This window comes from Gossypium hirsutum, chromosome A07 (genome assembly GCF_007990345.1).
Source record: "Gossypium hirsutum isolate 1008001.06 chromosome A07, Gossypium_hirsutum_v2.1, whole genome shotgun sequence".
Taxonomy (NCBI): Eukaryota; Viridiplantae; Streptophyta; class Magnoliopsida; order Malvales; family Malvaceae; genus Gossypium; species Gossypium hirsutum.
The window spans coordinates 41359863-41431951 of NC_053430.1; the positions used below are offsets into that span (position 1 = coordinate 41359863).

At 32.2% G+C, this 72089-nt stretch overlaps 4 protein-coding genes across 5 annotated transcripts; 1 reads left to right on the top strand and 3 right to left on the bottom strand.

Annotated features, from left to right (window-relative positions):
- Positions 1–18690: 18690 nt before the first annotated feature.
- Positions 18691–22652, bottom strand: LOC121232330 (bifunctional TH2 protein, mitochondrial). Of its 2 annotated transcripts, none has more exons than XM_041118087.1 (6): positions 22015–22652; positions 21789–21897; positions 20662–20952; positions 20150–20567; positions 19744–20010; positions 18691–19477 (listed from the first exon to the last, which is right to left on the bottom strand). In XM_041118087.1, exons 1-6 carry the CDS (start codon positions 22194–22196, stop codon positions 19059–19061), a joined length of 1686 nt encoding a protein of 561 aa, XP_040974021.1. In that variant the 5' UTR covers positions 22197–22652; the 3' UTR covers positions 18691–19058. The 2 variants fall into 2 exon arrangements, with proteins under 2 accessions (XP_040974021.1, XP_040974020.1); XM_041118086.1 differs by having other exon boundaries at positions 18691–19480; positions 22015–22625.
- An 11317-nt stretch (positions 22653–33969) lies between these two features.
- On the top strand, positions 33970–35453 carry LOC121232332 (photosystem II reaction center PSB28 protein, chloroplastic). Its single transcript, XM_041118089.1, has 2 exons — positions 33970–34288; positions 34757–35453. The coding sequence occupies exons 1-2, from the start codon at positions 34213–34215 to the stop codon at positions 35224–35226; spliced, it is 546 nt and encodes a 181-aa protein (XP_040974023.1). The 5' UTR covers positions 33970–34212; the 3' UTR covers positions 35227–35453.
- A 195-nt stretch (positions 35454–35648) lies between these two features.
- LOC121232331 (subtilisin-like protease SBT1.2) lies at positions 35649–38501 on the bottom strand. The gene has a single exon (XM_041118088.1). It carries the CDS (start codon positions 38111–38113, stop codon positions 35735–35737), a length of 2379 nt encoding a protein of 792 aa, XP_040974022.1. The 5' UTR covers positions 38114–38501; the 3' UTR covers positions 35649–35734.
- An 8115-nt stretch (positions 38502–46616) lies between these two features.
- Positions 46617–49365, bottom strand: LOC107952738 (xyloglucan galactosyltransferase MUR3). Its single transcript, XM_016887900.2, has one exon. The coding sequence runs from the start codon at positions 48724–48726 to the stop codon at positions 46987–46989; it is 1740 nt and encodes a 579-aa protein (XP_016743389.2). The 5' UTR covers positions 48727–49365; the 3' UTR covers positions 46617–46986.
- Between the last annotated feature and the right edge of the window lie 22724 nt (positions 49366–72089).

Sequence of the window (72089 nt, forward strand, 5' to 3'; positions counted from 1 at the left end):
TGCCATAACTTTAATTTATTAATTATATAAAAAAATCTCATAATATAATTAATACATTTAATTATTATAAAATATCTTTATACTTAAATTATAAGTAATTTGAGTATTTAAATTACAAATGTACCAATATAATTTTTACACATGTAACATTTTTTATTACCATACAATTATCTACTATTTTATTTATTTAATAATAATACTAATAATAATAATCTAATATAAAACCATAATGTTAATTAATAATTATAATAATTATATATAATATTTAAATATAACCTAAATAAAATCTTAGATTTTAATATATATATGCCGCCTCAACTTTTGTAAATGGTTTAATTACCATTTTAATCCTTTTTACTTTCTATTACTTTAGAATTAAACTTTTACCCTTATTCAATTTAGTTCTTTTTACTAATTACTCTAAATTAAGCTAAATTCACCTAATTAAAACCTAATTAGACACACTACTAAACTCATAAATATTTCTAATAATTATTTTCGAACTTATTTCACTAAGACGGAGGCCCTATAACTCACTTTTCTGGTGCCCGTGAATTTTTGGTCATTACAATAACGTGGTCCATATCTCTAATCTGCCCCTCTCACAGGCTGTCACGTTTCTCTTGTTGTATTTTCTCGGACCATATTCACACGGCCGCATTGTCTTCCACTTTATCAGGAAACCCCTTTTTCATGACAAGCTCTCTATTTAGCAACTGAACATGAATTAACACCCTTTTTTTAATATGAAAATGTAATGCAATCACAGCCAAAACAAAAAGAAACAATTCAATACATTTTATATAAAGTTAGAATACAAAGCAAAAAATAATAAATAGAGCATTTATTCGGGTGACCGCTAAAGGTTTGACATGGTCTTAAGGTTCATTACATGCGGTTTGGTTCTAAAGTAAGGGTACCTGAACTAGTAGATTCCTCAATCCTCACCCATTATAAGCTCATACGGACTTAGTTCAATTCAGGGGAATACATTTCCTTCTGTCTGTACAGAAGTGAAGACTTTATGAAAACATAGGTACGAATGTATTCCGAAAGCGGTCCACTATCCTATACTGAGTTGAAGACCTCACGAAGGAATAGTTTCCCACTCTCACTTAAAAAAGGTAAAATGGAATGATTATGCAATGCAATATACGTGAAAACATACAAAGAGAAACTCTCGAACCAATAAAACAGATATATTAGATCGCTATGCAACCCGAGATAATAAAGACAAAACATGAAGGATGAAATGCAATGAAGGGATCGTTAATTTAAACCAAATCATCAATTTTTGACAAAAAGACCAAGAAGTAATCAACTTGCGGCTTGACTTTCTTATTTTGTCCCCAGTGGAGTCGCCAAGCTGTCAAAACCTTTTTTGAAATTGACTTTTTATTTTAAAAAATGAAAATGGAGTCACCATCAATCCTTTTTATAAGGTGTGATCGGATCACCTTATAGTTTGATCATTTTAATAAAAGGTTAGATTTACTAAAACGATGATTTTCGGTCTACAAAATCCAAGAAATAGGTTCGGGATTCAGTCACACACGAGGAAGGATTACTTGATCTATTAGTGTCGAGAATTGAGAATTCAAATAAAATTTAAAGTACGATCCCTTATTATTATTATTATTTTGCATGATGTTATTTGATTAAAATATCACTAACTAAATTAAATTTTATGGAAAAGGCCTTCTTATTTCAAGTTAATCGAGAAGAAAATCATGCCCCGTAAGTTAGGACACGATGTCTTGAATCCTCGAAAATAAGAATGTTTGATTATTTAGGTTCAAAGAAATATAAATAACATAAACTTCAAGTGCTAAAATAAAAGAAATAGTAAGTAAAGAGGCGAAATTAAATAAACAGGGATTGAACTGAAAGTGCAATAAAATTTAAAGTATAAATAATAAAAAGCAAAAATAAAACATAAAGGGTCAAACTAAAATAAAATAGCAAAGTATGGGGACTCATAAGGTTATTTTCCCCAACCCATGTCATTCCTTTAAGTCGATAGTGGGTCAAAGGACCGAATTGCAAGGAAATCAAAATAATGGGGTAAAAATGAAATAAAATAAAAAATGCATAACTAATTTAAAAACATGCTAAAAAATGAAAGGACCAAAATAGAAAATAGCCCCTCCCTTCAAAAACACGCAAATCCTGAGAATGGCCGGGTTAGACGTTCGGGTCGTATCAAAACGATGCCATTTTGGCATCAGAAAGTTAAGCCCAAAACGACGTCATTTCAGTGGGCTATATAAAGTAAAAATAACAAATTTCATTTGTGTCTGCTTTTAAAAAAAAATCTTTTTTCTTTCTTTTCTCTCTTAGACCCCCTCTTGTTCGGTCATAAAGGCGACGGAGCTCCGCCGTGGCCACCAGTCATCGGCAATGATGACCACTGCCTCCAGTGGCCGGAGTTCACCCAAAATTTTCCCTTTTCAAGCTTACACCCCTAAAACATAAATCTGAAGTTAAATCTAAAAAAAAAGAGGCAAAAACTCAAAAAAAACACTAAAAAAACTTTTCGGGTTCTTCCTCCTTTTTGAAAAGGCCTTAAACAAATCCCTAGGGATTTGGCAGCCGATGAGGACCACCCAAGGCGGTGATGTAGCGAAATAGGTAAAAAAAATCTAGCCTTTTTTTTGTTATATTTCGAAATAAAAAAAATAACTACCTTTTTTTCTTAAACTTGTTGTTCTTTTTCTTTTGGTATTCTATTCGATTGATTGCGTAAAAATACAGAGGGTTTTTGTTCGACTTTTATAGCCGAATCAAAATACAAATATATTGCTTTTTCTTTGTTTTTCTACTTTTGTTTCTATTTTTTTCCTCTTGCAGGTGGTAGTGGTGGTCAACAACGATGGGGAGCTGTGCCTTTGCCATTTCGGTGAAACGATGGCAGGCCCTAGGCGATGCGCTTGTTGACATGGAGACGCAGAGGAGCGGTGGCGGCTAAAGGCTTAAAGAAATTAGGGTTTTCTTTTCTTTCTTTCTTTTTTTGTTTAGGTTTTGGGCTATTGGATATTTGAGCTTTAGGGTTTTGTTTTCTTTTTTGTGTATGTATTTGGGCTTGTATTTTGTAAATGGACTCTTTTTGGACTTTTATTAATTTTCTGGTTTATTTATTTTTTTGTTTTTGGTTTGGTTTAGTTTGGACCGAATAAAAATGGGCCTCTACGACGTACAATTTACATTAGAATTTAACAAAGACAAATATAAGTTGCAACAGAAATATAAAAAAAAATTGTTCATTTTTTTATTGATATCATTTATATTTACATCACAAAAAGTCATTGACGTTATCGAGCTGAATGTGTGCCATAGAGCGGTGGCTAACGGTTGCAAGTAGGATTTCTGTATAAAAGTTACGGTGTCGACTCATCTTCTTAATCATGATCATGATCATGATCATGATCATCATCTTCAACTTTTTCGTCTTCACCTCAACCCTTGTACTGATCTTCACCTCGACCCTCGTCTTCATCTTCATCTCTATCCCCGTCTTCGTCTTCGTCTCCATCGTCTTCCTCTGTGCTTGAGTAGAGTGTCATCCTTGCCTCTCATCGTGTGTCCTCCATTCCACGAGAAGGTGGTTGTGATGTTGACCCACCTCAATAAAACAATGACGCGATGGGTGTTTGTGACACTATCGGCGAATAATAATACGATGTCGCAAAACCCAAATAAGTCAACATTGACGTGGGCATTGATACTGGCATTGATGATAGCATTGGTGTCACCATTGGTTTCGGCATCGACGTCGGCATCAGGGCATAATATACTGGGGATGAAGGTGTCCCGAAATATGTACCTGTAGGAGGTGCAGATGTAGGGTGCTATAGCGGTGCATATAATGGTGCTCGTGAATAAAACATGAGGTTAGTGAAAGAAACATGAATATGTAGAGGGAACTAATCAGAATGTGGTGCAGACATCAGTTGCATTTGTTGGGTTGGAATCGAGGACGAATCTGTTGCGACAGTTGCTCCGAAACTACGATGCTAGGGCGGTCATCATGGCCTCTTCAAACGAAGTTGCCTCCTTCTCGTGTCCATCGACAATATATATGGCTTGTCGGTGACTCTGGACCAATGCATGTACTCCAAACATGTTGTCATGTCCAATGAGTAAAAGAGTTTGCAAATGGATAAGAATTTCATCATACAATCCCAAATGTCGATGTACTCATTGTGGTAATCTTGTCAATTTTTGTCGATCTTCCCCCGTAAATCAAGCTAGTTCAGTGCGTCCATGTCTCACTGTGGCGGTGAAAATTTTTTGCCTCCGCTTGAATTACCGCATCACTCGATTCAATTCATGCATCTCCACCATCGTGTAAACAATCAATGGCACATTCATGTCTCACATACTTCGAATGGCCAGATTTTTTGACGGGACGCATTCTATGATATCCGAATCAGTGTATGGCATCTATTCAAACTGTAGTGCACAATTATAATTTTTGTTATGTACACAATTTTAAATTTCAAATCATTGCGTAATTATTATAGGTTTGAAAAAAAATCAATAACTAACCTCGGGTTTCGAGCGTTGATCTAACACCAATCAAATATCTTCGAGTTGCTCTGATAGTCCAACATAACTTGGCCTATGGTTCCACCTATTCAAGCAATATGTTAATTCAAATGTATTTTCTATATTAACTATATACTATTATGAAATGAATTTTACTTGTCACCAATGGGAACATATATGGGTCGTTCACTCGATGACGTAGAAATGGTAGTCGCCACCATGCCCATTACTGCAGTAGGAATAGACAACTACTGACTGGTTCTATCGTCTGGCACAACTCTCGGTACAACGTGGCCAACATGGCTGATCCCCAACTCAGTCGTCTGCATTCTTTGAAGTTGACTAGGTGGCCAACACGGCTGATCCCCAATATGGCTGATCCCCAATGGGGCCTCCAAATCTGACGAGTAAGTTTGTAAATATTATATTTAATATTTACGAGTAAAATATGATTTTTAAAAGGTTTTTGATATGATAATATATGTTATATAAACGACTTATTAAGTTTATGTGGTTTGACCCTAAGTCAAGTAGTTTTAGAAAATGAGGTATCAGGACCTTGTTTCTATAAATCGAGCTGTAAATATTTTTATAAATATTTATGGAGTTTTATTAAGGTGGTTTTAAATTTTCTTTGAAAAATTTTAACGTTTCGATAGTTAATTAATTAAAAAAGGACTAAATCGCGTAAAGTGTAAAAGTTAGGTTCTAATAGCTAAAGGTGTTAAATAGATATAGAACTTTAAAGTAAAGGTCCTTATATGGTAATAAGACCATAATGTGTTAGTGGATGATAGTGGCTTGGAAATTTTTTAATTATTAAAGATTATAAAGGTTATGTTAGTAAAAAGGGTAATTAAAGGTATACTAAATAAAACAAAACTCTAACATCTTCCATTATTATTTTCTTTTCAACCGAATGTTAAAGAACAAGAATAAATTGTTGAAGCTTCATTCAAAAAATCTTATTTCTTCAAATTAGGTATGCATTTTTGTCCCGTTTTTGATGATTTCTACGTTTTCGAGATCGTTGCAATTAGGTCTAGTTAGCCCGTACCTTCGATTTTGAAACTGTTAAAGATTTTGAATGTTGCCATTGATGAATCTTGTGAATTTTTTATCTTAAATGATTAATTTGGGATATTAATTGTTATTTAAAAGTATTTTATTAAATGATTTTTGATGAATTTTTCAATTAGGGACTAAATTATTGAAATAGTAAAAATACAAGGATTTAATGTGAAATTGTTGCATAAATGGGATGTTTCGAATACTATGAACACTCAGCTAGATGGGGTTTGTATTAAAAATGGTTAATTTGCATGTTTTAATCTCAGGGACTAAATTGAATAAAAGTAAAACTTTATGGGTAATTTTTTAAAAAGTCAAAAATGACCAAATTGCATGAAATGAATTTTTTTATTGTATAAATTAATTTATTGAATGAAATTATTAATTTAGATCAATATCGGATGAAAAATCAAGGAAAATGGAAAATTACCAAAATGCTCATGTATTTTGACATTTCTGTAATTTAGCCAGGTAAGTTCGTACGATTAAATTAACATTTGTATCAATTGGTGATTGGTATTATATATATTCTATTGTTGGAAATGAATTATTGTTTGAATTATAATATTAAATTGGATATTCGGTTTGAATTGAATGCGGGATTTAAGTACATTCGTGTTTTGGTGTATGACAGAGGTTTGGAGTAGAGATGGTATTGGAGGAAGATATCGGCATATTACCTAAGTAAATAGGGGTTCAGCATTTGTTGCAAACTTTCATGTTTTACTTTCTATTTTGAGTGATTTGGGTGGTTCAGCTCTGACGAGCTTTTGTTCAGCTTTCACAAGCTTCTATTCAGCTGTTATGAGCTTCTGTCAGCATGTTCTGGTGGACCAGCTCTATCAACTTTTGTTGATGATGTACTCTTATCTGTAAGTCTTTCTTCGAATGGAAAATCTCGATAAGGTAATTTGTTTAATGAATTTTGAAAGATTTGTTATTTATTGAATATTGATCTGAACATAAAAGAATTCAATAGTTGAGATTGTGAATAATGCTTAAGTTTGTGCTAAGCTTCTGGTTACATTATATCATGTTTAATATTAATGATATACAATAAAATGGTAAATGACAAAAATGGGAATATGCTTATGTTCATGAAAAGCCGGTATGATTCAAAAGGTAAATTTTCTCATAAAATGGTTTATCTTGTGATTGACTCCAAATGAGTTGTATACTTAAATGCACTAACTTGTGTATTAATGAGATGATTAGGCTTATGTCAAGCTTGATATCATAATTGATGTTTATGCTTATATATGGTATTATACAAATGAAATGGGTAAGAAAAGGTAATGAAACGGTAAGTTCATTATTGAAATGTGATATGACGAAAAAGGGATTGATGAATTGAATAATGTACTTATATATGAGAAATAATGTATATTATGGATAAAGTTACCTATGATGTGAATAAATATATTAATTAGTGAGTTGATGTTGTTATTTAAGTTTATGCTTACTAAGTGGAATGGAAAGTAAGTAAAGGAAGTAATTCATAGTTCTATGAAAAGATTAATGATGGTGTTAATGTTTATAAAATCTTATTGATAAACCGTAATTTATAAATATTTTTATCCCATGCTTAGTACATGTTTGGATGATTTATCCTTAGATTTGGTGAATTCGATGCTCCTAATCCTTTAATCTCATGTTTTATACTTAGGTGAGTATAGGAGAGTAAAAAAAGCGAGAAACGGGCCAAAAATGGAGAAAATGGACCAACATGTGAAATCAACACGGCCCGGAATTCCGTACACGGGCAAACCATACTCCCGTGTAGTTCTAGCAGGCTCTAACACGGCTTGGACTTCCTTACACGGGTAGACCACAAGCCCGTGTCCTTTTAGCAGAATCGAGCACGACTTACACGGGAAAACCACATGCCCATGTATGTTTAACATCCTTGAACACGGATTGAAGAAATCAAACACGAGCGTGTCCCTATCGAGCCCAAGTTTAGTCCTATTCGGAAAAGGCCACTCTTGAGGGCTTTTATTCATTCTAAAGCCTATTTAAACACACTAGAGGAGGATTAGAGGGGACACACGGAGTAGGAGGTAAAGAATTACTCGAAAAAAGCCGATTGATCCATCTCAGAAGCCGGATTCACCTTCAAGACTGAAGATCTCCCTTCAATTCCCTTCAAGAGTTCTTGGGTTTTCTTTATGTTTTGTTATCATTATTCTTTTGAGATGTTTTCTTTCATAAATATGAACTAAATCCCCTAAATACCTAAGGGGAATGAAACCTAAGACGGATCTTGTTATTATGTTCTGAATTGTATAATAAATATTTGACTTGTTCTTAATTATGTGTTATTAATTCTTGCTTTAATATTCCAGGATATTGATTCAAGTATTGATGCGCTTATTCAGAGGAGCAAAAGTCCCTGTCTAAGAGTAGATCTAGCATAATTGAGCGGAGTTGATTGCACGCCTAGAGACATGGTGACAAGATTTTGTCGGATTAGGGTGAAACCTAATAAGGGAATCCATAGATCGAGTTAATGCAACACTAGGGAGTTAATTAGAAATAGATTTCAATTAATCAACCTAGGGTTAGACGTTGTTAGTCTCGAGAGAGATAATAATATAAATTAGGGATTTTTACGGATCAAGTCAAGTGAATAAATCGTCTGATTCAAAGTCAATAACAAATGAAGTCTAGGTGGATTTTTCCCTTAGGTATTGTCCAAATCATTCAGTTTTTCGAAAAGTTATTTCCCCAATTTACTTTCTGTGCATTCTTAGTTTAGTAATTAGTTTAGATAAAACAAACCCCTTTATTTTTAGGCTAGATAAAAAAAGAAAGTTAATACTAGTACTTTTAGTTCCTTTGGGTTTGACATCCCGGTCTTGCCATAAGCTATACTACTGTTCAATAAGGTGCGCTTGCCTTTGTCATGATAATAGTTAGTTTTCAAAGAACAGACATTCATAAATTATAAAACTTTTTTTACGTATCACATCACACGATCACCTATTAAGTTAGAAATGAAAAATATATATATGATGTTAATAGACTTACTCAATTATAAGTTGATGGTTATGTAATTGACAAATCTTGAGGCATTGGTATAGGTTTATATTTAATCTATTAAGTTCATTGATGAAATGGAATGTTATGTTTAAAGTTTGTACGAGCTTATTAAGCATTCATTGCTTACGTAGTTGTTTTTCCCTTACTTTATAGATTATCAGAAGCTTGATTGGGTTAGAAGCTTATCAGAGCTATATCACACTATCCATTAGTTCTATCGGTACTTTTGGATGTTTTGATTTTGGTTATAATGGCATGTATAGGTTATTTTGGCTAAATGTTGGCTTATATGTGTTTTTTTAGATTAGCCATTTATTTGGCTTGTGTTTTGGTATTTTTATATGTGCATAATATAATGTTGATGTGTGGAATGATTTGTGGTTGAATGATGAAAGGTAAAAGAGTAGTTGAATATGTATATGGGGTATGTTTTATAACATGGTGTAATTTGGTACTATGTTATAGTAAGTGTATATGTATGTGATGTTATTAATTAAATGGTACAATTGGTACCAAATGGTAAGTTTTAGTAAATGATTTACATGTGTATTAATGCGATTAGATAAAAAAGATCGTTGATTACTTAGTTACATGGATTATAAGGTTAAACATGTTTGCATTTGTTATTTGAGGTGCCTAAGGGCATATTGGTTGTATGTGAATATAGTACATGTTTAGGGATTGATTTTACTTGTTTTGGATGCCATAATATGACTTGTTTATATGCACAATGTTAATTGTAGGTACATGCCTTGTTAGATGAGAAAAATGGCTTGTAAAATAGCCTATTTTCGTCCACATGGGTAGAGACATGGGCGTGTGTCTCAGCCGTATGTGACACATAACCAGGTGACATGGTTATGTGTCCCCGGTAGCTTATAAAGGTTTGCAAATCAATAAGTTCACACGGCCTTGTACATGGGCGTGTGGCTTGACCGTGTGACTCAAGTCACTATACTCACACAGGCACGGGCACAGGCTGGTACACGGTCGTGTGTCTCTAATTCGAATGTCCACACGGCCTGAGACACGGGCATGTCTGTTGACTGTGTGAGTCACACGGCCTGGCTACACGTTCAAGTGACCGCTGCAGTGTTAAAAATTTTAAATGTTTCCGAAAAAATTTTTAAGTTTCCGATTTAGTCCTAATTTGTTTCTAATGCATAATTTGGGCCTCGAATGCTCGTATAAGGGACAATATGTATGATTTTGATTGGTTTTTTTACATGAATGCTATGTGATATGAAATGTTTGCATTTTCTGTTTGTTTGATTTGTGAACTCAAGTAATGTTCCGTAACTCTGTTTCAGCGATGGATTCGGGTTAGAGGTGTTACATGGGCTCTTTGACAAATTATCTATAAACTCCTCCAGAACATGATCATTCACCTATTTATATCGACAAAATAAAATATTTTAAAAATTAAAAAATTTTAAATTTAACTTAATTAAAAATAATGAAATTTAAAATTTGTCCTTATCATTATCTGTAATGACCCAAATTTTTAGGTCATCGAAAAAGTGAGTTTTTGGGCCTTCGATTTTGAAAATTAGATTCGTAAATATTTATTAGAAATATTTACGAAGTTAAGTGAGAGGTTAATTAGATTTTAATTAAGTAAATTTAGCTTAATCAAAGGCTAATTTAGTGAAAGGACTAGACTGAATATAGTGTAAAAGTTTAATTATAAACTATAGAAAATTTAAGGGACTAAATTAGAAAATAAGCCTTAGGAGACAAGTGTGTGGTATGTATGAATACATTTGTTTTATTTTAATTGGTACAAATGTATGTATAAATAGGTATTTACTTATTAAATAAGAAATAATAATTATAATAATATAATAATATAATAATATATGTTATAATAATAATAGAATAAAGAAAATAAAATGAATAAAACATAAAGAAAAAGAAAGGAGAAAGAGACGAAACAGAGCAGGGAAAGAAAGAAAGAAAAAGGAAAAATTGGGGCTTTGAGGTTTCAAGCTTAATTGGTAAGTCAATTTGATCCCTTTTCTTGCAATTTTGATGTCTGTGGAATTCTAGGAAAGAATACTACTTGAGTTATGTTGAAATTTAGAAAGTTATTGAATTTTTAGATGTTGATTAAGTTGAATAAATGGAAGAATTAAGTGTTAATTTGATGGAAATTCAAGTTAAAAGTGGGAGAAGGATTAAATTGTAAAAGAAAATATAGGTCTTGCAATAATAGGGATTGAATTGAGAAGATGTTATAATTAATGTTTTATGTTATAAATTTAAGAGTTGGAATAGTTTAAAATGATAATTGAATGAAAATATAGGATTTATTTTGAAGAAAAAGAATGGTTATGGTGGAAGGACTAAATTGGAATTTAAGTAAAAGATACATGGAAATACAAAATTATGTTATTAAATAATATATATTGATAATTTTAAATGTTAAATTTTATGTAGCCAACGTAGCACCGGAAACAACATCGAAAAAGGGAAAGGAGAAAGTGAACGAGGATATCGAGTAAACTCGAGAAATTCGGTTTGTATTTCTATAAACTATGCTTAATAATTTAATACAATGTAATTGCTATTCTTAGTAGTTAGAATGTATAATGAATGATATGATGGAAAATGTTACTGCTTCTGTATTATAATGATATGATTTGAATACCCTATTAACAGTGTCGGGCTAGTCAGATATAATTGGCATGCCATAGGATTTGAAGTTTTCAGGGATATTCCGACTGTGTGCCGATGAGACACTATATGTGTCGATTACTATGACTGTTCCGGATTCATTCCGAAGAGGTACTCTGCACCTAACTATGACTGTTACTGCTACTGTTACTATTACCCTACGGTGTATTCCGGTTTCAGCTGATGAAACACTGTACATTATCCCCTGTGTGTGGGTTGGATCCGTGTATCCGTCCAGGTCCGAGTTATGTTAATAGGGGTAATTGAAAGTACTAAAGACAAAGACTGACTGCTATTGATTATATGACTGTTATACAAGTATTGAAAGATATTGAATGATATGAAAAGTATAAAAAGAATTGCTTAAATACATTTAAGAGCTATAAGTTAAAGGTAAGTGATGAAGCTAATAAGGTTATGAAATAAAAAGTTATGTTACAATGTATATACATAGCTTACTATTGTTTAAGTATTAGTTTATAGAAATACCACTGAGTGTATACTCAGCGTACGGTATGTTTCCGTGCACAGGTCTAGGTACGAAAGAAAGTTAAGGACTCAGCATCCAAGCCAATCCCAGACTCAAAGTGGTGAATACTTTTCTTTTGGTAGTATGGCATGCACCTAGGTTGTTAAGGTGTTATTTTGTATATGATAGTGTATAAACATGAAAGTTGTTGAAGTATGGTATGAAATATGCATATTTTGAAAGTTAAACTTATATGAGTTTGACTAGTATAATAATGTTGTATAATTTTGATATGAATTGTGGTATAAAATTTTTAAGAGGTTGTAACAGCCTAATTTTCAGTGGTGTCGGAATAGTGATTCGAGATCACTAAATCCGACAAATGAGTAGGAAATATTATTAATTTAGTGAGTATAAGTTAAATGTGAAGTTAGGAAAAATTTTGAAATAGTGAAATGTACAAAAATATATATATTAAAATAATTAGAATTGAAAACGAGGTATTGAGACCTCGGGAATTTTAAATCGAGCCATAAATATTTTTATAAATATTTATGGAGTGTTAATAAGTTAGTATTAAAGTTTCGTCGAGAAATTTTAAAGTACTAATAGCTAATTGAACAAAAAGGACTAAATTGTATCAAATGCAAAATTGTGGGAAATGATTAAATAGCTTAAATTATAAAAGAAAGAGGGTTTAAAAGGCAAATAGACCCAAGGTCTATTTGGGCTGGACGGCAAGAGCATGAAATCACCAAGAAAATAAGGGCAAAATTGGAAAATTGTAAAATTTACTTAATAAAGCTAGGACTAAAGTGGAATTATCTAGATTTCTCTTTATTTTTCTGCATTCTCATCAGTAAAAACACCATGGAAGAGTTCCTTTAAGCTGGTTTTTCATATTTTACTGCAAGTAAGTTCAATTCTTGATTATTTCTTGAAATTTTTGTGTTTTTGTGACTCTTACAACTAGGTCTGTTTGTTGAATTCATTAGTTCTTGATTCTATGAAAGAAGTTGAAAGTTTCTATGAATATGTGCTGGAAGTATATGATGATTTGATATAGAATTAGAGCTTTAAATTGTTTATATGCTGATTTTATTGAAAGAATTGAATAGAAAGTGAATGTTTAGGACCTAAATTGTAAAAGAGTTTGAAGTTAGAGTTTATGTGGAAATTCTGAATTTCAATAGTTATGAAATAACTTATAATGTCTAGGAAAATTATTAATTGAGAAAATTAGTTCAATTGAGGGGTTAATTAAGTAAGGACTGAATTGTATGAACTGTGAAATTTGGGGCAAAATGAAAATTAACATTTTGCACTAAAACAGTTTTAGACAGCAGCAATAGTCTAACTTTGAAAAATCTCAAAAAAAATTATAAATCTAATTAGAGGATGAATAAAATATAAAATTAAAGCTTATTGAGTCTAGTTTCTTATAGAAGAAACGGTGTAAGCAATGGAATTGTAAATCATGAGATATAATAAGTTTTGTGAGACAATGTCAGAATGATTTCGGGTTCCCCTGTTCTGACTTTGGAAAATCATAAAAAATTGGAGAAAAATAATTAAGGAATTAAATTTATATGTTTAAAATCCTTAAAGAGTCTATTTTCAATAGAAATAAGCGGGAATATCATCTGAATCTCGCACGATGAGATAATTAATTCTTAGTGAAGAAGGGTCGGAACTATCAGACAGCAGAACAGGGGCAACTTTAAAGAATTAACTGTACTTATTGACTAAACCAAAAATTCTGAAAATTTTATGGTAATAATATAAGTAAGTCTAGTTTCAGGTAAAATTAGCAGATATTAATTTCGAGTTATGTAGCTTAAGATATAAATAATTTAGTGACTATGACGCAAATGGACAGTTTTAAATATACATAAGTAAATAGTGAAATTATTGATAATGTTACTTGTTGCATGTTATATAAATTAAGGATGTGGAATGGAGAGGAGGAGGAGGAAAAATATGTATGAATATTCATCTAGCATGGCTAATTTGCATGTTTTAGGCTCAGGGACTAAATTGAATAAAAGTAAAACTTTATGGGTAATTTTGTAAAAATGTCATAAATGACCAAATTGCATGAAATGGATTATTTTATTATTTAAATTACAAAATTGAATGAAATTATTAATTTAGCTCAAGATCAGGGAAAAACATGTTTTAAGGATTAAATTGAAAAGTGTTGAAATTATAGAAAATTCTGACATTTTATAGAATTCATAGGTTGTTATCAATTTGTGTGAGAATAACGGCTGGAAATAAGGATTAAATTGCAATAATTTTATTTTATTTTAACCTAAGGATGAAATCATCATTAATTAAAAGTTTAGGGGCAAAACGACGATCAAATTTCTTTATAAAGATCCAGATGACTTGAATACGAGACTTGAACGTGGTAAAGAAAAGATATCGGATTAATGAAATATCTGATAAATGAATCGGTAACTCCGGTAATACTCCGTAACTCTATTCTAGTGACGGATTCGGGTTAGGGGCGTTACAGAGGTAATGAATGAAGGAATGAATATTTGCTAAGTTTGAATGGCATAATGAATGATATTTGATTTAGGAACTATTAGTAAATGTTTGGGCATGAAATAAATATGTTTGGCATGTGAAAATTACCTCTAAAAGGGGTGGCAAATTGGCTTAAATCAAGCCTACATGGTGCCACACGGTCAGGGGACACGGGCGTGCCTTATGGCCTTGTAAGAAACTCAGTAACCTCCTAAATATTACACGACCTCGACACACGGGCGTGTCACTTGGCCTTGGGCTTAAGTCAGTAGCTAGCTATGTACCACACGACTGCTCCCAAGCCACACGGGCGTGTCCCAAGCCACACGGGCGTGTCCCAAGCCACACGGGCGTGTGCCTCTATCTCAAAGGAAAAATTTCTAAAGTTGCCAGTTTAGTCTCGAATCACTTCTAAAACATATATTGGGCCCCGTAGGCCCATATTAGGGACTTTATGATGTAATTTCATGAATATTGATTTGGAATGTAAAGTGTAAGACTAAGTTTTGTATAAATGTTAGTGTTTAAGTCCGGTAATAACTCGTAGCCCTATTCCGGTGACGGCGTAGAGTTAGGGGGTGCTACATTGTCGCTTGAGCGAGGAAAATGTGCTTGTTGTTGAAACGAATCAGAGAGCTTGGCATTCATAAAAATTTAATTAAAATGAATATAATAAATAATTAAATAAAACTATAGTATTTTTAAACAAGTGTGTAGGAAAATTTCAAACAAAACTTGAGAAAATTGAGAAAATAGATGGCTGGATTTGAGTGAAAAAAAATACAGTTGGTCTTTAAAAATTTTTAGTTGCCAACATTTGAAAAGTTGTTGGGAAAATGACCATTGGCAGAAAATGCACCCAACTGGACGCGCTTACACTCTCTCACTCCAAAAACAGCTTATTTCCTTATATTTCAAAAAAAAAACAACCTATTTGGTCAATTAAAAAACAATAATGACATATAACTCTAATTTAGCCCCAGAAAAAAGAGTAATTTTAATGGATAATTATTCTATTGACTATTAGTGGAGTAAAAAAAAAAACTCCACAAGTAGTATATAGGATAATAATCCAATTTTAATACGGAAAAATATTTGATACATTGTCAAGGAAATTTTACAACTCCACAAGTAAAGTCAGAAATTAACAAGTATTCTATAGAAATATAATAAAATATTAAAAAAATAAAAAAAATAAACATATTAAAATTTTAAATTATTTATGAAATAAAAAAATACACTACTGAAAACTTCACACTCTATATATATAATTGTTGTTCATAACCTAAATTATGGATGGAATTAAATTACTATAATATAATATATATTTTTAATACCAAAATGTTATACATTCATGAAGGGGAGAAAAGGGATGGGACAACATTTCATAACATTATAAACTAAATTCCTTCTATTGAATTTAAACCATGATTTTAAATTAAAAGATTTGGCAAACAATCCGCTTTTCAAATTAAATCTTAATTTTAAATGGATTTTAAAGCAAGCAAAAATTTTTAATTTTTGATTTTTAAAAATATATTTTTTAATAAAATTATATTTTTATCCCTTCATTGAATCTTTTATTTTACAATATCATGTCTAGAATGGATCTTTTATCTCTCAAAAGCACTTATAAATAACAATGATAAACACTATCAAATTTTTCAAAAGTACTATTCAACTTAAATGATAATTTGACCATTCTATCTCAATCCTATGTCACTTTCAGTGATCTTAATTAGGGGTGAGCGTTCGATCGAATAGAGTAAAAAAATTTGAGTTAATCAAGTTGACAAGTTATATTTCATCATCCTAACTCGATTTGAATTTTTTTCAAATTGAGTCAAGTCAAATCGAGTGAAACTATTCGAGTTAAATTAAAAAAATTAAACATGTCAAATTAAAATTTTGGTACAGTATAGTCAATTCATGTTAGAGCACATAAATTCAAAATCATATATATTTTAAAAAATTTTCAAATCAATATAATAAAAAATAAGATATTTTAGTATTATAAATTTGAATCATTAATTAATTTATTTAGGTTTCAAAATTATTGTTTTAGAAATTTTTTAAAATTTTAACTTTCTTTATATATATTTTTAGAATTTTTTTAAAAATTTATAATTTTTAAAAATATATAAAATTTAAAAATTTTTTACAAATATTTTTAATTTTTCTTTTGTAATTTTTGTTGAGAGAGAGATCAATTTGCTCATTTTCAAAATTAATAAGGACCAAAAAAATATTTACACCAATCTGTTATTCGAATTATTGAAGTTATTCGAGTTGACTTGAATAATTCGATTCGATTAACTTGAAATTAAATTTTTTTTAATATTTTCGAATCGAATAGAATTTTACTCAACTCTAATCTCAACACCAAAAAATGCACCAAAGCCCGCTCTAAAACTAGAGTATAACTCTAATACATCACTAATGGATTAGGATACAGATTCAACAACACTTAAAAAGAGGTTTTGTCCATCTACAATAACAAATTGCCCTCTATTAAATATGACTTCTATTTTCAGTTAAATTTGAAAAATAATCTTTAGTTAAACTCTATTTACTTGTGTCAATCAAACACTGATTAATTTAGATTATTTTATTATTATTTGACTTATGAATTTAGCCTATAAATAAGCTTTTTTACAACCTTAGAAATATGACACCCATTAGACCATTTGACAGTACTAGCGCTTCTTCTATAAAAAAAAAAAAAGACAGTACTAGCGCTTTAACAACCAATTTCCAAAAGCCACCAAGATTGCCACATTCTATCAAAATCAAATTTACAATTCACAAATGAAATAGAAAAGTTTCGAAACCTACACTTGTTTCGTGATCGAGAACGTCCAGAACCCGACTCAAAGACAAAGAAACACAAAGCTCTATCGAAACCACCACACAACCCTTTTCCAAAAAGAAAAAGAAGAAAAGAAAACAGAGAGAGGGAGAAGAGGGGGAGAACGCGCCAAAAAAAAGTAACCCCAACATAAAATAAATAAAAATAAAAAAAGAAATTAAATATTTAACAAGTTATTTAACAAAATAAAAATAAAAATATTTCTCCCCAAAATGCACATATAAGTACTCGAACCGGAACCCAAAGACAAATTACCACACACTCAACCACCAAACCTGCAAATTAATGGATTAGAACTCATAACACATTTAAAGAATTTTGCGTTTGCGTTTTGAGGGTTCTTTGCTTTCGGGTTTTCGAGGTTTAGTCTTTATCTCCATCTTTTGTACCCTTCGTTCTTTTGCCATTATAGTGAAATTATATTTGCCCGTGATTTTTTATCTTCTTTGGAGGGGTTTTTCCACATTAAATTTGTGTGTTCAATTTCTCAATTTATTCCGTTATTTTTCTTGTTCGTTACTTAATCGGGTCGATCCTAACACCCTCCTTACTTATTCAACACTACTACTAGCCCCCACCACGTGGGAGAAAATAAATAATTGATTGAATTGAGAATTGATGATTTAATTAATGGCATAAATTCATATATAGATCAAATTGTTTGTAAATCAAGAAAAAATTAAAAATTGTGATAAAAAACCAACAATTTATATTTTTAAATAAAGAATGAATAATCTAATCGATTCTATCACCAGTCTAGTTTTTACAACATTAGACGAGACCCATGAACAGAAATAGCACAATTACTAATGAAGGCTCCATTGAGAGAAATAGCACAAACACTGAAGAAGGTTAAGGAAATGAAGAGCTTGATCGTTACAGAGGAAAACGAGGTGCAACACTAGCTTATTTATGCATCTAGGGAGAAACTAAAAAAAATTGTTGAAAGGAAGAAGGAACCACCAAAGTGAAAGCTCAGGGGAGGAGGGGGGGTGATGGCCGACCAGGCTACCGATTGCGCTAATGGCAGCAAGGAAGGAGGAGAACCGATGGCTTCGAAATTACAAGACGAGAAAGAAAAGTGAAAAGATATAAAATTTGATTTGCTAAGTTTATAATATAAAAATTTTTATACAATATTCAAAATTATTTACAAATCCTCTTAAACTTTAAATAGGAGGATAAAAATATTTCAGCATGCTCAAACTCATATATTTCTACCCTGAGTACAATATCAATATCAATCGAATTAAAAATTATTCGACTATAATATGAATTATTAAGATATTAAATTTTATAATATATATATTAAGGAGCAAATGCTATACTCATTTTTTATCTTCGTACCAAAATTTTTTTTTTTTTTGGTTAGAAGTAAAACATAAATACTAGTTATTATTTAACATATATAGTTATATAATTAAAATATTTTGTGCATGAAACTATGAACCAGCAACATTGAGAAACATTTAACAATAAATTTGCAAACGGAAGAGAAAAATAACTTTATAGAATCATAAATCATACATATGTTCCTCTTGAGTGTTGTAAAGAATTTATATCTTTGACATTACAACAAATCAGAAACTATATTTTTGCTTAAATGCACCTCAAAACACAACTGTGCCAAAACATTGTATACTGAACTTGCTTCAGTAACTACACAATTATACCTGAAATACCAGGACCTGTATAATGAATTTCTGTATGGCAGTCCCTAATGCAAGAAGGGGGAAAAAAAAAAGGAATCAGGGCTGACCTGTGGACCTTGAGAAAAATTAGCCACAATTGAGATTAAATATAAAATAATATAAATAAATATATGACTGTAAATTGCTTCCGAGGGGTTTATGATGATGAACCCAGAATAAATGCATGTATCTCATCCCAGCTAGAGACTGTATATAAAGTGCCGGAAAGTCTTTTCCAATAAGAAGACCCAACTTCGACCACTTCTCTCTGTTTTGCCACCAAACCAGAGAACAACGGCACAAAAGAAATGCCAAACTGTTCTCCCAATCGTCTCAGGGTGGGACTTGATCCCATCACGATACCTATGTCTGCTTCCAGCAAGCAGAGTAAGTCACCAACTGAACCTCCTATATAAACCGTCAAGTGCTGGCCATCTTCGTCTCTGTTGTTTAATATGTTATTGAAAGCTTGGAGCTTTTCCATGGGAGACTCTAGCTTCTTAATGATTTCCCCTGTGGTGGTAGAATCTTCACAAGATAACTCATTGGAGTGAACATTTAGTGCTTTTACATCCCCTGCTAAGAGAATCAGGAGGCATTAAAAGCATTACTTGGCGACTGATTGTCTTTATATTTAAGTAATTCAAACTATCATAGATAGCATGGAAGCATGATAAACAATAAGCATGAATTCCTTATCAATCATATTGCATTGCACACTACAACATCCAAACTCCAAATTTGGCTTGCAATAGAAATTTCTCTAATAATTAGGTACGGTATAGATGTAAGTTTATATGCAGATGTATTATAACCCGGCTTGTTAGCGTTCTAGTGATTACCTGATGAAAGTGCTGAACGGATGAGATCCCCACACCAACAATAAGAAAGTACATGTATGGCAGCGGTGAGATTTTCATTTTTCATGATTTTCTGAATAAACCCTTTACAACCATCTTGAAAGATCAAACGCTGGCCAGCCCTTTTTATATCCTCTTGATTTAAACCCTTAAGTACTCCTGACTGAACCACTCTTGAATTTGCAGCCTTCTCAAAATGTGCAAATTGCTCAAGAGCTTCACATAGACCTTCATAACTGAAAGTTTCCGCTGTACAAGTATTTAACACAAAAAGCTAACTTTAGTAATGTATCCTCTAAATAGTATAAAGTCATTAGCAATTCTTCCCAAAACCATTCTAGGCTAACAGGGTCTAAAAATCAAGAGGACTGCCAAGCATTTATCAAACCTCTCTCAGTTGTTGTGATGCTTTCTACACATTGTTCAAACTCTTCGGTATACTGGGCAGAAAGAGCATCCCATGTGCTCCTCAAATCAGCTGATGACATCCGAGCAAGTTGGGTTTCAGATCCATCAGGGTCAGCCTTTGGCCTTGTTATGATTGCAATCTCTGCCAATATAGCAGAGGAATCAAAAGCAGTGCAAGTCAAGTCGAAGTCACAAAATATGGAGAGTTCACCACCCACAGCGGGGTCTAGAGTACGAGACAAAGGGACCACTGCTTCCTGTAGAATTGGTTCAGATGAGAAAAAATCTACTTCCAGTCTCATAGATTGATGGTAGAGCTTTTCTATGACATCTAGCTCTTCACCAGTTAAAGATATGCTTAGAGTATCCAGCAACTCTTCGATGCGGAAAGCATAAGCCTGAAATCAGAATTGAGCAAGGTGAAATTCTTTTCCTAACAACCCAAGCAAGTTTTCTAGTTCAGTCAGCAAAAGTAATAATAATCTGAAGAACCTCAAAATTTTCAGAGCAATAATGATCAATCCACTTCTTGTAAATGTGAGTGCTATCATTAGGATCTAGAAGAGCTTGGATCTCTTTATTTATGAAGGCAAAGAGCCTCATGCAAGGTGCGATAGCGCCAAGTGTATAAGCGGCAACCTTTGTCTTCTCAAAAGGGGTTGCAAGTTTACCCGGGACTCTTTCGCCTTCAATTCTACCAGAAGCTGTTGCCGACAGAAAATCCGTATACTTCACTGTTGCATTTGTCAAGCTTCTCTCTTCTGGGAGTTCAAAGCCCCATTCCTGCAGTGTAGGTCCTTGTCAAAATAGAAACTTAAAAGTACCCCACTACATACATGAAATGGAGAAAGAAGAGACATACATTGGAGTCAAATATCTGTCTTGGTCCAAATGGTTACTATACCGAACAGGAATGAGGCAGTCCAAAATCTATTCTCAAACTACGGAATCTTAACAGTCCAAAATCTATTCTCAAATTACGGAATCTTACATTGGAGGATCTCAAATTATGGAATCTATTCTCAAATGTTTACTATACACTGGCTCTAGAGCTTAAAAACTCCACAAGTGCCCATACCAACATAAAAGAAAATCTATAAGCAATTTCTATCCTTGCAACATGTCCATTGAACTATAAATAAGGAACTGAATCAGTTACATTACGTATCTAATTAAAGAAATGCATCAATTAATCTAACCCATTTACTTCACCATTGATGTGTAAGGTAAGGCTATAAATATAAAAGTATGTTAGAATTTTGCAAACACGACTAATATGGCAAGTTAGCAGCATCAAATACAACTAATAAACCTGAAAGACCTTCATTAGCATGAGATATGAAGTTTAAAAGATATATTATATAAAGAGAAAACAAATCAGTAATCACAAATAAAGTGGTTTGTTCATCATAAACACTAGTTAATATGTTTTTCATTTTCTGTTTCTTTTTTTTTTTAAATTCTTTTTGCTAGTTTAAATCCAAAGAAAATAGCAATAATGTGCCTGAGTTCTAAGTATCATAATTTCAACAATAATACTAATTACCGTTCGTTTTTTTCTTTAAAAGAAAAAAAGATATTATAGAAACAGTAATAAAGAAGAGAAAAATAGAGCTTACTCGGACAAGAGAGTCGTGTGATTTAAGCTTGGCTTGAACATATTTCCTTAAATTTCGTATTGCCTTCTTGTCTTCGTCATCATCAGCGCATTCCTCCGCTAATTCATACCTGAAAAATTCACAAAAAAATATAAATATAATTTATGAAAAAAAAAGAGTCCGAAAATATTAATTAGTGTAATGATTAAGGTTGTAGCAAGTGATTGGAAATGGAAGGAAGTCTCACGCGTGAGCAAAGGCATTGAGTAAATGAACATGTTGAGAGACATAGTGGTGGAAGGAATCGGCGCTTAAATTGCCAGCGGCTAAGCAAACGAAGAAAGGAGTATAGTTAACAAAAACCGATTCGCTCCTGAATTTGTTCCACAACTTCCCGGCGATCCCTCCTCCGACATCCATACCTCCCATTTCCGTACACCGCCACGCCGTCGTTTCGATGGGGGAGAAGAATATACCGATGATGGGATCGGAAGAGATGGTTTAAGAGTAAAGAAAAAAAAAGGAGATTTGATTTTGGAGATTTGGACCGAGTAACAAATAAACACAGGAAAAAGAGAGTTGGTGAATTGATTAATTTATACGCTTGAATTTTCTCTCTTTTCTTTTTAAAAATTTTAAGAAAAAGAAAAAGGATATAGTGTGAAATGGCGGAAAGTGAAGAATGTAGATTAGCGGCCGGCGGTCAACGGGAAGGGAGACATCGAGTTCTCGTGAGTGAGAGACTGAGTCTGATCTGTTTCTTAACTTTCTTTCCCTCTTTTCCATCGAACAAACTACGGCACATTTTATGCTCTTTATACGCGTTTGTATTTGCTAATTTCTCATCTGTCTATTACCATTTCTCTTTCCTCTACCATCTATTTTTTCAAATAGGTATTGAATAATTACAGTAAAATAATCCTTTTTTTAAATTAAATTATAAATAGTAATTTACCCAAAAAAAATATTTACTAGATTAGATGGGTTGAAGGAAAAATGACCGAAATTAGCTGGAATTTTCATGTGATAGGCAAAATAGTGTTTTCAAGTGGAAGCTCTCTCTGTTATTTTTTAACAAAAGCACTCTCAACAATAAATTCTTTCCTCCAAATCAGCAAAAACGCTTCTAGTAGAAAGCTCTTTTCCCCCAATGTTCATCTACTTTCAACGGCTATTTAATTAGCCGTTGTTCCTCCACCCCCAACTTAATTAGTCATTGCCTCTCCTCTCATGGTAAAAATATTTATCTTAATATTTTCTTAAAATGTTTTTTCTAATATAAAGTATTCATTTTTTTTTCAAAATTATCAATGGCAAGTTCTGTAATTCGTCATGATAAGAACCACATTTCCGTCAATAAATAATTTTCTAGAAAATCATCCACCACTCTAATATTAAGAAAGCGAAAAAAATTAATAACTAATATTTTATCCCTACAGAGTAGATAAAGTTTCGATTATGAATCCAATTCAATTTTCCAAGATTCGAATATACGAATGGTGTAAAAATAGGATTTTTTTAATTTTAAATTAAATTATTATTTAACATCTCAAAATATTATTACAAAATAATTAATTAAAAAACTCAAAAAACCCATAAACCCTAATTTAAATAAACAAAACCCTAACATTTAGAAAACGATGCTAAAAAAATAAGGGGAAAAGAGCTTCTTGCTGGAAGTGTTGTTAAAAAATTGGCCTATTCCTATAATTTTTCATTCAATCGGCCTAGACCCGTAAATATTTTATTTTTTTGGCATTTAATGGTAAATTAGTCAATAAAATGCTAAGATAAATAATATATTTTATGATAATTTTTAATTTTAATTGAATAATTAGAAATATATTTTTTTTAAAATTAGATACACATATATTAATGGTATATGTTTAAATGTATTAAATTTATTTATTTATTTGTAAATTTAATTGAGATAAATAAATTCATTTAGTTATGTTAAATTAAAATTAAAAAATATAAATAATATTTATCTTTATGATAATTTTTATATTAGGTTTTATTTTTAAATTTTAAGTATATATAAAAAAACATATAATTTAAATTAAAATTTCTACGAAATTTTTATACAAATTTATAATAATATTAAATTATTTCTTTTTATATTTTTATTTTTTATTTTTTTAAAAGTATCATTATTTAAATCAATATTTCAATAAAACTAATAAGTGTAATTCTTTGTTAAAGTAAAATTATAAAAATTCTCCGTATTTTACCAATTTAACTTTTTTTAAAATAATTATTTTGTTTATTTTCCAATCTTTTCCATTAATATTTGTAATATCATTTTAAAATGTGTTATAAATTATAAAATTTACTATTACAAAATTAAAAGGGTGAAATAAAGGTAATATTTTTAATATATATATATATAAATTTTATAAACAAGAATAATATTGTTTGTGCATCCAAAGTTTACAATTTTTATAGAAATTTCTTAAAGAATATAATACGGTAATCACAATATGCATTTTCTCAAATTAAAAAATACATCAACAATTATTGATTAATCAATCAAAAGCATTACTAATTGAATATAAATGTGTATGAAAAATATTAATAAATTGAATATTATTCCAACTGAAATTGGAAAAAAGAGTGAGAAGAAATGCATGAAAATCACTAATAAGTTTTGGACTTGTAATGCAATTAAACCATTTCATGCATTTGGGGAAAAAAATTCAGAAAAGAAAATATGCTGTAATGTTTTAAAATTTAACGTTTTAATCAATATTTTTATTAAAGAACCATAATTTAATTATGTTTAAAAAGTTGATTGTCAAATTCGACTCTTTTTAAAAAATTAAAGATTAAATTTAACTTTTAAAAGATAAGAACCAATTTGATAAAAATGTAAATGTTGAAGGGTATATGGTAAATAAATAATTTAAGTATTTTATACTATTAGGATGTATTAAAATGGAAATTGAAAGGAAAGATTAGGATGGGTCAAAGTCCAAACATACCGACAATTGAGAGCAACTTGCAACCAATAATCTTTAATAATAAGTTGTTACTTTCAGCCTTTCACTTCTATCAAATGTTTCAAACCCCTGTTTTGTTTTATTTTATTTTATTAATTTAGTATATGAAATTTGAATTGTGGTTCGTATTTACATATGAAATTTTAATTTCAACTCAATTATACACATTTAAAGAAATAAATATATATATGTTTATCTTTATATTGTGTATGTAACATATCAACATAAAATAATGTTAATTCAGGTGAAAGTGCCATAAAACCCCCATATTATATCTTGAATTTCATTTTAGCCCCTCTACTGGCAAAATAGGTAAATTAACTCTTATACATCAAATGAGTAAGCAAAACAACCCCAGCTGAAAGTTAGTGTTTATATATAAGATATAATAACAAATTTAGCCTTTAATATTTACACATTTATTCAATTTGACCCGTCTTTTTTCATTAGAAGTAAACTAGAAATTTTTTATTTAATAAGGCCAAAGGGCCAAAAAGGCCTTGGAAACAATTTTTTTAAAAAAACCAATTAATCTCTTTTTGTTATGAATACTTTATTAAGTGGATGTCAATCATGATCAAGATAAAATTTTGGTATACTTTAAATTCTAATTGTTATCAGAATTAGACCTCTAATTCTTTTATACTTCTTATGCCTATAAATATAGACTCTAACGAAACATTTTAACCACCCCTTTTAATCAATAAAGCACATTCTCTATTACTTTCATATTTTCTTTATTTTTTATTCTCTCCATCTCTCTTTATTTTGTAACACATTATCAACACGATCTTGCTCAAAGTGATAGTTCTTTTTATCGACGATCAAATTTATGCTCCATGATTTTCAATTTCTTTGACGGTAAGATGCAAAGTTTTTACAGGAAGTTTCTTTTATTTAATGTTTCATTTCTGATTATTATTTTTCATTCTTCTTTCATTATATGTTATCGTTGTTTTGATTAACTTATTTTACTTTTTGTTCTTAAGGATGGTAAAAGATTTGATATCGTTATCCATATGAAATCAAGAATATTTTCGAACTATCTCATATCTTCTAATGATGACAACGATATTAAAGATCTTCAGATATATTTTACTATGTTTTATTTATTGTTTATTATAATTGGAGACTAATCATAACAACATGCATAGATAGATTTTAATTTGAAATCTCACGCATGTTTGCGATAGTAATTATGAAATAAAAAAATCTATTAGGATGTTTATAAGTTTGTCCTACTAGATTTGTTGCATTCCCCGAAGTGAATGTAAACATAAAGAAAATAAAAGATATACTAATGAACCACTAAAAGTGGGAACATAGTAATAAATAAGAGAACAATGAGAGTTCTCAAGATAACTCTTTAAAGGGTAAAGATAACTTATGTTATCAATATGTGATATGAAATATTATTGGCCACATATGTGGCATATGCCCAAATATTTTGTTTCTGTTAATATTCTTTGAGAAATGATATGAAAATGTAGGAATGAATTCTATCATTATAAATAGAAAATATTTATCTTATTTCGTATTGAAACAAACAAATATTATTCTAATATTTGATAGTACAAAATTAGTTGAAAGCTCTAGAAGAGCTAATATATCACTATCTAAAAAGCACAAAATTTATGATGGTTAATGCATTACTTTTAAAAGTTATTTGCAATGGATCTCATATTGAGATTATGAATGAAGAAAAGATTATATTTCATATGAATAAAAAAGAGGATTGAGTTATTAATTTATAATATTTATGATATTCTTTTGTCATCATCCAGGGTTGAAAGCAAAATATTTGACTGAGAAAGATCTACTCATGAGTAATAGAATATGATAATTCTATCTAAAACTTATTATAGTTGGATGCATCTAAAGTTGCAAGTATTTTTTAAAAACTGTGAGTATAACTCTACAGTATTCAGAATAAGTTCTCAATTAAAATTTCATGGTAAAATATTACTAATGAGAACTTGAAAGAGAGAAAACTTATGTATGAAAAGTTATTAGTTATATACATGTTATACACATGGAAAATAAGATCTACTTTCAAAATTTGCTATTAATAGATTTTGGGAAATTTGAAGATTTTGACATATTCCTTGAAGCGAATACTACATATAAATTATATTTATTGATTTAGTGGCATTATAGAATTCACAGTGATTTAGACATTTCCAGTAGTAAATGTCACAATAGTATTTAACGTGGATACAAAATAAAAAGAATAATAATAAAATTGTCAATTTGTTACAATTTAGTACAATAGAAACACATGTTGAAGTAAACCAAAAGTTACTAATACAAGTGCGTTTAGTACTTGGCTTGACCAGTTAGACTATCCTGGGTCGTATATGATGTGAAAATTAATTGAGAATTCATATGGACATCCATTAAAGAACCAGAAGATTCTTTAATTTAATGATTTCTCATTTGTTGCTTATTCTCAATAAAAAATGGTTCTTAGAAACTCACTAGCTAAAATTGAGATTTAATGTCTTGCATTTCTGAAATGAATATGGGCTCATTCATCCACCATCTGAATAGTTTTGATATTATATGATTTTGGTAGATGCATCTATAGAATAATCACATGTCAACTCGCAACCTATCGTTTGCGAGATTGCTTGTTTAAATGATTAATTTCAGATTATGCAATTAAAACAATTCATCTTGCTAATGTTGGTGAGTTTACATCCCAAGTTTTTAATGATTATTACATGTCAATTAGGATAAAAGTTGAACATCCTGTAGCTCATGTTCACACACAAAATAATTTAGCTGAATTGTTTATCAAATGCCTCTAACTAATAGCTAAATCATTACTAATGAGAATGAAACTTTCTATTTCAACATGAGATTGTATTGATTTACATGTTGTACGCATCAAGCCAATAAATTATAAATACTTCTTATTACAATTTATTTTTGGTCAAGAGCCAAATATTTCCCATCTTAAAATTTTTGGATGTGCGGTATATGTTCCAACTGCTCCACTACAACGCACAAAGATGGTTCATAATAAGATATTAGGAATGTATATTTATATGAGTCTCCTTATAATATTTTTGAGCTATTAAATCGAGATTTAATTATGACATGAGTTGTCAGTTTTTCCAACATTAGGGGGAGAGAAATAATAACTTATGAGTTAGGGGGAGAGTAATTTGAACCGAAAGTTCAATAAGGATAACTCATTACAAGTTAACTATTAGATGTATTTACAAACTTAATAAAAATAACCAAGTGTTATATAAATTGATCGGTTCCAAAGATAAAAAATTCTTCTAGATGGTCATGTAGTGGAGGCGAGTGCTCTAGAAGAGACCCAATACATAACTAATAAGTAAAACTTCAGAAGAGATTCAAGCACCTGAAACTGAATTTTAAAATAATGAAAATAAGATATCTCGATAAGTTATGTCTATTAGAGAAAATGTGGAACCGAATAATAAAAGTGGTCGACAATGATTTTGCATGCAATATTATTATTGAAATAATGAAATAAAATGAGGATCTTGAAAAAATCTATTTAGAAATATAAATATAGAATAAATTGATCAAAATAGAAAGACGCAACTCAAATATAATTAAATTCGAGGAGTTTTTAGATGCAACTCAAAGCCAATGAGGATGCAAATGAAGTGGTTTTGTAAAAGCGGAATAAAAATATAAAGTTTTTCGCTAAGTATTGGTATTGATTATGAAAAGATATAATATTCTTTTGTGATGGATGCAATAACCTTTAGATATATTATTAAATTGACAATTCATAAGAGATTTAACTTGCGCCTAATGATTGTTGTTGCAACCTTTATAAATCACTATGTAGTAAAGTTTATATTAAAATCCTTGAAGGATTTAGAATGCTAGGAGCATATTGAAATTCTCGGGAAATTATTCATTTATATGAATTGAAATAATTTGAACATATGTGGTAAATTTGAGTAGTTGAAGAATGATTATAAAATGATCCAAAATACCTATTTGTGTTTTTATATAAGAATCATGTTTAAAATTTGTTATGATTATTGTTAAATCTCCTGAAGAAATCAAAATATATTTCTCAAAATTTTCCCTCACTCATGATTTTTAAAAAAAATGATAATATAAATGCTTATCAAATACATTCAAATAATCATTTGAAAAACTAGTATTCAAGATTGAATACGTAGAATATGAGAAAATATTTGATGTTTTCATGAGGAAGAATAAATACGTATTGTACTCTTTTTCCCTTAACCGAGGTTTTGTCCCATTGGGTTTTCCTGATAATGTTTTTAATAAGACAACATAGTATGCGTATTATAGATTGTGTACTCTTGTTCCCTTGTTAGGTTTTTATCCCACAAGGTTTTTCCTAATAAGATTTTAATGAGACACATTATCTACCAATGGATATCCAAGAGGGAGTGTTATGAATATTTTATTAAGCGGATGTCTATCATGATCAAGATAAAGTTTTGGTATACTTTTTTGATAAATAAGTTTTGGCATACTTTAAATTCTAATAGTTATTAGAATTAATTTTCTACTTCTATAAATAAAGACTCTGACGAAGCATTGTAACCACTCCTTTTGATCAATAAACTACATTCTCTATTACTTTTATATTTTTTTTGTTTTCTATTCTCACCATCTCTCTTTATTTTATAACACTTTTAAATTTTAAAAATTATTTTTAAAAATCATAAAAATTATAAACAAAATTATAAAATATTTTAAAACTATGATTTTTTTTATTAAAAATTAACAATATCAACTCAATAAAAGAGGAGGGGTAATTTAAAAAAAATCTTAGAACCATAAGAGTAGGGCTAAAATAAAATCCAAGGAATAGTACATGGGGTTTTGTGGTACTTTTACCTACTGATTCAATAATATTATTAGTGAATTGTAAAAATCAAATCAAATTAAAATTTTTTGTATAAATTCACACAAAATTAAATTTACACATTTGATCAAAGCTCATGTATATTTTTATATTTATCCCCTTTTAACTTTTTTATTTATAAAAAGTTTAGCTAAAAAATAAATGAGATTTTGATCAACAGTATAATTGAAGTTTTAGAGATTAGGGTAGTTTAGGTTACATTATATTTATGATATACCCATCATGTGGGTGTAAAAAAAAATGTAATAAATATATATTTTAAAAATTTTCATAAAAATCAATTGATATTTTGGACTTTTATATAAAAATAATATTAAAATATTAATTAATTAAGAAAAATAATTTAGAGAAAAAATTATATACGAAAATGACTCGTTTGTTATTGTGGAAGTCGATGTTGCCTGATCAACCGGCGGCACCATTCTCATTTCCCCTAATCAGTACCCAATCATTACTTTGTAAAAAAATTTGTGCCACTACTGTGTCAAACTAAACTTGTATGTATTTTTCAAAATACTCGTGAAAAATACGAGTATTCACGGTGGAGAAAAAGGAAAAAAATTATTTTTTAATGGGTGTCATCGGTTTGTCAAGCGACACCGGTCAAATTTATTTTTTTAAATATTCTGTCAGTGATTAAAAAAGGAAAAAAATTGGTGCCGCCATTGTGTCAGGCGACACCAGTGGCTATCAGGGGAAAAAAATTTAATGGGTGTCGTTGATTTGTCAGGCAGCACCTTTGATTTTTTGTTTAAATATTTTTTTAATTGGTGCTACTACGCTATCAAATGACATCATCCACTATATATATCCCATCTCCGGTGTAAATTTTTGTATATGTTGAAGTGTTTGGTTTATTGTTGAAATGGTTTTTATTTTTATTTTTTATTTTTTTTCTGTTGAAGAGAGAAAAAAAAGTAAGAAAGATTTGTGGTTAGTAATATTGGAAACAAAAAAAAAAATCAGTGTTCAGTAGAAGGGAAGAAAATAGAAAAAAAATTCGTGTTTAATGTTCGAAATTGGGTTAGAAAGATTTATTTATGCTGGTGTTTTATGGAGAATTTGTGATAGTTTTAAAATATGTTTGAGTTCACAATGATGCAGTTGTGGCTGAAAACCCACACATTTCATTTGTCATGTAGGGAGTGCACCATCGCCTTAAAAGATGTCGCATTGCAACTCAGACTCCTAATTAACTGTAATTATACGATAATGAGTTCAAGTATAGTGTTTAAACCTGCGCATGGAAAACCTTATCGATTGATGGTGGTTATGCGGTCAAGTTTAATGCCACCGAAAGATGATACTTTATAAACCTCATACATGAGTTTGTGTTCATAATCATAGAAAAAAAAAGCGGTTTAATCAACTTATTTTGTCCACCACAATAGTATCCTTAACTTCATTGGCCAAAACCTTTGTTAAAGGTGAGGGCAATAGGACTTTCAAGGAGGAGTGACTGTGATGGTGGAGAAAAGCTGAAACGTGGCTCGGGACGGCAACGGTTGTAATTATTAAAGTGGTGCATGAAAGAAAAGAGTAGAGTGAGAAAAAAATAAAAAAAACACTGAGAAAAAAAAAGAAAATATGGGAAGCGTGTGACCAACACCATGTCATGTGATTATATCAACTATAGTTAGTATTATTATCATACAAGTTAAATTGATAGTAGGGATTATTTTCACTATCAAAATATATGGAATAATGGTCATGACCGTCCGGTGAATTTTTTTCACTATTATTATCACTACTATCAAGTTAAAATATTTTTTACTATTACTACTATTAAGTTAAAATTGTTTTAATAGGTGAAAAATATTTTATTGGATTTTCATGGTGGGAAGAAACCAATTTAAGAAAAAAAACTAAGAGACGTTGTTTAAGAAAAATATATTTTCCTGATAGCGTGACCACACCAATTAAAAAAATATTTTTTAAAAAATCAACAGTGCTGCTTGACACATCGAAGATATCCATTAAAATTTTTTTCTTGAAAGCCACTGGTGTTGCTTGCAGGGCGAAGACAAAACAATTTTGTAGGGGGGTCGGATGAAATTTTAATTTTTTATAGTCTATATCTATATAATTTATAAAGGATTAAATCGAATTTTTATAATTTTATGGGGGCCAAAGTATAATTATACCTTTACTAATTTAAAATTTTAAAAAAAATTTTAAGGGCTTAAACAGCAATTTTATATTTTAAAGGAGCTGGGCCCCTGCCAGCCCCCTAATTTAGCCGCTGACACTAATTTTTTTCTTTTATCATTGGCAGAATATATATATATTTAAATAAATTTGATCAGTGTTGCTTGGTAAATTGGGGCTCCCATTAAAAATATTTTTTTTCATTTTTTTCTCCATAGTGAATACTTGTATTTTCAAGGGTATTTTGAAAAAATATATATAGGTACTGCCTGACATAGTGGCGACAAAAAAAAATCTTTATTTTTTTTACAAATTGATAATTGGGTATGATAAGATGAAAAAGGGGGTGGTGCCATCGATTGGTCAGACGACATCGGCTTCCACTGTAGCAAATGAATAATTTTTGTATATAATTTTTTCTCTAGGTTATTTTTGTAATTAATTAATATTTCAAGGTTATTTTTTTTATAAAAAACCCATATTTTGGTTGCAATAGCAAATTTATTTGTTTATTATGCATGGTGTTCCAAGTTAAAATCTCATTATTATCAATTTTTATTGATTTATTAAATAGAAAGACAAAAACACCCTAATTAAAATATAACTTAATTTGCATATAAGAGGATATTTTACTAATTTCATAATTGAGTTGGTGTTGGTGATATCGATTAACTCGTAACACTAACTTAAGAACACTTAAAATATGTATTGATAGATATAATTTTTTTTATATTTATTCTAGATTTGAATTAATTTTTATAGATTTTATATGGAAATATAAAAAGTATTTTCATAGCAATATTTATTATTTTATAAATATATGGGTTCATTTTCAATTTTTTGGAAAAAAAATTCATGAAAACTAGTTAAAATTTTTAAAAATAATTTTTAATAAATGAAAGTAAAAGTATGTGAAAATTAGAAAATAAAAAAAATATTTTTACTCACAATATTTTTGTAAAAAAAATGAAAAGCAAACTTTTATTTTTAATTTTAAATAAATAGATTTCGGTTCAAACTTATATAAACGTAGAAAATATTTTTTTCCAAACATTTTAAAATATTTTTGTGTTTATTATTGAAAAAAATTCAAATTTATTTACCAAATATGTTTTTTAATTTTTTTAAAAAATAGAAACTAATTTTAAAATAAAAAATAAATGAAGTTGAACCAAATTGATTTTAGGTACTAATTTATTCAGAAGCTTGAGTAATAATGTAAATAATATAATTGATTTAAAATTAATATTTTAAATAAATTGGCAGCCTCTCAATTAAATAATAATGTTCCAGAAAATTCCTGATTTGAATCAGAACACATAAATAAATTTATTGTTTTGAGATTATATAATAATCGTGTGCAAGAATGGTACACGAATGGGTGATTATTATTAATTAGCCCCACTTGGACTTGATAAATAGGGAGCAACTTCCTATTCCTATACCTATTCCTATTCCTATTCCTCCCTCATTTATTAATTCAAATCCTAACTCCCCACTAAAGTCTTCTTTGTAATGCTAAAACATGAAGCAAGATACAAAAATCATCCTTTCTCTTTCGCAACCAAAAAATCGAGAAAAGATAGTATGAAATAGGGATATCATCTCTTTTCATTACTTTAATGTTATATTAATAATTCATTATTTAATATTAAATTAAAATTTTTGAATAGTTTAATAATTTAAATTAATTTAAGTAAAATTTTTTAAATAATTATTAAGAAATAAAATATTTTGTTTTTAATTAGTAACAAAAAATAAATTGGTCCAAATTTTAAAATTTAAGATAATATAAAGAATAGGCCGTAATAAAATTACATGATACTATTCTATGATGTGAGATTATGAGATGATCAAAATGTTGACAATCCAAAAAGTGTAATTTCATTCTAAAGTGTAACATTATAGACAAACCAAACGGCCTCAAATAATTTAATGACGTAATCTACCCTAAAAATATTAATCATTGACAATGCTTTGGCAATGTTTTTAAAATTGGAATGGTAGTTAAACCTATTAAATCTAATTTTTAGTTCGAGTAATCTTTGATTTTAATTAAATAAATTATTAATTTTTTTTAAAAAATAGACAAAAATCCATTCAACTGGTTGTAATCGATTCGCTCAAAAGCCGAAATGGGCTTACCGTTGATTGATTACCGGTGGCTGATATGGGTCAGCTCAGCTGGGTCTTCAATGCATGGAGCATTGATATTATTACATGGCATAAAAACAGTATTCAACAGGCAAAAGCCTATCATCACTAGTTTCAGTTGTTCCACAAATCCAAATTCTCAAAAATGAATGGCTATCTTTGTTACACACTCATCCCTCCCTATTCACTCTCTATCTTCTACAACTAAAACCCCTCTCTCTCCCTCTCCCTTCTCATACTCCCAACTATGGCAACTCTTCAGTCTCTGGCTTTGGCCTCTCCTGTCTCTCACTCTTCCCTCAACCAACCACGCTCTCTCTCTGGTATTTCTTCTTATAATTCTTTAATTTTCTACTAAAAAACACCCCAAATGCAAAGAATGGTCACTTGTCATACATATATAGGAATGTTTGATAATTTGGTTGCATGAGTATTTAAGCTTTAATTCACCGTTGGTTGCTTATCATTACTTTACACTTCCATTCTTCCATTTCAACTGCTTTTGCCACTCAATTTTCTACTACTGATTTACGTTTCTTTTATGTTTATGAGTAAGCTTTTACAATTGGTACCATTTTTCAAGAGTTAAAGCTTGGAGAGACAATTCATTGTGAAAATGGCAAGAATTCACTCAGTGATTTCTCATGTTCAACAACAAAGTAGCTTTTTGTGTTGATTTAGGGTTTATTAATGAGCTTTTTGTTCCTTGTAAGGGTATACTGAGATTCTTAAACATGTAGTGGAAGCTGTTTATGACCATCAAGTTTAACTTGTCCAATGTCTTTTTATAGGAATGCCATCTTGGGTTGCTCACCGGAGCGCCAATTCACAATTCAATGGGCAATCTTTACAAGTGGCTCAATCGCGAATATCACCTACAAGATGGAACTCTAAGAGATGCAGCCCCATAGTAATGATGGTTAAACCAAAAATTCAATTCATTCAAGGAACTGATGAGCAGACAATACCAGATGTAAGGTTAACAAAGTCCAGAGATGGTACAAATGGTATGGCTATATTCAGATTCGACCAACCGTCCGTGTTTGATTCATCTAGTGAAGTTGGTGACATCACTGGATTCTACATGATTGATGAGGAAGGAGTTCTTCAGTCGGTTGATGTGAATGCCAAATTTGTGAATGGGAAGCCTGCAGGGATTGAAGCAAAGTACATAATGCGAACACCACGGGAGTGGGATAGGTTCATGAGATTCATGGAGCGATATTCTAATGAAAACGGCTTGCAGTTCATAAAAAAATGAGGCAATTCTATTCTTCTTTCGCAGTACTCTTCACTTTGATCTGTATCCCTCCTTAGTGTTATGTAATTTTGTTTGAACTATAACTTGAAATCTCATGTAGCTTTTATGCAGATGGCTTATATTGGGTTAGATCCCAATGTAGGTTTCATGCAAATACCTCACTGCTTCCTTTTGCCCAACAAGCTTTTCTGTTTTCCCTTTTATTTATCATAAAATTGTGTAGTTCATTTTTTTGTGTGCTTAGATGACTGCTAGTACTAGTTCCTTTGATCTATAGCAAATAATGCAGAGCTTGAAAGCCCAATTTATGTATTTTAAACAGCAGTTGTTATTATTGCTTCACTCTTCATTTTGATGATGAAGAGCTTTTGGCAGTACTGTTTGAATCTCACTTAAAACATGGTATATGCTCAACTCAAATATAGATAAACCATGCTTTTTTAAAGCTATTCCAATGAGACATTAAAATAAGAACTAGAAAGAAAAAAGGTAGGTGGCTAAGCTTCTACTACTTCCAAGTGACTGAAATCGGGCTTCGAACCCTGTGGAAGCTATTGCGAGCATTCATCCATGTCAACTGCCCTTCTGCATAGCTTATCTTCTTTGTTTGAGTTTTCTTCCTTGATATTACCCATATTCTGTAACTCAAACTTTGATTGATATGCTTGAATATTAGCCTTCTAGGTTTGACCCTCACTTTGACTCCCTCAGGAGGCTTCACTTGCACTGAATACACAGAATTAGGATTCCCCACATTTGTTAGTCTCCTTGTGATCATCTTACTCTTCACCCCATGCTTGAAAGCTACAGAAATAGAGGGGTAGTTGAGGCTGAAACCCCTGTTCATCTTTAACATTTCACTGCAACTGACATTCCTGTGTGTGATTGTAAAGATTTCTGATCTTGTGTATCCGAGGGTGCAAAGATGAATGACATACTCATCTGGCTTGATATCATAGATCAATCCAGGGTCAATGGCTCTATTAGGGTTTACATGTCCTGCTCCAATGGCAAAAACAGCTGCTGGTTTGCTTCCATCCATAATTGGTTTTCCCCTATGGTCACTTGCATCAGCAGATGTCATTATTGCAGATTTAATGGCTGCTGGGGTCCACCCTTGGTGAGCTGAGTGAATCAAAGCTGCAATTCCACTAACATGAGGGCATGCCATGGAAGTACCCGACATGACAGTGAAATTAACTCTTCTAGTATCTTCTGGAAGGCCAGTGGGACCTAAGTTTTGAGGCCAAGCAGCAATGATATTAACCCCTGGAGCAATCACATCTGGTTTGAGGATTGTAGAATCATATAGATTGGGTCCTCTGGCTGAAAATTGTGCTACTTCCGGTGCTCGCGACCTTCCTATGACAGTTCCACCGAATACGATTCTAGCTCTAGGATGACTGGTGGTGTTCATGTAAGTTTTTAGACGTACTGCCTCTGCATAACCGATCTCTGTTGCCGGTAAGACATGAGCATCAACCGAGTCTTCCTCGAGGTTTATCTCTGTATTGGCTAATATCATGGCAGCACCACCAGCTTCTTTGACAGCTACACCTTTTTCTGCTCTTCCATTCACACCTCTGTCACAAACAACCATTTTGCCTCTAACTTTTTCTTTTGGAAGAGACCCTCTAAAGCAAAATTCACTTCCACTGTTCCCACCAGTGACATAGACCAGTTCAAGTTCCTTTTCGGCAATCGGTAAAATCTTCCCAGGGAACAAAGACTCGCCATAAACATATTCTCCATTGCCCATCCGAACTATAGCTGGAAACTTCCGATCGAGTGTGCTAGCACCAATAGTAGCAATCCAAGGAGCTATATTGGCAACTGAACTTTGAATTGGCCCATTGTTCCCTGCAGCACAAATCACTGATATGCCTTGCTCGACTGCTCGGAAACTGCCAATGGCTATGCTATCATCAAAAAGTGGCAATGGGAAGCCACCTAGAGAGAGTGAAAGCACATCAACTCCATCCACAATTGCAACATCAATTGCAGCTAGAATATCGGAGCTGTAACAGCCATTGAACCAGCAGACTTTGTACACTGCAATGTGGGCTCCAGGTGCCATTCCACGGGCCACACCGGCACCATTACCAAGCACGCTTGCCATTGGAACAGAAACTCCTCCAGCTGTGGATGATGTATGAGTTCCATGCCCAGAGGAATCCCTGGGTGATATGTACTCATCAACCATGTTTTCTGATGGTGGCACTGAGGAAACATGATGACCTTTTATAAAGAACCTAGCGCCGATGAGTTTACGGTTGCAACTCGTGGCCTTGAAGTTTTGCCCTTCTTGGCACATCCCTTTCCATCTTTTGGGAACCGGTGGCATTCCCTGGTCAGCGAAACTAGGACTCTCGGGCCAAACACCTGTGTCAAGCACCCCAATAATCGTTCCACGACCGAATTCGGATTTAACCCAAGCACCATCTGTAGTGGAACTAAGTCCCAAGAACTTGTAAGAGTAAGTAGTTTGAAGCTGAAGCAGCTGGTCAGGTCTGACTGCAACAACATCAGGCAAACCTCGCAATAACTCTATCTCGGTTTCAGTCAACAGAGCTGCAAACCCTTCCATGGCAGAACCATAAGAGTAGAGAAGACGAGACGAAGAGTATTCCTCGGAGGAAAGAGTTTGATCAAGAAATGAGAGATGCCAAAGAAACTTAGTAGGAAACAAAGAACTGGTTACACCATGTGGGTGCAACTGAACAATGTAAGTGCGAAGAGTGTTTCCATATGCAGAAACCAAGTAGAAGCAAAGAGCTGAAAAGAAAAGGTGCAATTTGGGTTCCATAGAGAAGTAGAGACAAAGATAGTTGGAAGGTGAGGATGGAAGTGGGGGGGTATTTGAAGGGGAAGAAGAGAGTTCAAACATGGCTTTGGGAACATGTTTGAGATGTAGGAAAGAATATGAAACTCGTGAAAAATAAGAGCTCTTCCTCACGAGGATCCTTTGTTGTGGCTCTGGGTTTTCTTCAAGGAGCTGAGCTGAAATCCTCAGGCAGGCAGGCTCTTGGCCTCACGAGATGTTATGCTTGATTTTAATACATTCTAAAACCATCATCATTCTCTTCAAACGTCATTCCATAAAAAGATTGAACGGCAAATTTATAAAAGGCAAAAGAGTGAGCAAGTACATGTAAACGTAGGAAATCGTCATTAAATTCCCCCACGTATTTAATTTTATTTTGGGTAAATTTCACCAACAATCACTTAACTTTAGTGTAACTAACAAAATAGTCACTTAGGTTTCATTTCAGTCGCCCAACTTTTAAAAAATAACAAAACAATCACTAACGTTATAAAAAACTGACAAAACAGTCACTGACTAACAGTTTCCGTTAATGTCTTAACAGAATCGCTGACGTGGCAAGTTAACTAGCTTATGTGGCCAGTTAACTTACCACGTTGGACAAAGAAATTGAAAAAAACCAAAAAAAAAACCCATTTAACAGAGAAAAAGAAGAAGAAGAAGAAGAGAGGAAGAAGAAGGAGAAGAAGAAAAAGAAGAAGAAGCAGCAGCAGCAGAAAAAGAATCAAGCTGAAAACCTCCAGCTGCATGGAAACTTTTTAGTTTCTGAGAACCTCTTAGTGACCTAGTCTTAAGTCACCCATTTGAGCCCTGAACTTTACAAATCAAGAATCAAGCATGGAAATTTCCATCAATTTATTCCTAACCTTTGCAGAAAGTGTAGCAACATACAGAATTATTGAAGCATTGCAACATGGGTTTAGAAACTGAAATAAGTAGTCGTCAAAACATCAAATGCAATGCTTGAAGAAAAGGCGCCTCAATGCGCTTGAAAGTACCCGATGAAGAGGCTTCGAGGGAAATGGTGCTCCCAACTTTGATAATGGTGCTCTTGAAAACTCTCCTCCATTAATCGACTCTACCACTAATAATAATCATAAGCTATAAAGAGGAGAAACAAACATATAATTAGTGTGTCAATTCGATTACGAGATGATGTTGTATAGTATTCTGGTGGTTCTCGTTATTGTACTGCTATCCACTGAAGCCGCCATTGTGCATGGTGAAGGTAAGGGTAATAGTGGGAATGGCAACAACAATGGTAACGGATATGGCAACAGCGATGGTAAGGGCAAGGGCGACAACGACGAGGGCAAAGGCAAAAACAAGGGCAATGGAGATAAGAAGAAGAATAAGAAAGACGATGATGAAGTGAATTATGACATGTTGTCATCAAAGACCGGGCAAGAAAGAGCCTACTGCAAAGGGAAAAGTGCTTGTAACCAGAAGACCCTTGTTTGCCCATCTGAATGCCCTCAAAGGAAGCCTACTAAGAAGAAAAAGCAGAAGGCTTGCCATATTAACTGCTGCAGCAAGTGCGAAGAAGAATGTTTGAAAACCCACATTAACGACGGTTAGATGTAGAGAATGGAGGGGAATGGTGCTCCCAACTTTGATAATGGAGATTCATTGCAGGAAAAGCATAAGATGGAGGTATCTCACTAGGTACAGATGGACCATTCCAGTGACCATTGAAGCTAGAACTATCTGAAATACTTCCACTGGAATTTGAGGAAGAGGGATGAGTAGCAGAAGAAGAATGTTTAGCAGGGCTGGTAGGGCTGGTAGGGCTGTCAAATTGAGAGTAACCGGCTAGCTGGACGATTTTTTAACATCAAAGACGCCGTCACATGCAACGTCACTTTTCCGTGAAGTCTGTGACGGAAAACGGCAAAAAAGACTATTTTATAACTTTTTGAAAGTTGAGTGACTAAAATGAAACTTAGATGATTGTTTTGTCAGTTACCTCAAAATTGAGTGACTGTTGATGTAACTTACCCTTTTATTTTATTTGGGATTTTGATTTGCCATCGTTCTAAGGTACTGAAATCCAGTAAAATATTATGGAAAATCTATGTGCAATGATGCAAAGAAACAACCAAATCCCAATCATTTTAACTTTAACCCACTGTTTCCTTTCCATGGGAAGCTGTCACTGAAACCTACCAAACTCTTACGTTACGTTTGGTTCACTGTAATAGAATAGGGATGTAATTGAATAGAGCTGTAATGAAATAGAGCTGTAATCTTCACTGTAATGGAATAGGGATGTAATTGAATAGAGCTGTAATGGAATAGAGCTGTAATCAATAATTCAACTGTTTGGTTGAATGGAATGGAGTAGAGTTATAATAGAATTATTGTGTTTGGTTGAATGGAATGATGTTGTAATAGAATAAGGAAAAAGGCTAAAATGACCAAAATACCCTTAACAGAATTTTTGTTGATAGATGATTATTGTTATTAAATTTTAATAAGATTATTGTTAAATATTTTTTAATAAAAATAAAAATAAATAATTTAATCATATTTTAACATAATTATTATTAAATATAATTTAATAAAATAATATATAATTTAATAACATTATTAATATAATTTTTAATAATAATTTTAATATAAAATTATTATTATGAATATTTGAATGCCTAATATATTTGCTTTAATCTAACCTCTCACCTATTCTCTTAAGACACAATCGCCAATATAAAAAAATAAGTTTAACTATGCTATGATAATCTTCTAATAACATTTTATTTTAATAGTCAATTTTAATAGAAAACATATTTTTATATTTTATTTTATCCTTTATAATAATATGATAACAAGAAGTTTGCAGTGCCAGCTGACCAAAAACTTCTATTAGGCTTGACAAAAGAACAGATACATGAAGTGATGCCAAATAATAGCAAATTTCAGCCATAATAAAACTGTGCAGAAGCTGTCCCAAATGATACAAATGCTCAAGCGATTACATTTCCCAGTTCAATATGATCCCCTCATGAAACCTAAAATTCGATTTTAAGAACTTATATGCTGATTTTTTGAACTGAATGCTCCCATCTTTCACAACCTCTTGCAAGTTTCCGATTTTTCGGGTTCAACTTCATAAATTCTGCAAATTATGAACAGATAAGGAAATCACATTCTAGGAATACCTGCAAACAGTATAGCAAAATGAGCATCTCCTGTATTCTTTAACAAGAGTGAAAAATCTATAGCAAGCTTTTAAAGTACCCGAAACGAATACTTGGAAAACAAAACAAAAGAATGCAAAATAAAGAAAAAGTACACCTCTTACGACCTGACAAAAAGCCATTTTCTTTCTTGGACAGGTAGCCGATTCAATACACCAGTCTTGTTTATGTAATTTTATATGTTTCAATAAAAGGAATTGATCCAATTTTGCATTTCCTACTCTGTCCTATTCAACATTTGCATCAATGCAACACGCGATAGAAACTTGCAGTATTAAAGGATTCTATTTGAACTCCAATTCTTCTCTATTATGATCAATGTGCTTCTATTTCACACTATCTAATGAACTGCTCTAACTTCAAATCCATGCCAAATTGTTCAAATCACCAACCAAATAAAGCAGTGTCAGATGATGCAAGAAAAGAGAATCTAATTTCTTCTCTATGGAAAATAGACATTAAACAAAGCTAACAAAAACAAAGATGGAGACAAGGCATTAAAAAAGCTTAGAGAAGGATAATATTGACCAATTATTGTTGCTGTTTCATTGTGCTCCGTAGATATGCATAAAGAATGTGGTTAATTCACTGGAGGACATGGACTGGATGTCACAACAGAATATCAATAATCACTGTATTTAATCCAGCATGAGTTTATTAAAATGCTTGAGAGAATCAAGAGACCTTTCTTCCTTTTTTAAAGCTACTTCCAGCTCTTTTGTTCATGCCAAATAGACCTTAATGGCATATTTAGGAACAAATTTACCAGTGCATATTTTAACAGAAACAATGACAAGGAAGACAAACCATAGCAGTGCATAGATCCATGTTATACTGGATCTAAGCATAAAAGTCAATTTTCTAGGTACTAAAAATCCAATAACTTGTCTATTCTGCTAAGTTCTTCATCTCTGCTCAATTCAACAAATATAATATGGCTTCATACAATTTACCTGGATATAACTAGCTCCAAAAAAAGCACCATTTCCCATTTGAAACTGAGACCTGTAGTCTTTACCCTGTATAAGGAAAACAAAGATGTCACAAGACAAAAACCAAGATTGTATCCATGGCAGCAAACACCAATAATACAAACATACCAGTTCTATCATCTGGATTTAACCAGTTGGTTAATGAAAAAGGTCCCAATACCAAAATCTACAATTTCTAACCCTATCCACAGACTGCAGTCTTTGCAACTAAAAAAATTCCATTTTTCTTCAAAATTCAAGAAAATTATGGAAAAATAATTGCTGAACCAAATTGTTTAATATGATCACGGGTGGTCAATCTTAGAACCCCAAGGGGGACTCACACAGAGAGAGAGAGAGAGACTTGATTATCCTCCTATCAAACCTACCAAAGAAATATCTATTCCTAAATCAATTAAAGAAACTGATGCCTAGAATAGCGTGAAATTATTAGCCAAAATGCATCCACCAAAGCAAGAGGCATACCCAAGTATTTCAATCATTCGCCTTAGAAGATCAAATTCTGAAGCACCTGGGAATAACGGCAGCCTTAAAAAGAGTTCGGCAACTATGCAGCCAAAGGACCACATGTCAATATCTGTTGTATATCTGAACAAGGATCAAGGTTCAACTAAAACAATCATAACAGAAGACATTGAAATCAAAATCAATGTACTGAATCATCAAACATAATAACAAATCGCAACCACAGAACACCTTTTAGAGTGTGTTTTCTAATATTACTTCCAAAGACTAAAAGATGTGATAAATAAAAAGTTATATAGGTTGCAACTTGTTAAAGAAAACAGCGATAGAAAATAAGACCAAATATTCTATATCATTATTTGAAAGATATCAACTTCACATAGAAATAGAAAGATCTTAGTTATACTGCAGATACTCAAGCAAATAAGTTATTTTGCCAATTTAGATGCAGATACTCAAGCAAATAAGTTATTTTGCCAATTTAGATAGAGTTCCATATCATCCAGGAAAAAAGAGTTAAATACCTTAAAGATAATCTGAGATATTACAATGAGTGCAAACCTACCTTTATCTCGTTTCTTTCCAGTCCATCAACGGTAAAACAATGACAAAGGCAGACAAGCCTAAACCAACATTTTCAACAATCTACTTGAGGTTTAATGTTTGGTATTTTATGCCCTTCCTACCTTATGTTATACTTATAATAGATCAAACAACAGATACAAACCCTGAAACAGGTTGAGATGAAAGAAAAAAAGATCTCATTAAGGAAACAAAAATTGCAGTAGTAAGTTGTTATATCAACAGAGAACACCTTCAACAAATTCAGAACTATATAAAAGGTCAGGATAAATTTTCGCACCCATAATGAACATAAGCCCTGATGATTCACATGATAAATAACCTGAACTCCAAAGGTTCATTTAAAACCTGAGGATTGGTTATGTCAAATAAGTTCTGCTGATGTTCATTCCACCAAAGTTACAGTTCAGCAAGTCATTGAAGATGAGAAGAGATACTACAAGGAAAGAAACAACACCATGATCCACCAAAAGACAAAAGCGGTAAGCAAGATCAAGTGATAGAAATGAATTAATGCTATAAATCCATGTCAAAAGGATACTGATACCCAAGAAGAACTTCAAGAGACCTATAATAATAGCTCTGCAGAAGAAAAGAAGAAAACACAGCCATAAGACCCTTGTGAGCATGACAACAATGAACAGTATAAGACGCGATAGTGATAGTTGAAAAAAAAATTCAAGACTGCGCAACTAAAAAAATTCCATTTTTCTTCAAAATTCAAGAAAATTATGGAAAAATAATTACTGAACTAGATTTCTCAATAATAATTGAAAAAAATCGAAAGGAAAGAGGAAAAACGGAACCAATAATACAAACATAATTGAAATTATAAAACAAGAAGGGGAAGAAGTTGAACTTACAGAGTTCTCACAAAGGAAAGGAGGCTGCGGAGGTGGGGAACGAGTCGGAGATAAATCTACGGTTCGCAGTGACGGAATCGAGGGAGCAGCACTTTTACAACAACGACCGAATTGACGGTCGAGGGGTGAAGAAACACAGGGTAAAATTGTCTGAGGGAAAATTTTTGCTATTACATCCGTCGTTGAATGGGCTATTCTTAACTCCCTTCGCCGAATGATGATTCGGTAAATTAGACGAATAATAAAGGAATAGCCATTCGCCGAATGAAGAAAACGGTGAACCAAACTATGCCATAGCTGTTCATCCAAGAATAAGGAGGGAATGGCTATTCCATTCCCTCCAACCAAACGTGCTGTTAATTTGGGAAAATCACTGAAGCAACTCCAAGTTATACAGCTTACATGGTGGTCGAACACACTTTTCCTAGAAATACCTTTATCCAATTCTTCGCAAATTTAAAATTGAATCCTTATATTTTTATATCTCATTACTTTTTAAAAAATATAGGGATTAAATTTTAAATTTGTGAAGAGTACAAAGATTTATAACATATTTTAACCTAAAAATAATTAGATATAACTTTTTAAATTAAATTCATTTTTTGGTAACTACGCTTAACTAAGAGGATAACAGCGATTAAACACGCTCAAATCCATCATCTCCTAAATGGGAAACGAACTTGAAAATGATCATCTCCTGAATAGGAAACAACTTGAAAATGACACTTATGTTTTTTAATTCAAATTTGTATCTATGTTTGGCAACAAATTTGTGGCTTAATAAATATTTGACAATTTGAATATTAGAAAATTTAGAAATTTATAAAAATTATAAAAAAATATTTTATGTAAAAATTCATATGAATATTTTCATTTAATTTTTATAAAGAAAAATTTATAAAAAAATTGAATTTATAATCTTATAAAATTGTAAAAAAAATATATTTTTATATATTTTTATGAAATATTATTAAATTATTTTAAAATTTTTATAGTCTTTTTAATATGTTTATATTTTTTAGTTAAATTTTTTATAACTTTTGGATTCTGATGTCACTAATTTCACCATGTGTTAAAATTTAGTCTACAACATAAAAAATTAACAATGCTTGCCGTAGATACCCTTCTGTGTAACAAAAGCCACATATAAATACCAATTAAAAATAAAATAAAAATAAACATAGTAAACAAAGTCTACTACTAATTTATTATCCCACGATTTTTAAATTTCTAATTTTTTTTAAAAAAAAAGGGATAGCACTAGACAAATACAATAATTAATTTATAAGTTAAAAAGATCTAGATCCATTACGATTTTTAACTAACAAATCTCTAATCAAAACCGACGGAACTACAAATAAATGGAGCAAAAAGTCCCCTATATCATCACATTTAGTCATGTGATCCGCAACCCCATTTTGATCCCTCGAAATATGTCGAACACGAACCTCCCATCTTCGCCGCAGCAATTGATGTAATAACCTTAATTCCGCTAAGCTACTTATCACTCCTAGCATCCTCAACAACCATACGCTCTTCGACAATTTGAGAACCACCCTCATAAGAGTTTTCTCTAGGGTCCTTTTAATGTCTGATCTTTTATAACTTAGCATCTACTTTTTTAGATAAAAGCATCATGAAAATTTTATATTAAAAATTGAATTACATTTTACTCGTTTTATCCTAAAAATAGTAATTTAATTCATGTACATTGAATAAAAAATAAATTAATTCTTTTATTAAAAAAATTTTACCATAAAAAATTGATCTCTACAACATAAATTACACATGTTTTAATAGTAAAAATTTAATGTGCACTTTATGTTTAATTGATCTATTACCTCTATCAATTTCTAATTAAACAGTAAAACTGGCTTTTAATAATAGAAATTCAGTTTTTAATAGAAAATCAGACCAATTTTATTACTAAAAATTTTACTGTTTAATTGATCTATTAACTATATCGGTTTTTTTAATAATAAAAATGAATGAAACTTTTAACCGATATAATAAATTTATTCTTTAATTTAATATATAAATATTAATTTGCCTAGTAAAAAAATACAATTCAATACAACCTCCATAGTATTTTTTGGGGCCGAAGCCCATATGTGCATTTGCTGGCTCCAAAATCCAATTACCAGCTTTGACGCACTTCCTTCCTAGGGGTTAATCATATCCAATTACCACATGTATGTAATACAAGCCTGTCTATCATATGACTGTTGGACAAACTTCTTAAACAAACACTAAACCCTGAACATAAATGAATGACAAGAACAGGCTCAAAGTTTGAAAACCCAGACAAAATACAAGGTGCACTACTATAACTAATAACCATTTAATGAATGCTTGCATGCTGAAGCAAAGCAAGATGTTCCACAAAGAAGAAGAAACCCAATGCTCAAAAAGTAATCGATATAAATGGTTCAATGTACATAAAAAGCCAATTCCTGAATCCCCACAATGAATCAAAAACTGGTTATTAGTTATTATTTCTTGTATGCATTGATAATACTGTAACATCTAAGCAGACAAACGGACGACATCTCAGCTATCATAACAAACATCAAAAAGAATCACTAACCCAAATACATAGCCCAAAAGCAGAAATTTTTATATTAACTGTTGTTTGGTGCAGAGATTATGTATAGATGTTTTAAACCTCTGGCCTAAGATGCTTAGTGGGTAATATCTATAGTTGATGCACAAGAAGGCCCTTACAAGGTTATACCTGTAAACCACCCAACTCAAAACAGGAAATCTTGTTTTGAGACTCTGGAGATTGCATTACAGCTTTGGTTGAGTTTCTATACTGCTTCATCAACTTCTAGTTATCATTGCTCTCTCTGCTCATTCTTCCAAGAATTTTTCGCAGCTTCTGCAGATTGATCTCTCTGCTCATCCTTTGGTTTTGAGAAGAAAGGATCCCATTCATGAGCTCCAACCTCTCGCTGTCCTTCATCTAACAAGTCATATTTCCAACTATTTTCTTCCACAAAGTTATCATATTCAGTACGACCTTGGATAATGTTCCTCCTCAACCTTGTTACTTTGTCAATGACTGCCTGTACGGCGACATCAAAAGCATCTTGAAGAGTCTCCAGTTTAGAGCGAGGATCTGCATATATCAGCCTAGGAATGAGATTTATGACTGTCTCTCTCATGATCTTCACTTGCTCAGGAGAAATTTGACTGAGCCTCTCCTCTATGCTAACATTCCTTTTACGGATATCATCTTCTGGGATGAACACTGAATAGGTGGTAAAATTTTTGGGAAGATGCCAAGTGTACTGTGTGTATGCCGAGCCCGGATGGAAGAAGACAGGAATACAACCAGCCAACATTGAGTCAAAAGCAGATCGCCTCGTATATGAATCTCCTTGAGGTTGTAGGCAGAAGAGGGAGCTCTGGAACATCTGCATTATGCTGCTTGGTGAATGACATTTGCTCTCCCCAAAATCACATTCCAACAACTTGCACACCTTTGAATTCCTACACTGATCGATAATCTGCCCCCTTATTGACTTTGGATTGCCAGGACGAGGTGCACCTGCAAAAGAGAATAGCCACTTCCTCTCCAAATTTCTCATCCGATCTTGCCAGACAAACACTTCCTCATCCTTCGCAGGATGGAAGTAGGTTGGATATGGAATCCCAAAATCATTTGCATTCCAAGGGCTTGACTCAACAACAAGCATTGACATATTCCTTGCAGCAGGTAGAAACAGAAGCTTATTACCCCAATCAGATTCTTCATCACTCAATCTCCTGAAATCCCAGGTAATTCTACCAGCCACGAGAAAATGATCCTTCCCTCCCATTATACCCCACTCAGGCCTCTTCATCAGCCAATCAACCAAATCTAGTGAAGCAGCATCCCTTGTTGAGATATTATATCCCCAAAGATACCTTGCAATATCAAAGCCAGCATAAAATGGTACAAATATTGCGGCTGCGATCGAGGAATCATTGGTCAAGCACTCATACTGCTTCATACGATTACTGAATATCACATCCACCGCAAACTGATTCGTGGCATACCACCCGGTATTCTCAAACACCCCTTCAACATTCTCAAGTGGGGGACCAAGCCCTTTATTACTAGTAAATTTACACATATTAGTCCAAAGGCTCAAACTCCTACACTCCTTAAGCATATCCTCGTTAAACCTTGGAGGAAGTTTATGCACATAAATATACCTTCCACCACATGGATCGCTCTTATTTTCCACCGTCCTCAAAGCTCTCATAAACGGGTAAGGCACCACCTTTTCACCAGCTGTATCCTGAACAGGTTTCACAGGAGAAAGCTTCTCCTTCTCTACACGGGTATCGGTCACCGAAGAAGGAACGGACTCAACATTAACCAAAGGAGATTCTAATTTGACTGGTTGTAATGTAATCGACTCCTCAACTGTAGGGCTACTTCCTAGAACTACAAAATGGAAATACAAAAGCAAAATCCAGAAAAAGGCTGATAAAGAGGCTAAGAAACAGAGCCGAGTTTGTTGATTCTTAGGGGAACCCTTCTCCATCGCTTCTAAAGGACCCAGCGTCACTGGGCGGCGTCTCATCAGAGTTCAATAGCAAACTAATCAACAGATCCCCGCATAAAAGACACCTAACTTTCCCACCCGATTCAAAACTACTAAATGAAAAGGAGAAAATTAGAAAACCCTATGACCCTAAATCTCAATTATCAGTTTAAAATGTAAGTTACAGTAAGCCCTAAGCTTGGACCACAGATCCAAAACGGGAAAAAAAAGGCTAGAAATTTATAACTGACCAAATAAGAAAATGCTATTGAGATGGAAATTAACGAGTTGAGAATACAGATAGATTTATTAGCAAGAATCAGGACATACCAAAAATGAGAGATTATCGCGAAAAGTGATCTGCTAACGGAAATATTGGCTAAAATTTATCAACTAAATTGAAATGAAAAGCTCGGATTCGGAGAAAAAATAGACTTACTGGGAATTTTCCTGGAAAATATTTTGACTGGAATTTGGAGCTGGAAAAGAGAAGTGAAAATGGAGAGCGCGTATTTAATGTAATGATATAGAAGAGGGGGTGTTGCGGTACAAATTAGCAGTGTGCGCCGTAGAACTGTTTGTCTGTTGTCGGTAGCCGATGGGATCTCGCCACGTGGGACCATGTGATGACGTGTTCAAAATATGGAACGCTGTCAAATTCCTGAAATTACGTTTGCATGGAAAATGAGGAAAGGAAATGAGCGGTTTCATTTTACCAGGAAAATGAGAATACAAAGACAACTCAATACCGTACTAGCTGGGCCACGTGGGAGCATGTAATTGGAGTGAAGGTGGGACCAAATATAGAAAACTTCATTTCTTTTCTCTAGGGCTGGGCATCGAAATTGGAAATTGCAAAATTTGATGTAAAAAATTGGACATTTCTCAAATTTACTTCTTAACCTCACATATGATTCAGCACTTTTCTAATTAATGTTGAAGCTTTTAATTTGGTTAAGACAATATTTAGGATAATCAAATTTCCTCTTTAGAGTAATAATTAGATAAAATTCATTTATGAAAAATATAATAAAATATTATATTATACCTTAAACACTAAGCCCTAAATTATTTTTCAATGTTTTGTGGTACAACTCATACATCATATTTATATGTCAAATACATACTGAAATTATTAAAAATAACTAACAAATATTAAATTGAGTGAGATGCGGTGAGATGGTTATGAATATAACCGACATCTATGAAGATGATAGTGATATTTGAATTTTAACATCCATGGCGAAGTGGAATGAGACAAAGTATGTATCAAGGGTTTTTAGAATTTGAATATTAATCCAGTGGTGCTTTTGTCTTTCACTTCTTAAAAGATGAATGTGATTTTGTTCATTTTCGTATATCTATTCTTATATAATGTGTTTGATTGAGTTAATATCACGATGCCAATTCAATTAAAGACACTACTTAAAAATCAATTTTTAATAATATTTTTATATTTTATTATTTTTATATAAAATACTTAAATAAAACAACTAAACATAATATCTTTAAAGATTGAACCCAACCTTAAAAGAATACTTACTTATAAATACCTTATCACTCAACCTATGATTTAATTATTCACTATTTTTTTATAAATATAATTTTTTTTTCCTTTCACTCATGCCATGAGTTTGACAAAACATAGCAAACCTCATTTAAATAAAAATAGATCTAAGTTGGGTCTATAAGTTGGATATTTTTTTTTTATAATTTTCAAAAATAGATTATGATTTTTTTTGAAAATTTTTATGATTTTTTTTGGATTTTTAATGATATTTTTTTAAATTTTCAAGTAAAATTTTTCATTTTTTATACATGTTAGCATGTCAGTGGTTTGTTTAATTTTTTTAAATGGAAACTATTAAAAAAGCTAAATTGAGTGACAGAATGAAAGTAAAAAGAGCAAAGTGATTGAAATAATAATAAATGACCAAAGTAAAAATTTCATTAAAGTATAGGGTTAAAAATGGTATTTAGCCTTCTTTTAATTAAAACATTTATCTTTTTTTTAAAACATTCAAAAATGGTACAATCCTCCATATTCTGTAAGTCTATTAAGAGATAGATGCCAACCATGAGTTTTAAAGCTACTCTATACTCAAGGCAAGAATCGAATATTTGACTATTGGTTAAGGTAAGAGAAACCCTTATCATCTCACTTAACTTCCATAATTAACATTAATCATTTTTAATAATAATAAGAAGAAAGCATTGATTGTTGAATAAATGTGGGGGGCAAGAGGCAAAGCAATGTTGAAAAAAACAAAGAACATATTAAAGTGCAAACATGGAAGCAATGTGTGTTGTGTTCCATCAAAGGTATATTGGGTTAGTTTTAGATTTATTGTTAGGTGGTGGGTAGCATTAAATAATAAATCATAAGTTTCCTCCTTAAACAAAATTCTAAGTAATTTGACATCTTCATGCATATAAACTCTAAATATAACAAAATAAATCAATATTATAATATTTTTTATACATATTTATACTCTTTTTTTTCTAATGTTTTTCGATGACATTCAAATTATATAATATAATTTGAAAGTTGGGAACAAAAGTTCAACAAATACACATGACAACGGTTCTTTCATTATATATTACTATAAATCTGATCACACATGTATGTATATGAAAATTATATATTTAGAATATAGATGTATATTTAAAAATAAATACAATAAATTATGAAATGTGTGGTTTGAAATTAATTATTAATATTACTACATAAAATATATACGGTACTAAAATAAAAAATAGATTAAATTGCGAGTAAAATAAAATTTAAAAGCATGGTGTAGTAATGAACTGTAAGTTAATGTCGAGTTGACTTGTGACACCAACTCAATTAACAATTGATGGAGATAATAAAGTGTGTAAAATACAATTAAAATGTAAATATTATATTAAAATAATATTTTGATTTAGCCTTAAAGTTAATATTTCATTGATGGATAATATAACTTATTTTAATTATTAAAAAATATTTTCATAATTTCATTGATCGGGCACGTATTCATTCAAGAACTTAAAAATTGATATAGATAAAATATATGTATGTAGACATAACTGCAATCCTGGTGGTGTCTAGCTACCAATACAACATGGATGGAAGATAGGTAGAGGCAGGGTAAGTGGGGAAGCCAAGGTTTCTGGTTTGCTTTGAAACATAACAATGGAAGTTACATGGTATTGGGTGGAGATGAAAATATTTTCATTTATTTATTTTTTTATATAATTTATAAAAGTTTAAATTAATAACGATAAAATTATATTTTAGCCGTTAAAATGATAAAAATTTAATTTATTTTTTTAAAAGTTATAAATATAGAAGTTATTAAAATAATAAATTTATATCATCGTAGAAATATATAATTGAACTCCGCAGCTTAAAAAAAATTTACCTTGATTGCAGAAAATTTGGGAAAGTTAAATAAGATTATTTTAACATTTATTTATTTATTTCAATTATTACATATTTAGATATGAAGATTTCAAATATCATATATGATATGATACAATTTGAAAAACATAGCAGTAAGGAGACAGTCCCAAATTGCGGATTGCTACCACCGCATTAGCAATGAAGATAATAGGCACAAAAATAAAAGGAGTGGAAGCAACACAATGGTACCAAACTCGGCTGCTCTCCTGCTCGTTGATCGTGGTTCTTCCCCTAACTTCAAGTCCCCAAAATACAGATGAACCCCTGAATTCTTGATCCTTATGTTACTCCCCAGCAGTACACTACTGTTGCTCCCTTGAACGTTGCTGTTGCTATACATGATGCAGCAACAACCTTCCGGTGGGTCATTCAAGATGCCGCGACGGATGAAACATGTTGCCCCCACATTGCTCCCATCCAAGTTAATGCGATTCATTGACCCTAAGCTGATTCCTGGACTAGTCCCGCCTCTTGTTGTTGACATTGTTTGATTGTGTTTTTGCTGGTAGCTTTGTTTGTGGATTGATAATAATAAGAGATTCAGAGTTGGTTTTCAATGCTTTTGCTTTGCTTGCGCTATGAATTGTGTGTTTTCACTTTTTGGCAACTACAAGATAAATATAATGTTCCATGCTTGCATCGGGATGAGAAAAACCAACGAATGTCGACACAAAAATTTAAAAGAAAGGGATCTAAGAACCATTTGGGCGCCACAATTTCATGGATTTGATCATTTTAGAGGAAATCAACCCCAAGATGGATTCTTCTTAACAAGACAAGACTTGCCACTCAAACAATTAAAAGATGATTTCCTTTAACACCAAGGATCATCTTTGAAAGGAAAAATCAATGAATATTTGTCACAATCATACATTCCTCCAATAATACTCAAACAAGTTAATATGTAGTTTTTCTTTGAATTTGTCCAAAAGTATTTTAGTTGATATTTGAACTTGTATTGAGAGGCTCCTACGTGCCATTCTAGGATTGGCCATCAGTGTCATGTTAGCACAAATTAACGGTGTTAGTATGGAGCTGTCAACCTAAATAACAGAATACAAATTCACGTGTAAACTAGATAAATAAAAAATTAAATACTAGCTAAATACTTTGACAAATTGAAAGGGCAAACTACGTATTTACTCATTGCTTCTGCATATTATTATTCTTTTCTTGTTTCTGACCTCCCTGCAAACCTATGATGCCACTTATTCCTTATATGCCCCATAAAAAGTCAAGACTTGTCAATTTTGATCAATCAATCATCTAAAGTTCATTAAATCTTGCAACTCCAAAATCACCTTTTTTTGTCGAAATTAGAATTGTGCAAACTCTTGGTCTTTCTTGTCCTTAAGGAAATCGAATGAAGGCCAAATACAATTAAGACTAAGATTCTGGATTTGACTTTTTCATGGACCATGTCATACACATTAATCTATAACACATTAAGGCCATTCAGGGATCATGTCATACATATAAGCACAGCCTGCAGGGAACTTTAGGTTTAATTACACCAAGAAGCATTGCTGATGAGCTAGTCACACTTCAACTGATGAGTTTAGCCAGTTTATTACTGTTATTCTCACTTACCTTACGTTCAAGCTCCTCAGGAACAGTAGGTGCTTGTTTGATGGTGTCACGTACTTAAGGTATATATTCTTATGATTGCACTACATATGTCTTATGCATCGTTCCATAGAGGTCACATGTTAAAGTAGGAGCATTTCAGCTGCAATTTATGTGAAATGATATAAGCAACTATAGCAGACACTTAAATAATCTTATAAAACTCATTCACAACTACATGCCGACGACATAGACTGCCAAGGGAGCTAAGGGGTCTTGGCCCTCCACAACTTTTTGAAATGTTCATTATATTCAAATCCAAAGATGAACCAACTAATACGATACTCCTTTCCTTATAGGGCAGTTCCTTCTACTTGGAACTTCCCACACCTTCACACCATTATCCAACAATGGGCTAAATGTATCATTGAGCCCATACATAGAACTCTTTAAGTTATGGCCTATTGGTCGGATATTCAACTTTTTCAAGAATGCTTAGGTTTAAATCAAAGTTATATATATATATATATATATATATATATATATATATATAAAAGCCTGTACACAAGAATTGGTCCAAAATCATGCTAATACCATCATTAAGAGATCAAGGAAGTCAATTCTAGGGAGGAGGGTGAGAATTAAAGTAACTATGTAAGTAATTATACTCAAATCTAATCACTTTATGGTTTTTCTAACATGTCCATACATTATTTAAGTTTTAAAAATTATTTTTATGTAATAATAATATTTTAATTTTAGAATATATATATTTTAGTTTTAAAATATAATTACATATTATTTTACTGATATTGTTAAAATAATCTAGAAATTTTATTGACAATAGATAATTTCTTATATATTTGACCTACTAAAGTATATATTACAAGTTATTTATACTAGATTTAACTAAATTATAAAGTATTTATTATTAATTATTTATACTTGGTCAAGGACCCGTTAATGATGACAAAGAGTATATGTTTAATGTTAGAGAGATTAATCTAACAAATATGAAATGCTAGAGTAATTATATAAAATTGCATTGGATACTTATTTTTCTTGTTAACTTCATTGGTAATCGTATTGGGGAATAATTTTTGGACTAACATATTATATAAGATGGTTTGATTTTAGATTTTGTTACTTCACTACAGGAAAATAGGACTTGAGCGGTATTTTTAGTTGCGTTTGAACAAAAAATGCTGCAAAAGTTATACATTAGTGGCGCTAGAAGAAAAACGCCGCAATAAATCAAGCAATAGCGGCGTTTATGAGAAAAATGCCGCAAAAGGTAAGCAATAGTAGTGTTTTTGGTCCAAACGGCGTAAAAAGTTGAACAATAGTGACGTTTTTTGTCCAAATGCCGTAAAACATTGAGCAATAATAGCGTTTTTGGTCAAACTCCGCGAATATGAATCTAATGGCAGATTCATAAGCTTTGGATTGGGATTCATTTTGTAAGACAAATATATATATGGTTTTAATAAACAAGTAGAAAAAATATTATTGGTGTAATGCACTTGCTATTAGCCAACAGGTCAGAGGTCACAATGACTTATAAGAAGAGAATGTCGAGGTTGAATATTTGTTTCATGTAGGGTAACCGACAATTGTTTCAATTTGATTCGATTTAATTTTTATATTTTTATCTTATTTTTATTTTGAATTAGATTTTATTTTGATATTTGAAACCGACTTTATAAAAAATATAAACTACACCATTCACTTAGCTCTCGGAAAGTTTCATTTTAGTTACTTAATTATGGAAAGTTACAAGTTGATAACTAAACTATTTAAAATCGATGCTATGACTTTCTCTAAACCCTAAACCCTAAAACTCTAAACCTTAAACCATAAACCATAAACCATAAACACTAAACTTTAAATAATAAACACTAAACCTTAAAGCCTAAACCATAAAACCATAAACCATAAACCATAAACTCTAAAACCTTAAACACTAAAAACTAAATTTCATATGGATATTGATGTTTATATATATAGATATTAATGTAAAAAAAAAACCAAAACACAAACAATAAAAGAGGAAAAAAAAAGTGAAATGGCAAAATGATGCATTTGGAAAATGGAAGACTAATATATCAAAATATTAATTTTCCTTTTCAATTCAACATATATTTCAAGTTTATTTTTAGGTTTATGAAAATTATTTTTTCAAATTCATAATTATCTCTATTAAATTATGGTTAGCAATCTAATTTAGTTCTTTTAAAACTTTTTATTTGAGTCATCAAATAATCAGTGTCTTATCAATCATATTATTCTGTCATTTTACTTGTTAGCTTGGGCATTAAAAGTTGGCTCATATCTAGATTACGGTATAATGTGAATCGAATTTTAATTAAGTTGAGCAATAGTGTGTTTTTGGCTTCAAACGCCGCAAAAAGTTGGACAATAGTGGTGTTTTTAGTCCAAACACCGCGAATATTTATTAAAAGATTGCAAAACGTTGTCGTCTTTACCTGCGCTTTTAGTGGCGTTTTTACTAAAACGCCACAAAAGTATATGCGTTAGTGTCGTTTTCAAAAAAAAACGCCACGAATATGTTTTAAGAGTTTGCAAAACATTGTCGTTTTTATTTGCGTTTTTAGTGGCATTTTTACTAAAACGCCACAAAAGGATATGCGTTAGCGGCGTTTTCACAAAAAACACCGCGAATATGTTTTACGAGTTTGCAAAATGTTGCCATTTTTATCTGTGTTTTTAGTGGCGTTTTTACTAAAACCCCGAAAAAGGATATGCATTAGTGGCATTTTCACAAAAAAACGTCGCGAATATGTTTTAAGAGTTTGCAAAATGTTGTCTTTTTATCTGTGTTTTTAGTGGTGTTTTTACTAAAAAGCCGCAAAAGGATATGTGTTAGTGGTGTTTTCACAAAAAAACGTTGCGAATATGTTTTAAGAGTTTGCAAAACGTTGCCGTTTTTAGCTGCGTTAGTGGCGCTTTTGATAAACGCTGCAAATTTTAATTAAACTAACTTAAACAACGTCATTTAGTTAGCCTCGAATTTCTTTAGTTTTCCTCAAGTTAGATTTCCCCGATTTCATTTCCCTAATTTCCCAACTTCTCAATCCCTTTCTGATCAAAATCCCCAATTTCCCAAATCCCTTTATTTCTTGTTTGAGCCTAATTTTTGGCTTGAAATTCTTCGCCTCTTCTCTCCGCAGCCGCTTCAAAAGGAAAATCTTCGACTCTTCTCTCTGCCGACGCCATTGGAAATAAAGGTCCTAGATGCGTATCATCAAATATATCTCAGTGTGTGAGTCTTAAAGATCGAAGACTATATTCCTTAAAATCACATGATTATCACATCTTGATGCAAGATTTACTGCTAGTTGCTTTATGGTGTTGTATGTCAAAAAATGTGACGTCTTGTATAATTGAACTATCCAATATATGAAAGCTATTTGTTACAAAGTTTTGAATGTTGAAGAACTTGAGAAAGTACAAGATCGAGCCGCCTTGACTTTATGCAATTTGGAGAAGATCTTTCCACCTTCCTTCTTCACTATTATGGTGCACTTGCTAATCCATCTCCCTCATGAAACAAAACTTGGTGGACCGATTTTCTATCGGTGGATGTATCCTATAAAAAGGTCTAATTTATTTGTAGAGTTTTCATTCATTCATGAATATACCTTTAGTTACAACTTTTGATAATGTTGTATATCGTGTTTAGGTTCCTATGCGAATTGAAGTCTTATTGTCGTAATAAACATTATCTAGAAGGATCAATTGCTGAAGTTTACTTGGCAGAGGAGTGTATGACTTTCTATTCTAGATATTTAGAAGATGTTGAAACAAGACTGAATAGACCAAGTAGAAATGTTGGGCTCATTAATCATAACTTAGCCGAAACTTATTTATTTCGAAGTTATGGAGAACCAATTGGTAAAGCTGAAATTGCATACTTAGATGATAGATTTTGGGTACAAGCACATCGATATGTTCTTTTTCACCACGATTCAATTGAACCATTACGCAAGTAAGTTTTACAATTTGATAAATATTTATCTTTTTAATTTGTTTATCTTCTAACCAAGTAATCCACTTTTTAACATAGCGAGTACAAACAAGTCTTGAGATCTTGTTCATGCTCCCAAATATTACAACATCGAAAGACTCATAAGTTATTCACAGAATCTTTTCATGAATGGTTAGGGAAAACAGTATGCAACTGAAGCTTTCATTGAAAAACAATAATGTTTTCTTATAATATTTATAATTAATCAATTTACTTTCGATTCAATAGGTTTGGAGTGGAAAGGACGTCAATGACAAAGTTAAATGGCTGTCCCAAGGTCCGAATAGAGTAGTAAAAAGATATAGTGCCTTCATCATCAATGGATTTAGGTTTTACAAAATCTCGCGAAAGATTGAAGAGGACTCAAAATTGTGGAATAGTTGTTAATTCTTCAATTACAGGTTATGCTAGTGCTAGGGACAGTAATCCTGTTGAGGGAAATGTGGAGTATTACGGACTTCTTACTGACATTATTGAGTTAGATTACTATAGCAAATGGAAGGTTGTCTTATTTCGATGTGATTGGGCTGATGTTAATTGTAACACCCCTAACTCGAATCTGTTTTCGAAATAGGGTTACAAGGTATTACCAAACAACAACATAAATCATACATTTCTCACATATAAATCTATTATCACATAAACACAAATCAAATATAATTACATTGTCCCTTATAAGGCTCTACAAGACCTTAAAACATGCTTGAAAGAGGTTCGGGACTAAACCATTAACATTTGAAAACTTTAGGACACTTATAAAATTTTCATACTTACAGAAATCACACGCCCGTGTGAACAGGCCGTTTGCCTTACATGACCACTAGACACATCCGTGTCACAGGCTGTGTGAAAACAGGGCATACATACTGACTTGTACCATACGACCGGAGACACGTCCATGGGAAAACTTGAGGGGTTACTGACTTGGGTCACACGGTCGGCCGCACACCTATGTACCAGCCCGTGTGTGACACACGGCTAATAGACACGCCCGTGTGTCTAAGCCGTGCCAAACCTGTAGGGTATACTGACTTAATTCGAAGGGCTACCCTAGGGGACACAAATTGTCTTTACTTACATAATTTCCTTGTATCAACATATCAAATATAATCATATATGTACATGTCATGACATGTCGAGAAAATAAGTATATCAATGTTGAATTTATATGAAATATGTGCAAGTATACTAACAATGATGTTGTTTGACGCTTAGGCAAGTGTCAAGCTATTGATTGAATGGTAACATGTTTAATTATAAGAAGCATTGAAATGATAAGTACTTAGATGAAAATATTTAAGATTTTGCGAAATTTTTTTATGATCCCGATTTAATTCCGGTTGGTTTTTAATGTATGTTTGGGGCTTCAAGGGCCCAATAGAGAGACGTTATGATTATTTTCAAAATATGAATAATAAATGACTCAGAATTATCTAAAAATGTTCAATAAACTCCGGTAATGCCTTGTACCTATTCCTGCAATGGATACGGGTAGGGGGTGTTACACTTAGTGCTCCAAGGCCATGTGTCACACACGGTCGAGCCATACGCTCGTGTGCTCAGCCGTGTAGAGTGAAAATAGGTTGCTTGAAGCCACATTTCTCACCCTTTCAAAGCATACCTAAACCACAACATTTGTACCAATTCAATACATTAATAGGGAACCAAAACATGCTCTTTCATACACATTTCATGTCATTTATAAACCATCCTCTTAACTACTCAAATTCATAGCCAAAACATACCAAATCAATATGCCAAAATCATCAAACTTACATAACTTCCAAATTTCATTTCTTCATCATTTTATCATCTATTTCATGCTTCAAAACATACCATTTTATCATCTCAAAATCAAACCAACTTAAATGGCCATACACACCAACATTTACATCATTTCACAAGACAACACACATTGCTAAAATCATAACTCAAAACTTATCATCAACTCACTAGCCTATACATGCCATATACCATATTTACAAGCATCCAATAGTACCAACAAGTAGTCCATGGTGTGATGAAGATTCCTGATGATCCTTGATGTCCGAGCTAGCTTTGATAATCTATAAAACAGGGAAAGAACACTCAAAGTAAGCTTTAAAAGCTTAGTAAGCCATATACAAATAAATTACCACATGCATCAACATCATTTCCATTAATAGGAAAACTATGAGTAAACATTTATAAGTTCACAAACCTTTCTCATTATACATATATTCAATATCACAGTTAAATTCATCAATTACTTCCCTTTTCAAAGCTCGTATGAATCTCATACGTACCTGAGTCACTTAACTTTTTCACACATTCTTTTTCAACTTGACTTTGCCTGTTGAACCGTTCGAAATCGTTAAGAATACTCAAAAATCACATAAAGCTCGTACAATGCCATATCCTAGATATGGTCTTACATGTTATCACATATCGATGCTACTATCCCAGACAGGGTCTTATATGAAATCATATAACGATGCCAATGTCCCAGACATGGTCTTACATGTAATCACATCTCGGTAATCCTAATGTTATGACATTTGTATCCTATACTATTCCTAAGGTTCGTACGGGACTTTCGAATATCGTAACTTCGTGGATTCTTGCTCATATTTGCTCGTTCAACATTCATAGCAATTCAATGACAAATAAACATTTATAAATCAATTTAAAGGTATTTATTTGCATATGAACTTACCTCGTATTAGGGATTGATGTATCAGGTCGACTATTCAATAACATTCGATTTCCCCTAATCTAAATCCGATTTTTTTCTTTCAGGATCTATATGAATTCAAAATTAATTAATTTGTTCATTGATTCATTCAATTCAGTCCAAAAACACATATTTAAGCAAATTTTCACTTTGACCTTAAACTTTCACATTTCTTACAATTTAGTCCTTATTTAAATAAACACAAAATTCACACAATTCAATTTAAACCCATGTGTGCAAAATTAATATAGTACCCTTAGTAGCCCATATTTCACATTTATTTCACATTTCAACTCCATATTTTCATCTTTTCACAATTTAATCCCTAATTTTTATTTTCTCTAAAAATCACTTAACAAAACATATTAGTCTATCAACAAAAATTCATTTTCCATCATCAACATTCAAAAATATCAAGCTATCATCAATGGAAACTCAAAAATTCATCAACAAATTCAAAAATTAGGGTATGGGCTACCTAGATTAGTAAGCAACGATCTCAAAAACGTAAAAATCATCAAAAACAGAACAAAGAACATACCTTAATCTAGCTACCAAGGTGTTGAATGCATGAAAGCTTTAAACCCTTGTTTTATTTTCTAAATTTTGGTTAACAAAGATGAATGAAGATGATATTTTAACTTTGTTTTAATTTATAATTTAATTACCTTAATAAATTAAATTACACATTTAACCTTAATAAAACAATTATAAAATCACCTAACATATGCCCATTTATGTCCATTCCCACTATCAATGGTCTAATAACATTATAAGGACCTTTGGTTTAATAAACCATAGCAAATAGACACTCTTAACTTATAGCATGCTACTTTTGTATTTTACGCGATTTAGTCCTTTCATCAAATTAGACACTCAAACGCTAAAATTATTTCACGAAATTTTTGCGCACACATATTCACATGCTATAAACACCAAAAATAATATTAAAATAATTTTTTGACATCATATTTGTGATTCTGAAACTACTATTCTGATTTAGCTAAAATCGGGCTATTACATTAATACCGCTCGCGAATTAAAAAAAGATCAATTTGGTTTTACAATGGTGAACTTCTCTCGATTAATTCACACTGGACAACAATTGATAGACGAGTCATATGTATTTTCTTCTCAAGTGAAACAAGTTTTTTACTCGAAAGATCCAACTGATGAGGGTTGGTACGTTGTACTCTGTAACACCCTTAGAGACTTGTTTGACATGGGCAATGGAAATAGAGATGATATCGACGAAAGATCAAAAAAATTTCCTTTTCCAGAACAAAACTTAAGTGAAAATATCCCTAGTACTAGTACACAATTTCAATGGGTTCACCAGGATGTGGATGAAGATATTTACGAATTATGATGTAGTAAGATTTTACGATTTTTTTAATTATATGTAATATTATAATTTCAATCTTGATCTTGTTAAATATTTCAACTATTTTATATGTACTATTATTGTTGTAATTTGTACTAAAATTGCAACTATTTTATGTGTGTTGCAAATAAAATGCCTAAAAAAAGATTGCGAGATCTAAGTATTGTTCAAAATCCTCCAAATTCAGAAGAAACAAATAGTGAACAATAGATTGCTATTGGATCTTCGAATGTTCTGAATACAGTTGATGAACCTGCAGAAATTCAAAGTAATGTTAACTTTAATTTACATGCGTGTTAACTTTTATTATTGATTTCTGTTTCAAATTCTTATATTATAATATACCATTTTTCAGCTGAAAGTGGTAGGATACGCAAAACTCGAGGACGTACGCTACTAAAATATTTATACGAGTTAAATTCTGTCGATGGTGTCAAAGTAGTTAGAAACAGTCTTGACCAGCCTATTGGATTAGAAGCTCGACTTTAGCAGGATACTTGGGCGTTATAGCACGAAATGCCAATCGTTGCTATCAACTACGAGTCATGGCATCTATGCCTGATAGGAACAAAAATCAAGCTCTCGATAATATTAAGGTAATAACGTGAATGTAAGTTATAATACTTTGGTTCAAGTTTCATTTATATTTACTTTCTAAACTTGTGTTTTTTACATGAGAGATTTGCTTTAGAGGTCTCGAATAATTATGTGAAGAAGGCATTAGGAGAAAAAATGGAGAGACTATAAAAGTGCTTTAAAGAAGTAATATTTTAAGATAAATATAAGCCTCGTAGAGAAATTGTGAAATGTCCTACTGGGAATGCTGAGGTACCAATGGGAAGATGCAGTTAAATTTTGGAATTGAAAGAAATGAGAGGTATTACGTATTTCCAAACTCTTATAATTATTTTGATTTATAGTATTTACTATATACGTAATAATAATTTCATAATGTAGGATTGTGAGTGAGTTGGAACTACAAGTAGGCAAAAAAAAAATTCATGCACACAGCTGGGTCGAAAAGTTTTGCTTGCGTAGTTGAGGCCGAGGTATTTTGAATTTATTAATTGTGTCAAATATTAATTACTTTCTATTAAATAATATTTTTACTACTATATTGTAGGAACTGTCGTTTGGTCAAAAAGTTGGACGCTTTCAGTTTTTTAACATTACACATAGAAAGAAAGATGGATCTCCTATGACTACTGAAGTTACAGAAATTATGGTATATTTACTTAATAAAATTTGAATTATTTTAAATATTTATCATGTTTAATTATAATGGTTTAATTTGTCGTTTGTAATGCAAATAATGTTAAGTTATGTTGCATTTGTTTTATTATATATTTTGTTTCTAACTCTTTGATTGATTTATTAAGAGAAACTAAAGGATAAAAAGGTAGAGTATGAAGCGATTGCTTCGAGTGATAGTTCTATTAATATTGACGACATTGATAATCGAATTATTACTAAAGTTTTAGATCCTGAAAGGTATGGTCGAGTTTGATTTCAAGGATCTTTTGTTAATGCAACCCAATATTTTGGATCCAGCTCGCAGCAATACATGCCTTCAGGGAGTCAGGTTCAAGCTGAAGTTCAGAGGTTAAGAGACTAGATGGCTTAGATGCAAGCGAGCACAGTTGAACAAATTGCTTAACTTAAAGCGGAGGCAGCATCGAGAGAAGTAGAGGCTCAAAGAAAATATGAAGAACTCCAGCTACAACTTAAAGCAGAGACAGCAACGAGGGAAACAGAGCAAAGCAAAAAATATGACGCACTCCAGCTACAGCTTCAGAATATGATGAAGATGTTTCAACAGTCACAGAACCCGTCATCTTAGATGTTTGTTTTCTTATTGTAAGAATATACTTTTAATATTATTGTAAGAATATTTTGTTATTTCATTTATTAATTTAGATCATATATCTTTCGTTGGATTTGAAATATCATTTATATTTTCAGTTTTTGGTTGGATTTGATGTTACAGGAAATTATGTTGACATTTCGGGTTGTATATGAATGAAAATGGGATGTTAGAAATATGCTAAAGTTAGTGGCATTTTTTTTTACAAATACCACTAAAGAACAAGACCTTTATTGGCGCTTTCCCCACAAATACCGCTAAAGGTCATGTTCTATAGCGGCATTTTTAGTAAAAGTTTCGCTAAAGGTCATGTTCTATAGCGGCGATTTTCCACATAAGCGCCGCTATAGGCCCAAAAAAACACCGCTAAAAACCTGTTTTGCTGTAATGCTTGTTTGGAGAATTTTTTTCTCAAGTATTATTGATAATTTTATAATAATTAATATTTTTTTAGAATTTATAATAAATTTAATTATAATTTATACTACCATACATGACATAAGAAATTACAATGTAATTACACTATATCAGTGAAACATGTATAATTACACTTTTACGTAATTACTCTGTTGTGTCCCAAACATAACGTAACAGTCATATGTAAATAAAGGAATGAAATGAGTACAAATACATAAAATCATCATATAAGAAGTAAAAATCAAAATACTAATGTTGAAACAAAAAATTTAAAACCAAAATCTAAATCTGTCAAATTGTTGGGCTTCTCCAAATCAAAGGGATGTTGCTCGTGCTTATGTTTCGTTGGAAACTTAAATATTTACACACTTTTTCATACCATTTTTAACTTAAATTCATGCGAATTCGGTTAAATTCTTGTTAAAAAATAATTAATTTTTATGAATTTAGGTTATTTTCGACAGATTTGCATAAAGGGCGAAAAGTGGCTCAGCAGACACTGCTAGAAGCACAAAACCGAGAAGCAATTTGAAGTATTGAGGCGAACTAAATTTTAGTCTAAGACGGTCCAAAATTATATGTATTTATTCATAATATAATTAATTTTAATTTATATCCAATTTAATTTGGTTTAATAAATTATGATTAATTAATTATGAAAAAGTAGTCCAATTGAATCGAACTGAGTTAATTCTGCAAAACCAGATAAGGTAATTTTAGAACCAACTAATTCTGATCAACTAATAACTCAGTTAGATGCAGAATTGCCACAAAAGACGAATCAACCAGTTCCAGTAAAGAAACCACCACCACCCTACCTTCAAAGACTTCAAAAACAGAAGCAGGAGATTCAATTCAAGAAGTTCCTAGATGTACTCAAGCAACTTCATATAAACATCCCATTGGTTGAAGCACTTGAGCAAATGCCAAACTACGTCAAATTCATAAAGGATATCCTATCCAGAAAATGAAGACTTGGAGAATTTGAGACGATAGCTCTGACGAAGGAATGCAGTGCATATCTTCAAGACAAATTACCCCCAAAGTTGAAGGATCTTGGATGTTTTACCATACCTTGCAACATTGGAGCAACTTATTGTGGTAAAGCATTATGTGACTTAGGTGCGAGTATTAACTTGATGCCTATGTCAATATTTAGGAAGTTGGGGATAGGTGAAGTTAGACCAACTACGGTTACACTTCAATTAGCGGATCGATCCCTAGCACATCCAGAAGGAAAAATCGAGGATGTATTGATACGTGTAGATAAATTTATCTTCCCTGCTGATTTTTTTATTCTAGACTTTGAAACAGACAAAGAAGTGCCAATTATCTTAGGAAGACCATTCTTAGCAACCGGAAGGACCCTTATCGATGTGCAGAAGGGCGAGCTTACTATGCGTGTTCAGGATGATCAGGTAACATTTAACTTTTTTAAGTCTATGCGATTTCCTGACACAATTGATGATTGTTCTGCAGTATCTGATTTAGATGATTTAATAGTGAAGAAGAAGCTCAACTATGTTGAGGACCCGTTGGAACAAATTTTGACATTAGATCCTCTCAATAATGAAGAGGAGGATGAATACTTAGCGTTGTTAGAAGCTAATCAAAAGGGATATAATCCGCAATCCCGTTTTGAATCTTTGGAATTAGAGAAAAGGGATTATGCCCAACCAAAAGCGTCAACCGATGAGCCACCTAAATTAGAACTCAAGGTACTACCTTCACATTTAAAATATGTTTATTTAGGTAACGCTTCTACTTTGCCTGTGATTGTTTCAGCAGAATTAACTACTAAGCAAGAAGAGAAACTCATCCTTGTATTGAAACAATTCAAGAAGGCTATCGGATGGACCATAACTGATATTCACGGTATTATTCCATCAGTATGCATGCACAAGATCATTTTAGAAGATGGCAAAAAAGGGACGATTTATGGACAGCAAAGACTGAACCCCATTATGAAAGACGTAGTAAAGAAAGAAATCATGAAGTGGTTAGATGCGGGTATAATTACCCCATCTCAAACATCTCATGGATAAGTCTGGTCTAGTACGTGCCAAATAAAGGAGGTATCACAGTAATTGAAAACGAGAATAACAAGTTGATACCGACTAGAACTGTTACGGGATGGAAAATTTGCATCAATTCCCGGAAGCTGAACAAGGCGACTAGGAAATATCACTTTCCTTTGCCGTTTTTGGACCAGATGCTGGATAGACTCACAGGGCGAGACTATTATTGTTTTCTTGATGGATAGTCGGGGTATAATTAGATTACAGTAGCACCGGAAGATCAGCACAAGACAACATTCACCTGCCCGTACGGTACATTTGCATTTAAACGCATGTCATTTGGTTTATGTAATACACCTGCTACATTTCAAAGATGTATGATGTCTATTTTTACTGACATGGTTGAGAAGTATTTGGAAGTTTTTATGGATGATTTTTCAGTATTTGGAGATACTTATGATGATTGCTTAGCCAATCTAGCGAAAGTACTAAGGCGATGCGAAGAAACAAACCTAGTACTCAACTGGGAAAAGTGTCATTTCATTGTACGAGAAGGTATTGTTCTAGGGCATCGGATAACAAGACATGGAATAGAGGTTGATAAAGCAAAGGTGGATGTTATTGAGAAACTCCCACCTCCAACATCTGTAAAAGGTGTTAAGAGCTTTTTGGGCCACGCCGGTTTCTATCGAAGATTCATCAAGGACTTTCCCAAAATTGCTAAACCCTTATGCAAAGTATTGGATAAGGACATGATGTTCAAATTTGATGAAGACTGCTTAAGAGCTTTCAATGATTTGAAGAGTCGACTAGTTTCGGCACCCATAATAGTCACACCAGACTGGGATTTGCCATTTGAATTGATGTGTAACGCAAGTGACTTCGCGATAGGAGCTGTTATGGGCCAGCGAAGGAACAAAGTTTTTCATCCCATCTACTACGCAAGTCGAACTCTGATAGGAGCTCAACTAAATTATACGGTAAAAGAGAAAGAGTTACTTGCTATTGTTTTTGCTTTTGACAGTTTCGATCTTATTTTGTAGGTACCAAGGTGACTGTCTATACAAACCACTCGACGATTAAGTATTTGCTTGCCAAGAAAGACGCTAAGCTGAGACTGATCCGATGGGTACTTCTACTTCAAGAGTTGGATTTAGAAATTCAAGATCGAAAGGGAGTAGAAAACAAAGTAGAAAATCACTTGTCCAGATTGGAGTCGCAAGAAGAGAACTCTCCTCTTATACCAATTCGAGAGACGTTTCTAGATGAACACATACTGAAGGTAAATCATGTCCATAATACCCCTTGGTTTGCTGATATTGCTAACTTTTTAGCTTGTGGTTTGATGCCGATTGATAAGATGAATCATCAAAAGAAAAAGTTTCTTCACGATGTGAAGTACTATTTCTAGGAAGAGTCGTACTTGTTTAAGGAGTGTGCAGATCAAATGATCAGGAGATGCATGGCAGAATTTGAAGTACATAAGATTCTATATCATTATCACTCAGCTCCGAGTGGGAGACACTTCAGAGGTACACGTACTGCAGCCAAGGTATTGCAAGATGGATTCTTTTGGCCAACACTATTCAAAGATGCATATGCCTACGTAAAGAGTTGTACAAATGTCAAAGGGTCAAAAATATCACCAGTAGAAATGAGATGCCTCGAACAAACATCATTGAGGTAGAATTATTCGATGTTTGGGGTATTGATTTTCTCGGTCCTTTCCCTCTGTCTTTTGATCACAAGTATATCTTGGTAGTTGTAGACTACCTGTCTAAGTATATTGAGGCTGAAGCCTATCTGACAAACGATGCTAAGGTTGTGATAAGGTTTTTGCAGAAACATGTGTTCACAAGGTTTGGAACCCCAAAGAGCCATCATCAGTGATGAAGGGTCCCATTTTGTGAACAAGTGGTTGAAATGGTTATTAGATAAACATTGAGTGAAACACAAGGTCACTACAGCTTACCATTCGCAAACGAATGGGCAAGTTGAACTGGCAAACAAGGAAGTCAAAGGCATACTTGAGAAGGTAGTTTGCCCGAACTGACGAGATTGATCCAAAAGACTGGATGATGCTTTGTGGGCTTATAGAACAGCATACAAGACACCTTTAGGGATGTCAGCCTACAGGTTGGTTTTTGGGAAAACCTGTCTTCTGCCCTTGGAGTTAGAGCACAAAGCTTACTGGGCCTTTCAACAACTCAACGTGGATCTTAAGCTTACTAAAGAGAAATGGATGCTCCAACTCAATGAGCTAGAGGAATTCTAAATGTTCTCGTACGAAAATGCCAAATTACTCAAGGAGAGACTTAAGAAATGGCATGACAAGCACATTCGAGTTCGAGAATTTGAAGCAGGTCAGCAAGTCTTGTTATTTAATTCCAGATTAAGGTTCTTTTCAGGTAAACAAAAATCACGTTCGTCCTGTCTATTTACGATTCATCGTGTCTATCCATATGGAGTTGTTGAACTCCAAGGTAAGGGAGGTAATTTTCAAGTTAATGCTCAGCGTCTGAAACATTACTGGGGAGATAAGATTGAACGAAATCAAATTTCGTTCATCTTATCGGATGTTTAAATTTTATTATTTTTTTAATAAATGATTTAGGGTATATTTTGGGATTAGTATGTTTAAATAAATTATGTCTAGGAGATTGGAACTTAAGCGAGATCGCTTGTGACCCCTCCAATCTTTCCTGGAAAATGATTTTTTAACATAATTTTTCGAGAAATTATTCCCTAAATAGAAAATTAAATTTTTGGTTTTTCAAATAAAAAGGTCAATTTTGATCCAAGTTTTAAATTGCAACTCAATTTCAAATTTTGATTAAGTCTAGGGACTTAATTGAATTATTTTTAAAATTTGGTTGCTCTTTTCATAAATAATAAAAATTAAGTTCCTCTTTTTTATAAATATTTTCAGAAGGCATCTAGAATAAATGTTTTTAATTAAAAAAATTTACAAATAATAATAATAAGATGATAATCTTTAATTTATCTATTATAATTGATATATTACTTTTTATCAACCTAGTATGGAATTAGGATTAGTTTAATTTTAATCTTGTTTTAATAAATTAATAGCATTAATAATTTAATATGCATATATTTGATTATTAATTGTTGATAACTTTGAGTAGAATTAGAATTAGAATTAGAATTTCTTTTTTAATTGTTAAATTATACTAAGAATTCTACTCTAATTCCTACTACTCTCACTATAAATTCCACCGTTACTTCTCTCAATTCATTCATCACTCAAAACCCCAAAGCACCAAATCCCTTAAGTACCGCAAGCTCCTAGCCACAACATCACCCAGCAGTCGGCCAGCACGCGCCCAGTAGACCTCACACACGCCTGCCTATCGCGCCCTGCCTTGCGCGCCTGGCCCTGCTCAGCGCTTGCTACTACAGCCCCAGCTACCTAGGCTGTGTCTCGCACCTGCGCCTAGCGCCTGCACCAGGCCTGCTCGACAAGGCTCCGCATGTTGCTCGCACACCCAGCCCAGCTCCCGCACATACTGTTGCCTGCTCCCGCGCCCTTCCACCTGCACACCTAGCAGCATTCCAACACCCGAGCAACACACACCTTCACCCATCCTTAGCTAAATCCTCCAATCTACCTTAAATTGACCTCTTTTCCTTTCTAACTATTTTTTAAGAGTTCTTAAAAAAAAGGTGGTTAATCATGCCTCGCAAGAGAACTCATGCTTGTGCCCAAATTGATGAAACACAAAACAAATTCTATTGTGAAAAAGCTAAAGCAAGATACGAGAGTATCTTCAAATCAACAGATGCATCCAGAGAAAGGCTTTACATTGAAAGAGAGTAACTACAAAGACTTTATGGCACGTATTCATCAAGTTGCTGAAGCCCTCAATTGGGAATTGTTTTGTGAGAAGAGACCTAGTGTAGATAAGGAGTTAGTGCGCGAATTCTATGCGAATTTAACCTCAAGCGAGTTGACAGAAGTTCTAGTTCGTGGAATCAAGGTACCAATAAATTCAAACGCTATTAATGAATTCTTTGAATTGCCTGATTTCAGAAACAACGATTATTCTTCCTTATAGAGCCTGAAAATTTGCAAGAAATTCTCAAGGAACTTACAGTTCCAGGTTCTAAGTGGATTGTGTCAAAGTAAGGAGTCCACACTTGTCGAAGAGAATATCTGACACCACTCGCAAATGTATGGTTCTATTTCATCCATTTTAGCCTTATGCCTAGCTCACATGGGACTACAATTTCATTTGAGCGAATGGTCTTATTATACTCGATTTTAACTGGAAAGACCATTGATGTAGGAAAAATTATCCTGAGAGAGATGCGAAATTGTGCCGTTAGACGTTCTGGCCCAGTCTAGTTTCCTTTTACAATAACAATTATGTGCTTGAAAGCTAAAATTCTTACAAACATAAAGAAGACAGGTTATAGCCAAGGCACAATCACATATTGGGACCTCTATCGAATAGCTGAGAATCTGTTCTACAGGAACGAGTTCAAGAAAGTGAGGACCCCAAGGAAGAAAAAGAAGATCCCACAGTGCAATCAGCTGAAGTCCCAGATAAGGCGGAACCAATGGAACCAGAAGCTGAACCTAATGCCGAAACTTTAATGTTCAGAGCTCAATTACCTAGCCTAGATCTTCGAGACGAGCTGTCAAAATTGATGGACATAATGCAGCATATGCAATGATAGCTACAAGCTTACTAGAGATACTAAAAAATAAGGGATAACTCGATGAAAAGTGCTATTAAGAAAATTTACAATGACCCATTTATTTTTGTGCCTGAATTTCCAGATTTTATATTTGAACCATGGAGTCCATTATCGAAGAACGAGTGAAGCGATTAATGTAAAGGCAATAATGATGGAGCAAAAGATGAGTCGAATTCAAAAATATCTGTAAATAAATAAAAGGGGGGATCTTGACTTTATTTTATTTTTGTTCTTAGGTCATTTTAGGATTAAGTTTAATCAGTGTAACATCGCCAAATTGGGCCTAGTCAGAACAATGGTTTTGGGACCACAAATTCGATGTCAAAATATTTATTTTATGATTATTATGAGGCCTAGAATATGAAAGTAAGCATGTGTTAAAGTTTCATGAAGAAATTCTTAGTGTAAGGTGTCCAATTGGAAATTAGGGACCAAATTAAATAAATTACAAAACTTGGATTTTATAAGCAATTTGCATGAAATTGATTTAGATTATTAATTAAAAGGTCTTAAAGAGAAATTTGCCCAATTTCTAAGTTTTTGGACAAAAATGGGCATGCATGGAAAATTTTGGAAGTTTAGTAAGGAAGGACATTTTGGTCATTTGGTAATAAAATCAATAAAAAGGGGAAATGAAGGCAAAAATCAGTCATTCTTCTCCCTTTTGCTGCCGAAATTCCAAAGGACACCATAGCTAGGGTTTCTTCACTTTCCAAGCTCAATAGTAAGTGACTCCTAGCCCCGTTTTTAATGTTCTTTGTATTTTTGAGATCCTTGAAACATGTTCTCTCCATTTCTACCCATATTTTAAGCTAGGGTTCATGTATGCAAAATGACCCATGTGTGACATGTTTGTTCTTTGATGATTTAAGGGAAAATATGAAAGTTAGATGTGTGTTAAACATCTTTTCCTAAGTGATTTTCATGAAAAACCCCTAAAAGGACCTTTGTACAAAATATGTGGTAGAAATGTGAAATAGAGGAAAATGTGGGCTAGTATGAGTTTATAATACATTCGGCTAGGCTTGCGTAACTAAGGAATTGCATGTATTTCATTTTACAAGCCTAGGGACTAAGTTGTAAAATTTTGAAATGTTAGGGGCCTGAGGGTGAATTTTAGGTCCGAAATAAATAGCATGAGGTATTAATAATTTATTTTTTCTGATATAGACCCCGAGGAACCGATTCCGGAGATCAATCGTGGAAAACGAAAGGTTTTGGAATA

What these genes read in the sequence shown, in the direction of transcription:
- LOC121232330 (XM_041118086.1), bottom strand. Translation starts at nt 22,196, where the DNA reads ATGGGAGGTATGGATGTCGGAGGAGGGATCGCCGGGAAGTTGTGGAAC. An exon ending in CATCACAACAACTGAGAGAG is followed by an intron (nt 20,011 to 20,149) that starts GTTTGATAAATG and finishes ATACTTGTACAG; the next exon opens with CGGAAACTTTCAGTTATGAA. An exon ending in CCGTTCAGCACTTTCATCAG is followed by an intron (nt 19,481 to 19,743) that starts GTAATCACTAGA and finishes TGATTCTCTTAG; the next exon opens with CAGGGGATGTAAAAGCACTA.
- LOC121232332 (XM_041118089.1), top strand. Translation starts at nt 34,213, where the DNA reads ATGGCAACTCTTCAGTCTCTGGCTTTGGCCTCTCCTGTCTCTCACTCT. An exon ending in CCAACCACGCTCTCTCTCTG is followed by an intron (nt 34,289 to 34,756) that starts GTATTTCTTCTT and finishes GTCTTTTTATAG; the next exon opens with GAATGCCATCTTGGGTTGCT.
- LOC121232331 (XM_041118088.1), bottom strand. Translation starts at nt 38,113, where the DNA reads ATGTTTGAACTCTCTTCTTCCCCTTCAAATACCCCCCCACTTCCATCC.
- LOC107952738 (XM_016887900.2), bottom strand. Translation starts at nt 48,726, where the DNA reads ATGAGACGCCGCCCAGTGACGCTGGGTCCTTTAGAAGCGATGGAGAAG.